Source organism: Pseudophryne corroboree (genome assembly GCF_028390025.1).
Source record: "Pseudophryne corroboree isolate aPseCor3 chromosome 3 unlocalized genomic scaffold, aPseCor3.hap2 SUPER_3_unloc_1, whole genome shotgun sequence".
Taxonomy (NCBI): Eukaryota; Metazoa; Chordata; class Amphibia; order Anura; family Myobatrachidae; genus Pseudophryne; species Pseudophryne corroboree.
The window spans coordinates 1,764,800-1,836,888 of NW_026967493.1; the positions used below are offsets into that span (position 1 = coordinate 1,764,800).

At 45.7% G+C, this 72,089-nt stretch overlaps 1 protein-coding gene, 1 long non-coding RNA gene and 1 pseudogene across 7 annotated transcripts in view; 2 read left to right on the forward strand and 1 right to left on the reverse strand.

The window, feature by feature from the left end:
• Window positions 1-3,083: 3,083 nt before the first annotated feature.
• Window positions 3,084-40,103, forward strand: LOC134983136 (uncharacterized). Its single transcript, XR_010191607.1, has 3 exons — window positions 3,084-3,300; window positions 36,865-37,052; window positions 39,914-40,103. It is a non-coding gene; the product is annotated as an uncharacterized LOC134983136 (long non-coding RNA).
• Window positions 40,104-56,972: 16,869 nt separating this feature from the next.
• On the forward strand, window positions 56,973-57,091 carry LOC134983187 (5S ribosomal RNA; annotated as a pseudogene).
• Window positions 57,092-71,103: 14,012 nt separating this feature from the next.
• LOC134983117 (zinc finger protein OZF-like) overlaps window positions 71,104-72,089 on the reverse strand; it is a 69,063-nt gene continuing 68,077 nt past the window's right edge. For all 6 annotated transcript variants that reach the window (XM_063948840.1, XM_063948839.1, XM_063948836.1 and 3 more), the window contains one exon: window positions 71,104-72,089. This exon is cut by the window's right edge and continues 347 nt beyond it. The gene's annotated coding sequence lies outside the window, so the exon portion shown is untranslated.

The following is a 72,089-nucleotide window of genomic DNA, read 5'->3' on the forward strand; positions in this document are numbered from 1 at the left end:
TGCCCGGCGACGATCGCAACGCCGCCAGCGAGAAAAGTGATCGCAGCGGTGATCGCAAGAAGATGGATAGGTGGGAGGCGTTCTGGGGCGGATACTCACCGTTTTCTGGGAGTGTTGAGTCCAACGCAGGCGTGTCCAGGTGTTTGCAGGGCGGGTGTCTGACGTCAACTCCGAGACCAGTCACGCTGAAGACATCGCCGCCGGTGAGTATGTCAGGACCTACTTAGAAACTGCAAAAAATCTTTTTGCATAGCAGGGATGCACAAGCGACCGCAGCCTTGCTATGCAAAAAATTCCTCCCCCGTAGGAGGCGACTAGTCGATCGCACGGACTGCAAAAAGCAGCTTTGTGCGATCAACTCAGTATGAGGGCCCATGTCATTTAGTGCCTGTCTCAGCATATTAAAGTTAGCTTTTCTAAAGTTTAATGTTTTGGTTGATCCCTTATAGCTATGTTCCTTGAAACTGATGTCGAATGTGATCATATAGTGATCCCTGTTTCCCAAGGTCTCCCCGACTGTAATGTTTGCTATAATGTCCATATTATTGGTAATAACTAGGTCCAGAATATTATTACCTAGTATTGATCCTTTAATGTGTTTAGGAACCTGCTGCTCCTAGCTTTTACACATGAATCGTTACTCCAATTTATATCGGGATAATTGAAATCCCCTATCACTAGGATGTCCCCCATTCCCGCAGCTTTTTCATTTTGCTGTAAGAGTTGTTCCTACTCTTGTATGCTAATATCCGGTTGTTTATAACACGTGCCAATTACTATTTTTTTTGCTTCAATTCCCCCACTTGTGATCTCAACCCATGGCGTTTCCACGTTATCTCCAGTCTATACATACTTGCCGACATTTTAATTCTCCTATCCGGGAGAAGCCCGGAGAGGAGACGCAGCTGGTGCCTTCGGGGGGCGGGGGCGGACGGTGACGTCACTAAGCCCCGCCCACGCATCGGGAAATGTCGCGATTTGCGGGTCTGCGGGAAGGGGGCGGGGCTAAAATGACGCGATTTGCGTCATTTTAACCCCTTCTCCACCCGCCGGACCCGCGAATGCGGTAGGTTAGCTTTCATCCTGCCCGCATCACTAGGGTGCGAGCAGGATGCGGGAGACCTGCCCACTCTTCCGGGGGTGCGGCGGGCTACCCCAAAAAACGGGAGCCTCCCGCAGCTTCCAGGAGAGCAGGTAAATATGAGTTTATAAAATCTAATAAGTTTGGTTTTAGAGATGGTTTTACATAGAGATATACCCCTCCCCTTTTGGTAACCCTATCCCAGGGGTTGGGTATCTGCACACTCAATATATACAATATTCTAATACTATGGGTGTAGGGGAATCATCACCCTACCACCCCATAAGTAGTCCCCTTTCTTATATCTCAGACAATGCTGATTATGTTTAGGGGTGCTGTCAATTACAGTATATGTATATCAAAATTGGGAGGAGAAGAGAGAAGGAAACTGTATGGTTGACGCACTAAAGAGAAATTGATTATTCATAAAATGTAACCTTTATTAAGTATACATTCAAATATATTACGTTTATTCGACCCAGGCTGCAGTGAAACATGTGAGTTAAAATCAAACAAACTAACATGTATGTGAATCCTAATAGGTTGAAAAAATGTGAATAAAGAGTTAAAAGGCATATCCGCGTGTGTTTCTTATATTTAGCACTTATAAGGTTACAATATTTATTCCAGTGCTATCAAAGATCGATCACTTCCAATAGTCACAGTCAGTTATATGTCAGCTATCACAATTGGTACTGGTAGTTCACTATTATCACTGTAATTCCCTAGAATGTGTAATCCTAAATAGGATCACCTCGGAGATGAACTTCTATGTAACACAAGTATCTTGCACCCGCTATCCACATTGGTGCACACTTCACAGTGGACAATTTAGTCATGCATGTGGGGAAAGATTATCCAGCGAGCATGTCCATTCCAGTACTAGTGTGGGACTTTAAGGGATATAGCAATCCCAATTTCATTATCTATCAGCCCACATATATCAGACCTTTCTTGGTCCTGTTTTAATAGACTGAAAATATAGAGAATGTAATTTCCCTTAGGGGTATAGCAACCCCACTTATAGTATAATGTTCGTCTGTGTAGATCGAAATCACATTCTCCTAGAATGTACACTTCACTATATCAAAACAGATTGGTCATACGGTCTGATGTTAAATTCATTAGAAAATATAAAGAATTTAGGTATATAGCAGTCCCAGTAAAGATATAGAACAACCCCCATGCATCTTAATCTTTAAGGATATGCAATTACCACTGTGTAGTTCAACAAATAATATAGGTTGGTGCTATGTATATTGTGTTAGAAGTATCTCAAAAATATCTTCTATAGTAATATATATATATATATATATATATATATATATATATATCTTCACAGTGATATGTCGAATCCAATGAGCTATAGTGTCTGTGTTTCCCACCTAATAATGTCTCTTCTTACACCATGGGAAAATTATATTTCTTCTATGCTACTTCATGGCAGCCATAACTACTGGGATTGTATCCCTATTCCTAACTTTAGACAGGGAGTTTTCCTAATCCACTAGGGCCCACCCACTATGGGTATATAATCGCACTCCACCCCTTCCTCCTTAGTCTTTTTCCTGTCTCCTAGCTTGGCAGTAGGAGTTCCTGTATTATTTTTTCTATTTAAATAATTTTTATTTTTTCAGGGCTTACCTCATGTTGTTCCTAGCTGATACGTCTCCTGGTAGCCGTGCTAGAAGAGGGTGGCTCCCTGGGTGTTTGGCTAGGTGTGCTAGGGGCGGTCAAGTAAGTCCCCATATGTCCAGCTTAAGGTGTCCTCCTGTCAGCTCTTTGCTGTGGGTCCCCCTCTTGCCGTTTTCCGCTGCTATGGCCGCTGCTCTGCTGTGTGTATGGGGCCTTTCAGTGAGGAGTACCTCTTCTGAAGGGCATCTGTGCAGTTTCCTGCCGGAGGTCCGTCTGCTGAAGGGGATGTACGCGACTTCCTCCGGAAGGTTCTGGCACTGAAGGGAAAGTGCGGCGGTGGGCGGAAGTGCTGGGGGGATGCAGTAAAGGCTGGCTGGCGGAAGTGCTGTTGGCACCCGTCCCAGCTGATTGTGGGGGGCGGGCTGCACGGACGCCATAGCCTTTTATAAGGCATAGAAATTTGAATTAATGGCGCTGCACACAGGAGTTAGGAAGCTCCTATAATTGCTGGGCTGGTTTTCTAAGCTTACCAGCAGAATGGAAAGAGAGCCTTCTCCCCAAAAGCCGGTCAGTGCCCTAAAGAGGTAAGTCCTCATAAAGGGCTGGTTGTTTTTTATTATTTATTATTTATTGTTTATTCTGTTACCATGTGGTAGTTTAGGATAGGTTGTAAGGTGTTTTATTTTGTTGTTTTAGTGTGTCTCCACCTAAGAAGAGGTTATGTAAGAAAAGGCATAAGGACATGCAGTGTGCAGCTTGTGACAAAATCTTTTCAGCTGATGAAAATGTTAAATTCTGTGAGGAGTGTATACAGAGTGAATCTCAGGAGACTGTGCAGTCCAAGCAAATAAGAGATTTAATGAGATGGATGAAGGAGTCTTTTGTTACCAAAGAGCAGCTCTCGGAATTCCAAGGGAATAAAAGGGCTAGGTCTCTGGATAGAATTGATTTAGTGGATGAGTCAGGTTCTCAGGATTTTGCTTATGATGATTATCAGGCTGCTTCTAGTGCTGAGTCGGTGGACGAGCAGGAAGAGGAGAGAAAGTTTAATTTGGAGCTGGTGGATAGTCTTCTGAAAGATATCTTTAAGACTATGAATTATAAGATGCCTGAAGAGGAATGTAATGATGAGGATATTCTGTTCTGTGATAAAACCAAAAAGAACAGGGTCTTTCCAGTCCATAAAGCATTAAAAGATGTTGTGAGTAAGGAGTGGAAAAGCATTGATAAAAAGCTGGGTAATACTAAAAGGCTTGATCGTATGTTCCCAGTGGAAGATGAGCAGTTTACTAATTGGTGTGCAATCCCTAAAATTGATGCTGCAGTCGCAGAGATGGTATCAAAAACCACCATTTTGTTAGAAGATGGCGCAGTCTTAAAAGATGGTATGGATAAACGCATGGAGAGTGCGTTAAAGAAATTGCATATGTCCTCAGCAATCTCACTAAAATCCGGTGTGGCAGTAGCATCTGTTGCTAGAGCGTTAAGAGTCTGGGGGTCAGTATTGGCGACTGATATAGAAGGAGGTGTTTCGAGGCAGTATCTGCAAAGAAGTCTGACCGTAATGTTCAAAGGGATCGAGTATCTCTGTGAGGCCTCGTTAGATGCTCTGGATTTTGCTGCAAAGTCTATGGCAGCAGGTGTGATGGCAAGAAGAGCTTTGTGGCTGCGTTCTTGGTCGGCAGATATGCACTCCAAGAATAGGTTGGTGTCCCTGCCATATGAAGGGTCTTTGTTGTTTGGAAATAAATTAGAAGCCATAATACAGAAAATGTCAGGAGGAAAATCTGCAAAACTTCCTCAGGACAGGAGGAATAGATTTCCAATACCGTCCGCTAAACAGCAGTTTAAGGAGGCAAGAGGATATCGACCAGGTTGTTTTTATTCAGGAAGATACTCCTCAGGTAACAATAGGCAGTCCTTTCGGCAGGCCTACAGGAGAGGTGGTCGAAGAGCATGACTGTCACAAGGTTCCGGTATCTTTTCCAGTGGGTGGCAGACTTCAGGAGTTTGCCGGCTGTTGGATAGAGTCTATTCAGGATACGTGGGTAATAGATGTCGTATCCCAGGGATACCGGATAGAATTCTCAAAAATTCCCGTGTTGGACAAATTTCTAGTTTCAGAGACACCAACTACAAATCTGGAGTTAAAAGCTATGAAAGACAGTTTAAGGAAACTGATCGAAGCAAAAGCTGTAGAGACTGTTCCGTTTTTGGAAAGAAACAGAGGTTTCTATTCGAGACTGTTTCTGGTGAGAAAACCTTCCGGCGAGTTCAGAACCATCTTAGATCTCAGACAGCTCAACGAGTATATAGAAACAATAAAGTTCCGTATGGAGACCCTAAAGTCTATCCTGTTAGGGGTGAGAGAGAGAGACTTTTTGGCTTCGGTAGACCTAAAGGACGCTTACTTCCACGTTCCAATTTGCAGGCAGCACAGGAAATATCTAAGGCTTTGTGTCCTCGGCAAACACTTTCAGTTCACTTGCCTTCCTTTCGACCTAAAATCATCTCCAAGGGTGTTCACCAAAGTTCTGATGTCGCTCATTGCTGTGATCAGAGGTCAAAAAGTAGCAATATGGTCATATCTGGACGACTTGCTGGTGGCCCTCATTCCGAGTTGATCGCTCGCAAGGCGATTTTAGCAGAGTTACACACGCTAAGCCGCCGCCTACTGGGAGTGAATCTAAACTTCTTAAATGTGCGACCGAAGTATGCGCATTATTGCGATCACAAACGAGTTAGCAGTTTCTGAGTAACTCCAGACTTACTCTGCCTGTGCGATCAGTTCAGTGCTTTTCGGTCCTGGTTGACGTCATAAACACACCCAGCGTTCGGCCAAGCACTCCCACCGTTTCTCCAGACACGCCTGCGTTTTTTCCGGAAACGGTAGCGTTTTGAGACACACGCCCTTAAAACGCCGTGTTTCCGCCCAGTAACACCCATTTCCTGTCAATCACAATGCGAACGTCGGAGCGATGAAAAAGCCGTGAGTAAACTTACTTTCTTCATAGTAAAATTACTTGGTGCAGTCGCAGTGCGAACATTGCGCATGCGCACTAAGAGAATTCTCACTGCGATGCGATGAAAAACTCCGAGCGAACAACTCGGAATGAGGGCCGGTGTGCGGAGAGTCGATAGAGAAAGTGGACAAAGCATTAAGTGTGGTGCTACAAATTCTACAAGAACATGGCTGGCTCATAAATTGGGAAAAAAGCAGACTAACGCCAAAGCAAAGAATACAGTTTCTGGGGGTACAGGTAGATACCCTCGATTATATGATAGGGCTTTCAGAGGAGAGTTGTCTAAAGCTTCAAGATCTGGCTACCCTCATAAAGGGATGCAACAGTGTGACGATTCGTCAGGGGATGCGTCTCTTGGGGATGATGGCGTCCTCCATAGATGTAGTCCCTTGGGCGAGGTGGAGGATGAGAAATCTTCAGTTGGACATCCTGAGTTATATTCGGAGGGGATATTCTCTGAATTACCGTATAAAACTAGGCCGGAAAGCGAAAGAATCTTTGACCTGGTGGACGGACGAACGGCTGGTCAGCAGAAGGACGTCTCTGTCGGACCATCATGCTCTGGTTCTGACAACGGATGCGAGTACAACAGGTTGGGGTGCTCATCTGTTGCACAGAAATTGTCAGGGCACATGGAGCGAAGAGGAAGCATGTTTGTCTTCGAATCACAGGGAGATGAGAGCAGCGTGGAATGCCATACAGCAGTTTCAAGAACAACTTCAAGGAAAGCATCTCAAGGTTTTTTCAGACAACGTTTCCGTAGTGGCGTATCTCAATAGCCAAGGAGGCACCAGGAGTCCAGTGTTGATGGAGGAAGTGTCAAAGATAATGAAATGGGCGGAATGCCATCTCAAAACTCTAGTAGCTCTACATGTTCCAGGGGTAAACAATGTGGTGGCAGACTTCCTCAGTCGACAGGAGGTATTACCAGGAGAGTGGGAGCTGGACGATGTAGTTTTTCAACAGATCGTACAACAGTTCGGAAGGCCTCAGGTAGATTTGATGGCCACACACGTCAATGCAAAAGTACCACTCTTTTTCTCCCGATATCATCTCCCAGGAACAGGGGGAGTGGATGCTTTCTCTCTTCCTTGGACGTTCAGACTGGCGTATGTGTTTCCCCCGTTTCCGATGATTCCAAGGACTCTCAGGAAGATCTGGGAGGACAAGGCACAAGTAATAATAATTCTTCCCTACTGGCCGAAGAGGGGTTGGTTTCCTTCAGTGCTCAGGATGGCAGTGCAGGGTCCTTTGAGGTTGCCGTTGAAGAAGGAGTTGCTGCATCAGGGGCCATTGTTGCATCCGAATCTGCAACGGCTTCATTTGACGGCGTGGAAATTGAGCGGCAGCTATTAAGAAATAGAGGTTTGTCCGGGCAGGTCCTCGATTTGCTTATCCAGGCAAGGAAGAAAGTATCCTCTAGTGTTTACTATAGGGTCTGGAAAAAATTCATCTCTTGGTCTGGATCAAGATTTAATCCATTAAAAGCAGAAACTTCTCAAGTTTTGCAATTCCTGTTTGAAGGTTTTGAGAAAGGATTGGCAGTGTCCACTATTAAGGTTCAGATATCGGCTCTGAGTATTCTGTTGGAACGGAGATTGTCTGAGGAAGACTTGGTCAAGAAGTTTTGTCAGGCAATTAAAAGAATAAGACCTCGAGTTAGGCCAACTCTTGCTCCTTGGGACTTAAATTTAGTTCTCAATTCTTTGATGCTGCCTCCGTTTGAGCCTCTGCAGGATATTTCACTGAAGTTCTTAACTTGGAAAGTTGTGTTTCTGGTAGCCATCACAACGGCCAGAAGAGTTAGCGAATTACAGGCTCTGTGGTCGGAAGAACCTTATCTTAATTTTTTCCCAGATAAAATTGTTCTGAGAACCAATCCAGATTTTTTGCCAAAAGTTGTGTCGGAGTTTCACCTCAGTCAGGACATCGTGTTGCCATCTTTCTATCCGGATCCGCAGAATGAGGAGGAAGAAGCAATGCATAATTTAGATCTGATAAGGGCAGTTTCAATCTATATGGAAAGAGTTAAACAGTTCCGTAACACAAAACATCTGTTTGTGCTACACTCTGGTGTGAAGAAAGGTGAAAGGCCTACAAAGCAGACCATTTCCAGATGGATTACAGAGCTTTTGACATTTGTATATGAAAGAAGTGGTCGCAGAGTTCCAGAAGGTTTAAAGGCACACTCTACTAGGGCCATGGCAACTTTGTGGGCTAAGAAGGGTCGCGTGTCGGCAAAAGACATTTGCGCGGCAGCCACGTGGTCTTCGATGCATACATTCTCTACTCATTATGCTTTAGATATTGTTGACACCCACTTTGGGGAGCAGGTCCTTCAGGGGGCTTTGCAATAAAAAACAATGGTTCCCTAATGCACACTGAGTGAATAATATTCCTACATAATAGTCAGATAATACGGAGATCTTGGTTGCGTATATCTGCAGATATAGGGTTAAGCCCCCAGGCCGATCGACAAGGCCTCTCCGTCACTGGGGGTCCCTAATATTAGGTATGGGTCCGGGGTGCAGGACCCCATAATGTCGGCACAGGTCGGCTACCCCAGGTCAGCACACAGGTGAGAGTTAATAGGGTTAATAAGAAGCACAGAAGTGCTATGTGAGTGGTGTGATTAAAATAATACAAAAATATATACAAAGTGATAGGGAAACTCATAAGTGTTAATAAAGTGTTAGGGTGTGCCGACCTGAAGCAGCCCAGCGATACCGACACAGGGGCCACCACACCCCACACCCACCCCACAAATAATTCCAAATATGTCTGGGTTGAATTCCCAGTGTAAGGCCACATGGTAATGGCTCCTACAGCATCTGAGAGCCAGCTTACCTGGGGATACCCCTGACTTCCCCCTATGGCAGTCTAGAGTCAGCAATCCCTCCTAATGCTGACCCGTTCATGCCTCTCAATACAATGCAAAAAAATGGTGAACTGCTCAATCAGATAGTGATGTCACTCAGGTGCTAAAAGGGAGGGGTAATTCTGTGATGGAAAAAACAATGGTTCCCTAATGCACACTGAGTGAATAATATTCCTACATAATAGTCAGATAATACGGAGATCTTGGTTGCGTATATCTGCAGATATAGGGTTAAGCCCCCAGGCCGATCGACAAGGCCTCTCCGTCACTGGGGGTCCCTAATATTAGGTATGGGTCCGGGGTGCAGGACCCCATAATGTCGGCACAGGTCGGCTACCCCAGGTCAGCACACAGGTGAGAGTTAATAGGGTTAATAAGAAGCACAGAAGTGCTATGTGAGTGGTGTGATTAAAATAATACAAAAATATATACAAAGTGATAGGGAAACTCATAAGTGTTAATAAAGTGTTAGGGTGTGCCGACCTGAAGCAGCCCAGCGATACCGACACAGGGGCCACCACACCCCACACCCACCCCACAAATAATTCCAAATATGTCTGGGTTGAATTCCCAGTGTAAGGCCACATGGTAATGGCTCCTACAGCATCTGAGAGCCAGCTTACCTGGGGATACCCCTGACTTCCCCCTATGGCAGTCTAGAGTCAGCAATCCCTCCTAATGCTGACCCGTTCATGCCTCTCAATACAATGCAAAAAAATGGTGAACTGCTCAATCAGATAGTGATGTCACTCAGGTGCTAAAAGGGAGGGGTAATTCTGTGATGGAAAAAACAATGGTTCCCTAATGCACACTGAGTGAATAATATTCCTACATAATAGTCAGATAATACGGAGATCTTGGTTGCGTATATCTGCAGATATAGGGTTAAGCCCCCAGGCCGATCGACAAGGCCTCTCCGTCACTGGGGGTCCCTAATATTAGGTATGGGTCCGGGGTGCAGGACCCCATAATGTCGGCACAGGTCGGCTACCCCAGGTCAGCACACAGGTGAGAGTTAATAGGGTTAATAAGAAGCACAGAAGTGCTATGTGAGTGGTGTGATTAAAATAATACAAAAATATATACAAAGTGATAGGGAAACTCATAAGTGTTAATAAAGTGTTAGGGTGTGCCGACCTTAAGCAGCCCAGCGATACCGACACAGGGGCCACCACACCCCACACCCACCCCACAAATAATTCCAAATATGTCTGGGTTGAATTCCCAGTGTAAGGCCACATGGTAATGGCTCCTACAGCATCTGAGAGCCAGCTTACCTGGGGATACCCCTGACTTCCCCCTATGGCAGTCTAGAGTCAGCAATCCCTCCTAATGCTGACCCGTTCATGCCTCTCAATACAATGCAAAAAAATGGTGAACTGCTCAATCAGATAGTGATGTCACTCAGGTGCTAAAAGGGAGGGGTAATTCTGTGATGGAAAAAACAATGGTTCCCTAATGCACACTGAGTGAATAATATTCCTACATAATAGTCAGATAATACGGAGATCTTGGTTGCGTATATCTGCAGATATAGGGTTAAGCCCCCAGGCCGATCGACAAGGCCTCTCCGTCACTGGGGGTCCCTAATATTAGGTATGGGTCCGGGGTGCAGGACCCCATAATGTCGGCACAGGTCGGCTACCCCAGGTCAGCACACAGGTGAGAGTTAATAGGGTTAATAAGAAGCACAGAAGTGCTATGTGAGTGGTGTGATTAAAATAATACAAAAATATATACAAAGTGATAGGGAAACTCATAAGTGTTAATAAAGTGTTAGGGTGTGCCGACCTGAAGCAGCCCAGCGATACCGACACAGGGGCCACCACACCCCACACCCACCCCACAAATAATTCCAAATATGTCTGGGTTGAATTCCCAGTGTAAGGCCACATGGTAATGGCTCCTACAGCATCTGAGAGCCAGCTTACCTGGGGATACCCCTGACTTCCCCCTATGGCAGTCTAGAGTCAGCAATCCCTCCTAATGCTGACCCGTTCATGCCTCTCAATACAATGCAAAAAAATGGTGAACTGCTCAATCAGATAGTGATGTCACTCAGGTGCTAAAAGGGAGGGGTAATTCTGTGATGGAAAAAACAATGGTTCCCTAATGCACACTGAGTGAATAATATTCCTACATAATAGTCAGATAATACGGAGATCTTGGTTGCGTATATCTGCAGATATAGGGTTAAGCCCCCAGGCCGATCGACAAGGCCTCTCCGTCACTGGGGGTCCCTAATATTAGGTATGGGTCCGGGGTGCAGGACCCCATAATGTCGGCACAGGTCGGCTACCCCAGGTCAGCACACAGGTGAGAGTTAATAGGGTTAATAAGAAGCACAGAAGTGCTATGTGAGTGGTGTGATTAAAATAATACAAAAATATATACAAAGTGATAGGGAAACTCATAAGTGTTAATAAAGTGTTAGGGTGTGCCGACCTGAAGCAGCCCAGCGATACCGACACAGGGGCCACCACACCCCACACCCACCCCACAAATAATTCCAAATATGTCTGGGTTGAATTCCCAGTGTAAGGCCACATGGTAATGGCTCCTACAGCATCTGAGAGCCAGCTTACCTGGGGATACCCCTGACTTCCCCCTATGGCAGTCTAGAGTCAGCAATCCCTCCTAATGCTGACCCGTTCATGCCTCTCAATACAATGCAAAAAAATGGTGAACTGCTCAATCAGATAGTGATGTCACTCAGGTGCTAAAAGGGAGGGGTAATTCTGTGATGGAAAAAACAATGGTTCCCTAATGCACACTGAGTGAATAATATTCCTACATAATAGTCAGATAATACGGAGATCTTGGTTGCGTATATCTGCAGATATAGGGTTAAGCCCCCAGGCCGATCGACAAGGCCTCTCCGTCACTGGGGGTCCCTAATATTAGGTATGGGTCCGGGGTGCAGGACCCCATAATGTCGGCACAGGTCGGCTACCCCAGGTCAGCACACAGGTGAGAGTTAATAGGGTTAATAAGAAGCACAGAAGTGCTATGTGAGTGGTGTGATTAAAATAATACAAAAATATATACAAAGTGATAGGGAAACTCATAAGTGTTAATAAAGTGTTAGGGTGTGCCGACCTGAAGCAGCCCAGCGATACCGACACAGGGGCCACCACACCCCACACCCACCCCACAAATAATTCCAAATATGTCTGGGTTGAATTCCCAGTGTAAGGCCACATGGTAATGGCTCCTACAGCATCTGAGAGCCAGCTTACCTGGGGATACCCCTGACTTCCCCCTATGGCAGTCTAGAGTCAGCAATCCCTCCTAATGCTGACCCGTTCATGCCTCTCAATACAATGCAAAAAAATGGTGAACTGCTCAATCAGATAGTGATGTCACTCAGGTGCTAAAAGGGAGGGGTAATTCTGTGATGGAAAAAACAATGGTTCCCTAATGCACACTGAGTGAATAATATTCCTACATAATAGTCAGATAATACGGAGATCTTGGTTGCGTATATCTGCAGATATAGGGTTAAGCCCCCAGGCCGATCGACAAGGCCTCTCCGTCACTGGGGGTCCCTAATATTAGGTATGGGTCCGGGGTGCAGGACCCCATAATGTCGGCACAGGTCGGCTACCCCAGGTCAGCACACAGGTGAGAGTTAATAGGGTTAATAAGAAGCACAGAAGTGCTATGTGAGTGGTGTGATTAAAATAATACAAAAATATATACAAAGTGATAGGGAAACTCATAAGTGTTAATAAAGTGTTAGGGTGTGCCGACCTGAAGCAGCCCAGCGATACCGACACAGGGGCCACCACACCCCACACCCACCCCACAAATAATTCCAAATATGTCTGGGTTGAATTCCCAGTGTAAGGCCACATGGTAATGGCTCCTACAGCATCTGAGAGCCAGCTTACCTGGGGATACCCCTGACTTCCCCCTATGGCAGTCTAGAGTCAGCAATCCCTCCTAATGCTGACCCGTTCATGCCTCTCAATACAATGCAAAAAAATGGTGAACTGCTCAATCAGATAGTGATGTCACTCAGGTGCTAAAAGGGAGGGGTAATTCTGTGATGGAAAAAACAATGGTTCCCTAATGCACACTGAGTGAATAATATTCCTACATAATAGTCAGATAATACGGAGATCTTGGTTGCGTATATCTGCAGATATAGGGTTAAGCCCCCAGGCCGATCGACAAGGCCTCTCCGTCACTGGGGGTCCCTAATATTAGGTATGGGTCCGGGGTGCAGGACCCCATAATGTCGGCACAGGTCGGCTACCCCAGGTCAGCACACAGGTGAGAGTTAATTATTTGTGGGGTGGGTGTGGGGTGTGGTGGCCCCTGTGTCGGTATCGCTGGGCTGCTTCAGGTCGGCACACCCTAACACTTTATTAACACTTATGAGTTTCCCTATCACTTTGTATATATTTTTGTATTATTTTAATCACACCACTCACATAGCACTTCTGTGCTTCTTATTAACCCTATTAACTCTCACCTGTGTGCTGACCTGGGGTAGCCGACCTGTGCCGACATTATGGGGTCCAGCACCCCGGACCCATACCTAATATTAGGGACCCCCAGTGACGGAGAGGCCTTGTCGATCGGCCTGGGGGCTTAACCCTATATCTGCAGATATACGCAACCAAGATCTCCGTATTATCTGACTATTATGTAGGAATATTATTCACTCAGTGTGCATTAGGGAACCATTGTTTTTTCCATCACAGAATTACCCCTCCCTTTTAGCACCTGAGTGACATCACTATCTGATTGAGCAGTTCACCATTTTTTTGCATTGTATTGAGAGGCATGAACGGGTCAGCATTAGGAGGGATTGCTGACTCTAGACTGCCATAGGGGGAAGTCAGGGGTATCCCCAGGTAAGCTGGCTCTCAGATGCTGTAGGAGCCATTACCATGTGGCCTTACACTGGGAATTCAACCCAGACATATTTGGAATTATTTGTGGGGTGGGTGTGGGGTGTGGTGGCCCCTGTGTCGGTATCGCTGGGCTGCTTCAGGTCGGCACACCCTAACACTTTATTAACATTTATGAGTTTCCCTATCACTTTGTATATATTTTTGTATTATTTTAATCACACCACTCACATAGCACTTCTGTGCTTCTTATTAACCCTATTAACTCTCACCTGTGTGCTGACCTGGGGTAGCCGACCTGTGCCGACATTATGGGGTCCTGCACCCCGGACCCATACCTAATATTAGGGACCCCCAGTGACGGAGAGGCCTTGTCGATCGGCCTGGGGGCTTAACCCTATATCTGCAGATATACGCAACCAAGATCTCCGTATTATCTGACTATTATGTAGGAATATTATTCACTCAGTGTGCATTAGGGAACCATTGTTTTTTCCATCACAGAATTACCCCTCCCTTTTAGCACCTGAGTGACATCACTATCTGATTGAGCAGTTCACCATTTTTTTGGCTTTGCAATAAATAAGTATTATTTTCAGCATCAAAACAAGGCTTCCTGTGTATTATATTGCCCTCCCTATACGAGCGTTGGTATATCCCAGTAGTTATGGCTGCCATGAAGTAGCATAGAAGAAAGAAGCAAATTATACTTACCGATAATTTCATTTCTTCGAGATACTTCATGGCAGCCTACAAAATCCCTCCCTTATTGGGTTTTTCAGAGAGGCTTGTCGTAGGAGACACTCAAAAGACTAAGGAGGAAGGGGTGGAGTGCGATTATATACCCATAGTGGGTGGGCCCTAGTGGATTAGGAAAACTCCCTGTCTAAAGTTAGGAATAGGGATACAATCCCAGTAGTTATGGCTGCCATGAAGTATCTCGAAGAAATGAAATTATCGGTAAGTATAATTTGCTTCTATAATTCCCACACTATAAATATTGCTGTGTGTCCTGATCCCCATAGATATTAACAATATTTGCAGTCTTTATGTCTGAGTATATTCTCTCAGACAAGGCAGTTTCTGCATCCAATTGAACCATGCAGCTGCTAATTGGCTCTTTACTATTGCCAGTGTCCGTGTGTGTCTAGTACAATAATGTTATGATACAAACGCATTTACAATGTTCAGTGTCAGCTGTTAGTTCCTTTTTGATAGAGAAAACATTAAGCTGCAGAATATCAGTCATACATACCTGATGGATTAATGTTTAATGCTTGAAAATATAAATGTTGGAACATTGTGTGACGATAGCTGTCAACTCCCATTGATAGAGAAATCACACTGAGCCTCAGTGAATCCAATATACATAACTAACAATGAGATATTCATATTAGTGTCTAGTAGTCACCCTTTATGATATAATTGAATTATATATATTCTCTGTTGTCTGGGCTTATATAAACAACAAATAGCCAGAGCTCAATTTGAAAATTAGATCCTGTGCTAATTATCATAGATATCAACAGCACTGTGTATGTGTTACTGTGCCCACACAACATTGATACATTCTATCAATTGGCACAGATACCAATAGCGCCGCGTAATGTACCTGTGTCCACATAAGATGATACATAGTATTAGCTGCCATAGCCACGAATAATACTGTATTTATTCCACCATGTCTATTGATAGACTGGGATCCTCATAGTAAAGTAATACCGTATTCAGACCGCAAATGCCGGATCCTACCCGGTAAGACAAACATGTATTTACCGGGTAGGATCCGGCATTTGCGCTCCGCTGCTGGCTTTCCGACCCGGCAATATACCGGTTCAGTTGCCATAGCAGCGGAGGGAACAGCAGCAGCAGGGGCGGGGGTGGAGGCGGCGCCGGGGGATGAGCTCATCTCCTGCGCCGCCTCTCCCTATGCTGTGAATGGGAACCGTGTCGCATCGACACTGCTCCCATTCACACCACACCTGACCCGGTAATCAACCCGGGTAAAACCCTTCTCTTTTACCGGGTTGATTTACCGGGTCAGGCGACCCACTAAATCGGCCAAGGACCTTTCACATCGCACACTGATACCGGGTTATTTGTGCGATGTGAAAGGGGTATCAGTGGCTCAGATAGGAACAGCGTAAGTCTGGTTACATTGTAACAGACAAAGTGTCAACATCAATGAGTCATAAGGCAACTGCAGGATCCAGCAGGTTTATTGAAGTAGCTACTTCTGTAAATTTCGACAAGGCTGTTTAGTTCAGTGTCCATATAATACTGACACAGTGTAATTTCCTTCATGGTCTAAATAGCCTTGATAATAATAATATTAAATCAAGCACACTATAGCATCAACTGGCAATAGTAAAGAGCCAATTAGCAGCTGCATGGTTCAATAGGATGCAGAAACTGCCTTGTCTGAGAGAATATACTCAGACATAAAGACTGCAAATATTGTTAATATCTATGGGGATCAGGACACACAGCAATATTTATAGTTTGGGAATTATATATAATTTTCCCATGGTGTAAGAAGAGACATTATTTGGTGGGAAACACAGACACAATAGCTCATTGGATTCAACATATCACTGTGAAGATATATATATATATATATATATATAGTTCCAAATATGGTCGCACTCTCACAAAGGAATATAACATCCACTGGGGTGACTCCCAAGAGGTCCAGAGTGTGAGTCCAGACGTCAATGTATAGAAAGGCAGCATAAAGGGGCACTCACCAGAATTTTGCACGTAAAAAGCATTGAGTATTTTATTTATACTTATCAAGGTGATTTCACAAAGAGAGTTCTTTCAACGTTTCGATCCATCAGGATCATCATCAGGAAAATACAGCATAAGCAGCATGTACAAAAAATTGCATCCGTTCACAGGGTGTACATGAACGGATGCAATTTTTTGTACATGCTGCTTATGCTGTATTTTCCTGATGATGATCCTGATGGATCGAAACGTTGAAAGAACTCTCTTTGTGAAATCACCTTGATAAGTATAAATAAAATACTCAATGCTTTTTACGTGCAAAATTCTGGTGAGTGCCCCTTTATGCTGCCTTTCTATATATATATATATATATATATATATTACTATAGAAGATATTTTTGAGATACTTCTCAGTGGCGCACCCAGGGGGGTTTCCGAGTACCCAGAAACCCCCCTCCACTAAAAAAAAAAAAAAAAAAAAAAGTTTTTTTTTTTTTTTTTTTTAGCTGCATGAGTATTATTAATGACTGTCTAGCATCCTCTGCAGCCTGCTGTCTTCCTGGTGGCACTTGCAAGTGCAATAAAAGTTTACTTTATTTTAATTATAGTACATATATATCCATGTGCCTACATATATACACATGTATATACATACATACATACATATAAACACACACACACATATGATATATATATATATATATATATATACATACATGTGTATATATATATATATATGTGTACTGTATGTGTGTGTGTGTATATATATATGTATGCATGTTTAATATGCTATGTATATGTGTATATGGGTTCACTACGATCTCCCGGCGACCAGCATACCGGCGCCGGGAGGCCGGCCGCCGGCTTACCAACAGTGTGGCGAGTGCAAATGAGCCCCTTGCGGGCTCGCTGCGCTCGCCACGCTACGCGCCACACTATTCTATTCTCCCTCCAGGGGGGTCGTGGACCCCCACGAGGGAGAATAAGTGTCGGGATGCCGGCGGTCAGGCTCCCCGCGCCGGTATGCTGGTCACCGGGAGCCCGACCGCCGGCATACTGAAGACCACCCGTGTATATGTATGTGTGTGTGTATGTATGTATGTATATATATATATATATATATATGTGTGTGTAGATATATGTATAATATATATATGTAGATATATATATATATATATATATATATATACATACACACACACACACACACACTAGTTTTACGGACCCAGCATATACTGGGTCACCTCAGTCCCCGCCCCCGTGATTGGCTCCGCCCAGTTCTGGAAACCCCCCCATGCAAATCCTGCGTTTGCCACTGCTTCTAACACAATATACATAGCACCAACTTATATTATTTGTTGAACTACACAGTGGTAATTGTATATCCTTAAAGATTAAGATGCATGGGGGTTGTTCTATATCTTTACTGGGACTGCTATATACCTAAATTCTTTATATTTTCTAATGAATTTAACATCAGACCGTATGACCAATCTGTTTTGATATAGTGAAGTGTACATTCTAGGAGAATGTGATTTCGATCTACACAGACGAACATTATACTATAAGTGGGGTTGCTATACCCCTAAGGGAAATTACATTCTCTATATTTTCAGTCTATTAAAACAGGGCCAAGAAAGGTCTGATATATGTGGGCTGATAGATAATGAAATTGGGATTGCTATATCCCTTAAAGTCCCACACTAGTACTGGAATGGACATGCTCGCTGGATAATCTTTCCCCACATGCATGACTAAATTGTCCACTGTGAAGTGTGCACCAATGTGGATAGCGGGTGCAAGATACTTGTGTTACATAGAAGTTCATCTCCGAGGTGATCATATTTAGGATTACACATTCTAGGGAATTACAGTGATAATAGGGAACTACCAGTACCAACTGTGATAGCTGACATATAACTGACTGTGACTATTGGAAGTGATCGATCTTTGATAGCACTGGAATAGAGATTGTAACCTTATAAGTGCTAAATATAAGAAACACACGCGGATACGCCTTTTAACTCTTTATTCACATTTTTTCAACCTATTAGGATTCACATACATGTTAGTTTGTTTGACTTTAACTCTTATGTTTCACTGCAGTCTGGGTCGAATAAACGTCATATATTTGAATGTATACTTAATAAAGGTTAAATTTTATGAATAATCAATTTCTCTTTAGTGCGTCAACCATACAGTTTCCTTCTCTCTTCCCCTCCCAATTTTGGTAACCCTATCCCTCCTGAAAAGTGAATACCCCTCCAAATTTGCAACCCAGTCGTGAGAGTCATCCCACCATGTTTCCGTAATACCTATAATATAACATAGTAACATAGTAACTAAGGTTGAAAAAAGACAATTGTCCATCGAGTTCAACCTATTACTATAATCATACTGATTTTTTTTATACAAGCCATTCCAATTCCCCCATTTTACATTGTTGCTTGTTGGCAAGCATACATTTTAGCTTAATATTTCCTTTGTCCGTTTGTTTTAGTGGACTCTTACCATTGATTACAAGCGCCTTTCTAGAATTACTCTTACTGACTGTTATTCTCTTACCTCCCTTACCACCACTATCATACTTAATACAGCCTTTCTTACTACTATCCCTATTTGACCTATTAGGTTCTTTTAACCCTCCCCCTGAAGTTGGTATTCTCCATTATGCTATGGACATCATTTTCTATATATCATACTGTTGAATCATAATCGTCATAAGTTAATACGTTTGGAATACCACGTGCAATACTTATGTCAGTAATTCTTGTGTCATTACCCCTGCAATTACCCTTGCCGGCTGAACTTTCCCTCCCCCCTTCACCCCCCCCATTTTGTTCACTACCCCCATCCTTACTGTTCTCACTGTTTGACCTGTAGTTTCTAGCTAAACCCTCCTGACAGCTTCCTTGTTTAAAAGCTCCTCCAACCTTCTAACCATCCTGCCCCCCAGCACCGCTGCCCCCTCCTCATTCAGGTACAATCCATCGCCAAAAAAAAATATGGCGCCTGACTGAGAAGTCCGCTCAGTGTTCCAAGAACACAAACCCTTCTTTCCTACACCAGTCTCTAAACCACACATTTACCTTCCTCATCTCCCTCTGTCTCCCTGGGCAAGCACGTGGCACTGGTAATATGTTGGAGAATATTACCCTAGATGTCCTTGCCTTAAGTTTCTTGCCTAATTCCTTATAATCTTTCTTAAGGACATCCCAACTACCATTTACTTTGTTGTTGGTGCCGACCTGCACCAAGACTGCCGGGACTTTACCGGCCCCTCCCAACAATCTATCTACCCAGTCCGCGATGTGCCGTACCAGAGCACTCTGGAGACAACAGACTGTATGGCGATCACAGTCCCGGTAGCAGATTGCCTTGTCTGTCTTCCTGATAATAGAATCCCTTACCATCACAATCTGACTAGGTACCTCACTATCTTTTTTCCCATCTGAGCCAGAGGGACCGCTCCTCTGGTTGCTAGAGGGAACAGTCTCCTCCGGCTCCGTCATTTCCTCACTGCCATCCCTAGAATCCTCATCCAGTCGGGCAAATTTATTGGGGTTTGGCAGATCGGAGATGTCCTGTCTCCCCCTCCCCCTTTTCTTCCTTCTAACCGTGACCCAGCTGTCCACCTGATCATCCTCGTCTACCAGTGTTCCCCCCTGCAACTCCTCCACTGTTCTATCTAAACTTTGCTCGAGATTGTTAATACTCCTCAGTCGCTTAGTTACAGAGGTAATGCAGTGATGGCCATCCCTAGTGGGCAGTGATGGGCATGTACCCAGGTGATGTGTCAGAGGGTCGAGACAGGGCGGGGGGCATTACAGAGGTAACGCAGCGATGGCCATCCTTAGCAGGCAGTGAGGAGCATGTAAACAAACAATGGTAGCTGCTCAATCATTACTGGATACAATTATATATCAGGTGCTAGAAAAGGGGAGGGGTCACGTACAAATAGCAGACAGAGGGGGGTGCTCTTTTCCCCCCTGGTATCCTCCCAGCACACTAAAAATTATCTGTAACCATACCTGAACCTATCTGGTAATAGAATTTCAGAGAAATATATATAATTATCTCCAGGAATGACTGACCAGCTACCATTGTTTGTTTGCATGCGTGAGAAGGCATTGAATTGGAGCAGCATTTGGAAGGCATGCTGTTCCTTGTAGTGCTAATGGGAGATCCTGGGGGTGGCTCCCAGGTAAGCTTGCCCTCTGTCTGGATGCGTTTTAGTATGAGCCTTTATAATGAGGCATTACTGTAGACAAATCACATGGTCCTATGTGGGCACTATTATGTAGTGTTAGGACTGCTGATATCGGAGAAGCCTTGACGCAGCGCAGCAGCTGAACATGTCTTTGCAAATGCATGCAACCAATTTCTCTGAAATTCTATTAAAAGATAGGTTCCGGTATGGTTACAGATAATTTTTAGGGTGCTGGGGGATACCAGGGGGGGAAGAGCACCACCCCTCTCTGTCTGTAGTGAGGGGCATGTACCCAGGTGAGGTGTGAGAGGGGGGAGACAGGGTGGGGGGCATTACACAGGTAACGCAGCGATGACCATCTCTAGCGGGCAGTGTGGGGTATGTACCCAGGTGAGGTGTGAATGGGGGGAGACAGGGTGGTGTGGCATTACACAGGTAATGCAGTGATGGCCATCCCTATCGGGCAGTGAGGGGCATGTACCCAGGTGAGGTGTGAGGGGGGGAGACAAGACAGGGGGCATTACACAGGTAACATAGCAATGGTCATCCGTAGTAGACAGTGAGGGGCATGTACCCAGGTGAGGTGTGAGAAGGGGAGACAGGGCAGGGGGCATTACACAGATAACTCAGTGATGGCCATCCCTAGCAGGCAGTGAGGGGCATGTACTCAGGTGAGGTGATCACTGTTATCCCCATCCTTCTCCCCTGTCACTGGGCATTAGCACCATCATAGTATCACTCCTCCTCTCCCCGCATCAGTGCCTCCTGCCCCTACAGGGGTATATGTACACACATCATACACACACAGGACAGCATTGGCGCCGCCATGTTGGCTTAGTCTGTGTGTGAGCAGCAGATAATGATGTATACAGTGACAGCGCCATCACTAGGGGAGGCAGTGATCGGAGGCGGGAGGCAGCTGAGGGCAGGGACTGTGCTGCAGCCTATGAGAGGGAAAGGGGGTGTCTGAGTAATGGGACCCTGAGACCAATAGCTGGAGACAGGGGCAGGGCTGGCTGAGTGACTGGTTGCTGCTGCCTATAGGCAGGGCTGGTGGCTGAGTTTGGCTGTTCCTACCCATAATCCCATGTGCTATGTTGCAATGATGACGCTGACCTGGAAATACTGTCCCTCCCACTTCCTGTACCCAGTCCTCCGTCCCCGATCTCATCTGCTGCCGCCTCCTCTGTCACCTTCCCTATCTCAAAAGAGTTAAACTCCCTTTCCAAAGAGGCGTGGGTGAATCCTGACAAGAAATGTATTACTCCCAAGCGGTTACTAAATTCCTTTTCCTTTCCCGCTGAGGATAGGAAAGTATGGGAAAAACCATCCTCTGTGGATACTTCAGTGTCCAGGCTGTCACATAAAATAGTACTGCATGTACCTTGTGCTATCTCCCTCAAAGACCCAGCTGACCGCAAAATTGATATATCAATAAATAAGCAAATCCCAGATGCGCTGTCACAGCTGCCAGTTGTCACGATCCGGGTATCTGGACGCCATTTCTTACCCATCAGATGCCTCCTAAGGCTGGCTCAGCGCTCCAGGACCGGATCCCATCTGTTATCCTGATGTTTTCATGCCTGTATCCTCTCCTGTCACTCTGAGACGCTGTCACAGTAAACGCCATATTACACCTGGCATGGCGTCTCCCGCGGCCTCTGACGCCGTCCCTGAGCTTCTGCATGCAGAGTGTCAGAGTGGCGATTACGTCAGCCGCGGCCTCCGCTGTGTCCGCGTGGTTGGATGTGCACCTGTCAGCCTGGAGCCTCCTGTCTCCGGTGGTCGGCGCCGCCATTACTGTTTTCATTACCACATGGATTACAAACCAAACTTCCCTCCAAGTGTCTGCATGGGCGCAGCCATCTTGGATTCTGTCAGCTGATTATTTCCACCAATCTATTCTCAGTATTGATAATCTGCATAATTGCCTAGCCAATCCCTTCCTTGCTGCGGGTATAAGTATGTTGTACCTGAGCAAGGAAGGCGTCAGTGCTTTGGTTGTCAAACCTAGTTCCTGTTTGTCTCTCTCCTGTGATTGTCTTCCAGGTTCCAGCTCCTGTCTCAAGACTTCCACCATAGAGACCCGCACCAGCATTCTACCTGCGGTGTAGCCTGACTCTCTGCTCCATTTTGGATTCATCTGTTTCCAGCTACAACATTACCTGCTTCCAGCCCAGCTTCCAGCAGAGTACAGCTTCTCTTAAAGGGCCGGTGTCCTTTCTACAGTTTACCACTCTCCACCGGTATTATTATTTCTTCGCTCTCAATCTCTACATTTCATTCATATTGCATCGCTCTCAAGCTTCATTTATTATTTTACTGGTTCCAGCCAGTATCCACTCCGTGCCAACATCTGTCTGGTTCCAACCAGAACTCACAGCAGCTATTTTATTTACAGCAGTCCAGCTTTCCCTGGAACACCAGCTGGTACGATCCTGGGCTTTCTTCATTGCTACAGTCGGGCCTGGTAAGGACTTTCCAACTCGCAGATAATAAGAACTGTCTCATATTACCAGAACTCTGTGGCCCCTGCCACCCTGTAGAAACCAGGAACTGTATTATTTCTCTGCTGATTTTATGTTTCTTTTACTGCTACTGTGATGCATGGAGTTTGTCATAAATAAACATCATTGACTTTTATTCAAGTTGTCGTGGTCACGCCTTCGGGCGGTTATTCCTCATGTTACTTACATGTCCAGGGGTCTGATACAACCTCCTAGGTTCCGGTACATCTCAGCCCCTACAACTGAGGCTGCCTCCCGTCAGCTCAGGCCCTCAGTTGTGACAGTAAGCACTGACCTAATGAATCCAGCCGGAGACCAGGATCAAGCGGCCAGGCCGATGCAAGAACTGGCAGCCAGACTAGAACATCAGGAGGCTGCACAGGGCCACATCATCCGCTGTCTCCAGGATCTCTCTACTCGGCTGGATGGGATTCAGACAACTCTCCGTGGATCAGGCGCGTCTGGTGCGTCAACCACAGTGACTCCAGCTATAACCCCACCCACCTTACCCATTTCTGCTCCACGTCTTCATCTTCCAACGCCAGCAAAATTTGACGGATCTCCAAGATTCTGCAGGGGATTTCTCAACCAGTGTGAGATTCAGTTTGAGCTGCAACCTGGCAATTTTCCCAGTGACCGTACAAAAATTGCCTACATTATTTCTCTTCTCAGTGGCTCAGCCCTTAATTGGGCATCACCGTTATGGGAGAGGTCTGACACCCTGCTATCTTCTTACACTGAATTCGTGTCAACATTCAGGCGCATCTTCGACGAGCCAGGCCGGGTAACCTCAGCTTCATCCGAGATTCTCCGTTTACGCCAGGGGTCACGTACTGTAGGACAATATCTGATACAGTTCCAGATCCTGGCATCCGAACTGGCATGGAACGACGAGGTCCTGTATGCTGCATTCTGGCATGGCTTATCTGAGCGTATTAAAGATGAGTTAGCTACCAGAGACTTACCCTCTAAGTTAGATGAGCTAATCTCACTCTGCACGAAAGTTGATTTACGTTTCAGAGAGAGAGCAACTGAGCGTGGAAGATCATCTGCTCCAAAATCTTCTGCTCCTCCTCCTCGCCAACTGTCACCAACTAAAGATGAGCCCATGCAAATTGGCCGTTCCCGTTTAACTCCTGCTGAGCGCCGAAGACGTCTCTCCGAGTCTCTCTGTCTTTATTGTGCAGCTCCGTCTCACACCATTAATGCCTGTCCCAAACGTCCGGGAAACTCCAAATCCTAGCTCGCCAAGGAGAGGGCCGGCTAGGAGTAATGATCTCCTCTCCATCTCCTCAAGATTGTAATCTCCCAGTCTCACTTCAAGTTGCTCAACGTTTTCGGAACGTCATTGCCCTCCTTGATTCCGGAGCAGCTGGGAACTTTATTACCGAAGCCTATGTTAAACGGTGGTCCCTACCCACCGAGAGACTTCCTTCGTCCATTTCTTTAACTGCCGTGGATGGCAGCAAAATTTTTGATGCAGTTATTTCTTTAAGGACTCTACCAGTTCGTCTGAGAGTGGGAGTTCTTCATTCCGAACTTATTTCTTTTTTAGTGATTCCAAGAGCCACGCATCCTGTGGTCCTAGGCCTTCCATGGCTCCGTCTTCACAATCCTACAATTGATTGGACGACTACGCAAATCCTGGCATGGGGTTCCTCCTGTGCTGAGACATGTTTGTTTAAAGTATTGCATGTCTGTTCTTTCTCCCCCAGGTCGTCTGATGTTCCACCTCCTCCATATCAAGATTTCACGGATGTGTTCAGTAAAGCTTCTGCCGATATCCTTCCTCCTCATAGAGAATGGGACTGCCCGATTGATCTCGTTCCAGGGAAGGTTCCACCTCGAGGCCGAACTTATCCGTTGTCTCTGCCTGAGACGCATTCTATGGAGGAATACATTAAAGAGAACCTAGCAAAGGGGTTCATTCGACCTTCTTCTTCTCCAGCCGGCGCAGGCTTCTTTTTTGTAAAGAAGAAAGATGGTGGTCTGCGGCCGTGCATCGACTACAGAGGTTTGAACGACATTACCATCAAGAACCGTTATCCTTTACCCCTGATTACTGAGCTCTTTGACAGAGTTAGCGGAGCTACCATCTTTACAAAGCTGGACTTGAGAGGTGCATACAATCTCATCCGGATCCGTGAGGGTGACGAGTGGAAGACCGCCTTTAACACCCGTGACGGACATTATGAGTACCTCGTCATGCCCTTCGGATTGAGCAATGCTCCAGCTGTCTTCCAGCATTTTGTCAATGAGATCTTCAGAGACATTCTATACCGTCATGTCGTGGTCTATCGTGACGATATCCTAATTTTTGCCAACGATTTAGAGGAACATCGTTTTTGGGTTAAAGAGGTTCTGTCCCGTCTCCGTGTCAATCATCTCTATTGCAAATTAGAGAAATGCGTCTTTGAAGTCAAGTCCATTCCGTTTCTAGTTTACATTGTGTCCGGTTCCGGACTAGAGATGGATCCTGAGAAACTACAAGCAATCCAAAATTGGCCGGTACCCTTAACCCTCAAAGGTTCTTAGGGTTCGCCAACTATTACCGAAAGTTTATACAAGACTTTTCCACCATTGTGGCGCCTATTACTGCTTTCACTAAGAAGGGTGCTAACCCGTCCAATTGGTCTGAAGAAGCCATGCAAGCATTTCATCTTTTAAAACAAAGGTTCATCTCTGCGCCTGTTCTGAAACAGCCTGACATCGACTCTCCTTTCATCTTAGAGGTGGATGCCTCCTCCGTTGGAGTAGGAGCGGTGTTATCTCAGAGGGCTAAAGATGGCCATTTACACCCTTGCAGTTTCTTCTCCCGAAAGTTCTCCCCAGCTGAGCGCAACTATGCCATTGGCGACCAGGAGTTGCTAGCCATCAAGCTCGCTCTAGAAGAGTGGAGATATCTGTTGGAGGGAGCTTCTCATTCTATCACCATACTTACAGACCACAAGAACCTTTTATATCTGAAAGGCGCACAATGTCTCAACCCTCGTCAGGCCAGATGGGCACTTTTCTTTTCCAGGTTCGATTTTAAACTCCAGTTCTGTCCGGGCTCTCAGAATCGCAAGGCCGATGCCCTTTCCCGCTCATGGGAGCAAGAAAATGAGTCAGAGTCTTCAGACAAGCATCCTATTAAAAATCCGTTGGCATTCTCCACGGTAGGGATGGACTCTACGCCCCCATCAGGGAAAAGTTTTGTGAAACCGATGCTAAGGAAGAAGCTCATGCATTGGGCCCATGCTTCCCGTTTTTGCCGGACATACAGGTATCCAAAAAACCCTGGAGTTTATCTCTAGGTCCTATTGGTGGCCAACATGAAAAAGGACGTCTTGGAGTTTATTGCATCTTGCCCAAAGTGTGCTCAACATAAGGTATCCCGCCAGTCGCCTGCGGGGCAACTGGTTCCACTATCTGTTCCCCGTCGACCTTGGACCCATTTGTCGATGGATTTTATTACAGATTTACCCATGTGCAACAAGTTCAATACCATCTGGGTGGTAGTTGACCGGTTCACCAAGATGGCACACTTCATTCCTCTCACCGGTCTTCCGTCAGCTTCCAAGTTGGCTCAAGTATTTATACAAGAGATCTTCCGACTCCACGGTCTTCCTGAAGAAATTATCTCAGATCGAGGAGTTCAATTCACAGCCAAATTCTGGCGAAGTTTATGTCAAGTCCTCCAAGTCAAGCTAAAGTTTTCCACGGCTTACCATCCTCAGACCAATGGTCAAACCGAAAGGGTGAATCAGGACTTGGAGGCCTTCCTCCGCATCTATGTGTCCTCCTCTCAAGATGACTGGGTTCAATTACTTCCCTGGGCCGAGTTCTGTCATAACAACCAGTATCATTCTTCATCTGCTTCAACACCATTCTTCACTAACTTTGGATTCCACCCTAAAGTCCCTGAGTTCCAACCGCTTCCAGCAACTTCTGTTCCCGCAGTGGATATCACCTTGCATCAGTTTGCCAATATCTGGAAGAGCGTACGATCAGCTCTGCTCAAGGCATCGTTCAGGTACAAGAAGTTTGCGGATAAGAAGAGTCGAGCAGTTCCTGCTCTCAAGGTGGGTGATCGGGTATGGTTATCCACGAAGAATTTGAGGTTAAGAGTTCCCAGTATGAAGTTTGCACCTCGCTATATCGGTCCTTTCAAGATTGAACAAGTCATCAATCCTGTTGCTTACAGACTCCAGTTGCCTCCCTTCTTAAAAATACCCAGGACATTCCATGTTTCCTTGTTGAAACCGCTGATCTTGAATCGGTTTCATTCCTCACTTCCTCCAACTCCGAAAGTCCAAACTCAACGAGGCGTTGAGTATGAAGTGGCCAAGATCCTGGACTCACGTCACCGTTATGGTCAACTACAATATCTTATTGACTGGAAGGGTTATGGCCCTGAGGAACGTTCATGGACCAATGCTTCTGATGTCCATGCTCCTGCCTTGGTCCGGAGATTCCATTCCAAGTTTCCTCAAAAGCCAAAGAAGTGTCCTGGGGCCACTCCTAAAGGGGGGGGTGCTGTCACGATCCGGGTATCTGGACGCCATTTCTTACCCATCAGATGCCTCCTAAGGCTGGCTCAGCGCTCCAGGACCGGATCCCATCTGTTATCCTGATGTTTTCATGCCTGTATCCTCTCCTGTCACTCTGAGACGCTGTCACAGTAAACGCCATATTACACCTGGCATGGCGTCTCCCGCGGCCTCCGACGCCGTCCCTGAGCTTCTGCATGCAGAGTGTCTGAGTGGCGATTACGTCAGCCGCGGCCTCCGCTGTGTCCGCGTGGTTGGATGTGCACCTGTCAGCCTGGCGCCTCCTGTCTCCGGTGGTCGGCGCCGCCATTACTGTTTTCATTACCACATGGATTACAAACCAAACTTCCCTCCAAGTGTCTGCATGGGCGCAGCCATCTTGGATTCTGTCAGCTGATTATTTCCACCAATCTGTTCTCAGTATTGATAATCTGCATAATTGCCTAGCCAATCCCTTCCTTGCTGCGGGTATAAGTATGTTGTACCTGAGCAAGGAAGGCGTCAGTGCTTTGGTTGTCAAACCTAGTTCCTGTTTGTCTCTCTCCTGTGATTGTCTTCCAGGTTCCAGCTCCTGTCTCAAGACTTCCACCATAGAGACCCGCACCAGCATTCCACCTGCGGTGTAGCCTGACTCTCTGCTCCATTTTGGATTCATCTGTTTCCAGCTACAACATTACCTGCTTCCAGCCCAGCTTCCAGCAGAGTACAGCTTCTCTTAAAGGGCCGGTGTCCTTTCTACAGTTTACCACTCTCCACCGGTATTATTATTTCTTCGCTCTCAATCTCTACATTTCATTCATATTGCATCGCTCTCAAGCTTCATTTATTATTTTACTGGTTCCAGCCAGTATCCACTCCGTGCCAACATCTGTCTGGTTCCAACCAGAACTCACAGCAGCTATTTTATTTACAGCAGTCCAGCTTTCCCTGGAACACCAGCTGGTACGATCCTGGGCTTTCTTCATTGCTACAGTCGGGCCTGGTAAGGACTTTCCAACTTGCAGATAATAAGAACTGTCTCATATTACCAGAGCTCTGTGGCCCCTGCCACCCTGTAGAAACCAGGAACTGTATTATTTCTCTGCTGATTTTATGTTTCTTTTACTGCTACTGTGATGCATGGAGTTTGTCATAAATAAACATCATTGACTTTTATTCAAGTTGTCGTGGTCACGCCTTCGGGCGGTTATTCCTCATGTTACTTACATGTCCAGGGGTCTGATACAACCTCCTAGGTTCCGGTACATCTCAGCCACTACAACTGAGGCTGCCTCCCGTCAGCTCAGGCCCTCAGTTGTGACACCAGTATTGAGATTGTCAGTCTCACTAAAGAAATTACACAGAAAAACAAAGGAACTGGTGCTATAATGTATCTCCCATAATAAAAAGTGGATGGATAAATAAAGGTATTTTATTAAACAATATAATTTAAAATGACACTTAATAGGTCACAATTTTAAAAGAAAGTAAAAATGTTATATAGTAATACTGAGAAGCATAAAAATTAGTATCAACTGTTCGAATATTATCCACATTTGTATCCCGGACTAGACGACAAATGTTCCCTGCGGGTTACTGAAAGAATACAGCTGGTTTTACCCGTAGTGATGGTTATGTCCAAGTACACTTTGTAACCTCAGCAGGCAAGCTGTCTGTGTGCAGTTCACTCGGTTTTTCCAATCGATGCTGTTATGCAGTATGGTCCCACAAAGGTATACTCCAATATCCAGGGAATCTTTTAATAGTCCATATCTGGATCCGTAATCAGACGGAATAGTGTAATGGCAGTTGTTGATCTTAACGCGTTTCCCTAGTCAACGGTCACCAAGCTTCATCAGAAGTAGTTCTCAGTCTGCATAGAAGGTCTATTTAAACCCCCTTAACGACCTGATGTTAGGTGCCGGGGTCCGCTCGGCCGTGCGGCCCGGCGCCTAGCAACCAGGGACGCCGTGCGCGTTCAGCCGCCGGCTCCCTGGCAACGCTAAGACGCCAGGCGCATGGAGCCGCTCTGACCTTAGCAACGGGGACGCCACGTTCAGCCGCGTTCCCCGTTGCTGGGTCTATTCTCATTACCCTGACTATGTGCTGGCCGTGCAGCATGCAAGCTGCACGGCATTTCTATTTGATTGTCCTGTCTGGATCTTGATTGGAGGGTTCCTGAATAAAGGCACCCTCAGGACTTCTTACAGACGCCGGTGATAGCTTCCTGTTTGCCTGTGTCTGCTGCAGAGAGTTCCCAGTCCCGGTCTATTCGGTTGTTCCTGTCCTCAGAGATCCTGTACTCGGAAGTTACCATCTGTTCCTGGAGTCAGACCGAGCACCTTTAACATCTGGTGGTGTTCGTGAGTCGCGGCGCAGCCGTGTGTTGCGGCTTGTCCGCTTCTGTTTATTATTTTGTTTAATTGTGTTCTGGAGCTTTGCGGAGGATTCCGCTTCCACAGATCCACTCTGGTGTCCAGCGGTGCCGGATAGGAGTGTCGGATCAGTGGATCTTTGGTTGTCCTTTTCCCTGGCGGCTAGTCCGCACATACCTTTTGATTTAGTTAGTTAGCTTGTAACCCCTGGCCTGGTTGCTTAGTCAGAGGGCCCCTTGTTATCACCCTGTCTCGGACTTCCCCTTGTCTCCCATTAAGACCTGCGGGGGCATCGGGGTTGGGCAGACATAATCCGCCCTTCGAACGCGGCTGCCATGGGCTCAAGCAACCATAGTCTCGCAGGGGATTTCTGATAACACGGGCGAGACAACGGAGTTAGGGCGCCAGGGGTTACTAGGCTCTCCAGCTCCCACAACCAGCTTATTTTCCTGTACTCAGATCCCTGCCATAAGATCGCCTCCGGTCTGGAGTACAGGAATCATAACATTATCACCGGCCACAAAAGAAAAGATTTAACTTACAGTAAAAATTTTTCACTTTTTAGTTGGGAGAATTTGTCGGCCTTATGAATCCCGCCGGTGTTGGGCCAAATCATGGCCAGCTTCTTGTTAGTCAGATTCAGGAACTTACTCAGATGGTTCAGGATCTGTCCCTCCGGGTGAGGTCACAGGAAGATCTGTTACGGACTTCCCCGAGGGTCATCCCTGAACCAAAAATGCATCTGCCTGACCGTTTTTCTGGGGATAGAAAACAGTTTTTTAATTTTAAAGAATCTTGCAAACTGTATTTTCGTTTAAGACCAGTTACCTCAGGTACAGAGGCTCAGCGAGTTGGGATTATTATTTCTCTGCTTCAGGGGGATCCTCAGACCTGGGCTTTTGGTTTAAAGACAGACGATCCGGCCTTATCGTCTGTAGACGCCTTTTTAAAATCTTTAGGGCTATTGTATGACGACCCTGATAGAGAGGCGTCCGCAGAAAGTCAGTTGCGTGCTCTTAGACAGGGCAGGAATCCCGCAGAGAATTATTGTACGGAGTTTCGCCGTTGGTCGAACGACTGTGGCTGAAATGACCCAGCCCTGCGCAGTCAGTTTCGCCTCGGCTTATCTGAATCTATAAAAGACAGTCTCCTCCAGTATCCCGCTCCTGAGACCCTCGATAACCTCATGGAGCTCTCTATTAAAATAGATCGTCGGCTCAGAGAGCGGAGGGCTGAAAAAGGGGCATCTGTCGGGTCCTCTCCCTGGGTTCCTTCCTTTCCTGTAGACATAGAGGAGCCTATGCAGATTGGTCTCTCCAAATTGTCTCCGGAAGAAAGAACCAGGAGGCAAAATTCTGATCTATGTTTATACTGCGGAGGTAAGGGACATTTTGCCCGTAGTTGTCCAAACAAGTCGGGAAACTTCCTGACCAAGTGAGTTGTGAGGGGGTTCACTTTGGTCTGCAGCTCATCTCCTCAAATAATTCACTGTTGGTTCCTGCTAAAGTTTCCTATGGCAGCCTCTGTTCCTCGGTCTCTGCTTTTGTGGACAGTGGAGCTGCAGGAAACTTTATGGATTTAACATGGGCCAAGGCCTTAGGTATTCCTCAGCTAACCTTGGGTAGGTGTATCACCATGCATGGTTTAGATGGGAGTCCTTTATCCAATGGGGTTATTTCTCTATGTACACCTCCTGTTTTGCTCTCGGTGGGAGCTCTGCATTCTGAAAAGATTGAGTTTTTCCTTACCCATTGTCCAGCAGTTCCTGTGGTTCTGGGTCACCCTTGGCTGGCCTTTCATAATCCCATCATTGATTGGCAGTCTGGGGAGATCCTACAATGGGGTACCATCTGTGATAAAGAATGTATTTCGCTTCCTATTCGAGTAGCTGCCGCCAGTTCCGCACATATTCCTGGGGAATACCAGGATTTTGTTGATGTGTTTTCCAAGGGCAATGCGGATATTTTGCCTCCCCATAGGCCTTATGATTGTGCCATTGAGTTAATTCCTGGTGCCACGTTGCCTAAAGGAAGGTTATATGCATTGTCTGGTCCTGAAACTGTGGCCATGAATGAGTATGTGAAAGAAAGCCTTGGAAAAGGGTTTATCAGGCCATCTAAATCCCCTTTAAGTGCAGGTTTCTTCTTCGTAGAGAAGAAGGATGGTTCACTCAGACCCTGCATTGACTTTAGAGCTTTGAATAAAATCTCAGTAAAGAATACTTACCCTCTGCCGCTGATCTCTGTCCTCTTTGATCAGCTACGTTCGGCTGTTATTTTTTCTAAGATTGATCTGAGAGGAGCATATAACCTCATCAGAATCAGGTCAGGGGATGAGTGGAAAACGGCATTTAGTACTCAGTCAGGCCACTATGAGTATCTGGTCATGCCATTCGGCCTATCTAACGCTCCGGCAGTTTTCCAGGATCTCATTAATGATGTGCTCCGTGAGTTTCTGGGAAGATTCGTCGTGGTCTATTTAGACGATATTTTGATATATTCTGACTCCGTAGAACAACATGTTACCCAGGTGCGTCAGGTGCTAAAGAAATTACGTGAAAATCACCTATATGCCAAGCTGGAGAAGTGTGAATTTCATGTCACGGAGGTATCCTTTTTAGGGTACATTATTTCCCCTCGGGGATTCCGAATGGAACCAAAAAAGCTCCAAGCCATCCTTAGTTGGGCGCAACCCACCAATTTAAAAGCAATTCAGCGCTTTTTAGGGTTTGCAAACTACTATAGAAGATTTATTAACTCTTTCTCTGACCTAGTTGCTCCCATTGTGGCACTTACTAAGAAGGGAGCAGATCCTACCAATTGGTCATGTGAAGCTGAGTTATCTTTTCAGGCCTTAAAACAAGCCTTTGTCTCAGCCCCTGTCCTTAGACATCCCAACCCAGAATTACCTTTCATTGTTGAGGTGGATGCCTCGGAGGTTGGAGTAGGGGCTATCCTTTCTCAGAAGGATCCAGATTCCCTTGAGTTACATCCTTGTGCCTTTATGTCCAGGAAATTCTCATCTGCAGAATCCAACTACGATGTTGGTAACCGGGAATTGCTGGCTATTAAATGGGCTTTCGAGGAGTGGAGACATTGGCTTGAAGGAGCGACCCATACCATTTCAGTTTTGACTGATCACAAAAATCTTCAATACATTGAATCGGCTAAACGGCTGAATGCCCGACAAGCTCGTTGGGCTTTATTTTTTACTCGTTTCAAATTCATTATCACCTTCAGACCAGGTTCCAAGAATACCAAGGCAGATGCCCTGTCACGCAGTTTCCTTCCGGTTCAAGACAACAGTCCTGTTACTCCCATACTTCCGCCTTCAGTCATTCAGGCAGGTCTCACACAGGATGTATTTTCCCAATTAAAGCTGCTTCAACATCAAGCTCCGGGAAATACTCCTGCTGGTCGTCTTTTTGTTCATGAGTTTTTGAGAGCAACTGTTTTGGCGGAATTTCATGATAGCAAAGTTGCAGGGCATCCGGGAATCGCTAAGACGTTGGAATTAGTATCCCGCTCAGTATGGTGGCCTGGTCTTTCCAAAGACATTAAAGAGTTTGTTTTTTCGTGTCAGGTCTGTGCACAGCATAAAGTTCCCCGTTCTTTGCCTATTGGTCAACTTATGCCCTTGAAGGTTCCTCTTAGGCCATGGTCGCATATCTCCATGGATTTTGTGGTGGATCTCCCTCTGTCAGCCGGATGCCGAGTCATATGGGTGGTAGTGGACCGTTTTAGCAAGATGGCCCATTTTATTGCTCTTCCCCGATTGCCATCTGCCCAGGGATTGGCAGTCTTGTTCCTCTGTCATGTTTTCAGACTCCATGGGTTACCCACTGATATTGTTTCTGACAGGGGTCCACAATTCATTGCACAATTTTGGAAGTCTTTTTGTGCTTCGTTAAAGATGAAATTATCATTAACCTCCGGCTATCATCCACAATCCAATGGACAGACTGAGCGAGTTAACCAATCTCTGAAACAATATTTGCGTTTGTACTCGGCCAAACTCCAAAATGACTGGTCTGAGTTTCTTCCATTGGCGGAGTTTGCTTATAATAATGCCTGTCATTCTTCCACCAATGTGTCTCCATTTTTTGCAGTTTTTGGTTTCCACCACAGAGCTAATTCATTTTTTCAACATTCCTCTGTCTCCTCTCTGGCCCTGACCTCTCATCTTAAACTTATTTGGAAAAAAGTACACCTGGCTCTCAGAAAAGCAGCTTTCCGGGAAAAAAAAATTTCTGACAGGCTCCGGCGGCCGTGCACTTTTAAAGTAGGAGACAGGGTGTGGTTGTCGACTCGCAACATCAAACTTCGACAAACCTCAGCCAGATTGGGTCCTAGATTTATTGGACCATTTCTCATTATCAAAAAAGTCAATCCAGTTGCTTTCCGGTTACGTTTACCAAAAACTTTACGGATCGGAAATACCTTCCATTGCTCATTGCTTAAACCATATGTTTCGTCCAGCAGATTTCCTCGTAAAAAATCTCAGGGGAGATCACCAGTTAATGTACAGGGTCAGCAGGAGTTCTTGGTTGAGAAGGTTCTCGATTCCAAGTTGTCCCGGGGTCGGCTTTATTTTTTGGTGCATTGGAGAGGTTATGGGCCAGAGGAAAGGTCGTGGGTCCTGGATGAGGACCTTCATGCCCCAAAGCTCAAAAGGGCATTTTTTCGTGAATTTCCTCGGAAACCTGGCTTTAGGGGTTCCTTGACCCCTCCTCAAGGGGGGGTACTGTTAGGCGCCGGGGTCCGCTCGGCCGTGCGGCCCGGCGCCTAGCAACCAGGGACGCCGTGCGCGTTCAGCCGCCGGCTCCCTGGCAACGCTAAGACGCCAGGCGCACGGAGCCGCTCTGACCTTAGCAACGGGGACGCCACGTTCAGCCGCGTTCCCCGTTGCTGGGTCTATTCTCATTACCCTGACTATGTGCTGGCCGTACAGCATGCAAGCTGCACGGCATTTCTATTTGATTGCCCTGTCTGGATCTTGATTGGAGGGTTCCTGAATAAAGGCACCCTCAGGACTTCTTACAGACGCCGGTGATAGCTTCCTGTTTGCCTGTGTCTGCTGCAGAGAGTTCCCAGTCCCGGTCTATTCGGTTGTTCCTGTCCTCAGAGATCCTGTACTCGGAAGTTACCATCTGTTCCTGGAGTCAGACCGAGCACCTTTAACATCTGGTGGTGTTCGTGAGTCGCGGCGCAGCCGTGTGTTGCGGCTTGTCCGCTTCTGTTTATTATTTTGTTTAATTGTGTTCTGGAGCTTTGCGGAGGATTCCGCTTCCACAGATCCACTCTGGTGTCCAGCGGTGCCGGATAGGAGTGTCGGATCAGTGGATCTTTGGTTGTCCTTTTCCCTGGCGGCTAGTCCGCACATACCTTTTGATTTAGTTAGTTAGCTTGTAACCCCTGGCCTGGTTGCTTAGTCAGAGGGCCCCTTGTTATCACCCTGTCTCGGACTTCCCCTTGTCTCCCATTAAGACCTGCGGGGGCATCGGGGTTGGGCAGACATAATCCGCCCTTCGAACGCGGCTGCCATGGGCTCAAGCAACCATAGTCTCGCAGGGGATTTCTGATAACACGGGCGAGACAACGGAGTTAGGGCGCCAGGGGTTACTAGGCTCTCCAGCTCCCACAACCAGCTTATTTTCCTGTACTCAGATCCCTGCCATAAGATCGCCTCCGGTCTGGAGTACAGGAATCATAACACCTGACACTAGTCAGGTGCACAGGAATTAATGATATTATCCATCCAGTAAACCAAGTTAAGAAGCAATCGTAGAGCATATATAGTATAAACAATTTGAATCAATATGGAGTCACACATGAATACTGATAAAGAAAGTAATGCTTTCATCTATATAAAATCAAATGTCTTTTAAGGTTATAGGTCATGTGAAGTCACGTGATCAAATCAATATTCACTCACCAGTAAGGAGTGATTGTGTCCCAGGTGTGTTGCCCGCACCCCACAGTGCCGCTGAGCGGACACCGGCTAAGCCGGAAGTCCGCGCTGTAGATGAGACCCATTAACCGTCCACCCGTATATGTGCTGACAGAGAAATCCCGTCAGTCCCGCATCGGGCAGCCATGAAATGCAACCAGAGCCCTGTGGAGCGCAATTACGTGACGCGGAGTTGTCACGTGAGCGGCGCACACGAGTCCCAACCAATAATAAATCAGCTTGTCACAGATACTATCTGGTTACAAAGCAACCATAAACAGACATTAATTGTGTTCAATATTACCACACCAATTGGGGATACTCCGATTAATATTATTAGGGACATTATACATAAGAATCATACAAACTGATTACTTATATATTCGATACAGATCGATACTAATATTCCAACAGATATATACTTATAGACACAGAGAGTGACTCAAGTTGATGACTTTTGCAGAGACAAATAACAGGATTCTTTGTCCAGATAACTAATATTCATAATACATTAACAACCATACTAATACATAACTATATAGTTTCATGGCTTAAACTAGCATAGTAACAAAAACAGTCTCATATAGATCTCAGCTAATCCCTAATAGAGTACAAGCCAAACAACTATATAGTTTCATCTAAAATGGGCTTATAGAGGACTATAGAGGGATATTTTCAATAGAGTCTGCGGGACTCAAGGCGTTTATTACCTTACATCAGCAGGTGGTAGCTGCAGAAACTTGTCGAAGCTGCAAGTGCAGTGAATAGAGTGGATTTTGAAACCAGGAACTGCTAGAACCAGTGGGACCACTCTAAAGATACCTTTACATACAAGTCCCTACATTATCTAGTGTGAGTTGGGTACTCCCACTATTCTTTTTTCCATCTGCTTAATCTGTGTGGGAGTGACCGTGTATGAAAGTATACTGATAGAAGAAAAGATACCTTTATGTGTTTCCACCTTCCTGTACGGATGTGAGTACGGTACGCACTCCCCCACTAGGAGGAATAAATTTAGAGGAGTCAATCTCTTCTCAACAGTCACCTCTTGTAACGCACTTACTACACTATCTATTGTTCTATCTCCTTGTCTCACTCCCTAGGTTAACAACCATTTAGGACCCTGTTTGGAGGAAGAGGAGAAAAAACACAGTGACTCTAAAGATTCCTTTATACAAGGGGATCATCACGTTTTCACGACCATCCTGGTATCCTGGTCGGATGCATAGGAGAAAATACGGGGAACAGATACCAAAGATACCCTTATAGGAGAGGCACATCACGTTTAAACGTGAGTACGGTATGCACAAAGTCATTTTCATCCTAATCTGTTTGGATTGGGACCACTCTAGAGGCACCGTTATACACAGGTCCATTCACTATCCCACCACGCACTCCCTCCATAAAAGAAAAAGGAAATAGACGTCCCTCTTTTACTACGAACTTACTACACTATTAGTTGTCTCTTTCCACTTTCCCCGAGGATACGAATCTACTGAAGACTTTACTCGGAGAAGTAGGAAGAAAGACAAGAATTAAATTCTAAAGACATTATCATAAGAGGGGTCTATCACGTATTAACGTGAGTACGGGACACATTAAGCCGACGTGCATATTTTTATGAAGAGGAACTGAGAAATACAACTCACTTTTCATCAAAGACTTGGCACCATAAACCCAACTTCTTGATAGGTATTATTTGATGAGCGCAGACGTGATTTCTCATTTGTTTTGTGTAACTATATAGTTGAGTAAATCCATTTAAAAATGGGCTTACACAATATTCCACTAAAGAATATACATAATATACTTTTATATATATATATATAGAGAGAGAGAGAGAGAGAGAGCGAGAGAGAGAGAGAGGAAGAAGAGAGGCCACCTAAAGTACCACATTAAGCTCCATTGTCTCATTCAGGCCAGTAGGGTGTAGGGAATTGAATTGTAGTAAATTTATTTTACAAAGAGGCGAAAACCTATCCCCACCTCTAATAGTAGGGGCAACATGTTCTAATGCTAAAATGGAGATGTTTTGGATCCCCTATGTGTATAAAGTAAAAATGGCATGAGACACTATGGGGTAAATTTACTAAGATGGGAGTTCTATTTAAGATGTGATGCTGCCCATAGCAACCAATCAGATTCCAGGTATTATGTTCTAGAACTAGAAGGTGCTAGATAAATGAGAACTAGATTCTGATTGGTTGCTATGGGCAACATCCCATCTTAAATAGAACTCCCATCTTAGTAAATTTACCCCTATGTTTTAAATATCCCCTAATGATATTCCATTTATGTTCCATAAATCTGGTCTGGAGTTTTCTAGTGTGTACGGCCAATATAGTGAAGATTACAACTGCATTTCAAAAGGTAGATAATATACAAGGAATCACAGTTAATAAAGGACATAGGGGACATTTACTAAGCAGTGATAAGAGCGGAGAAGTAAGCCAGTGGAGAAGTTGCCCCATCAACCAATCAGCAGAGCTGTATAATTTTATAGTATGCAAATTATAGATGTTACTTCAGTGCTGATTGGTTGCCATGGGCACTTCTCCACTCTTATCACTGCGTAGTAAATGTCCCCCTTAAATTTGATGAATGTCTTTTTTCATTGTTATTGGTCATTCAATTGAAACCATTTTTCTGGGCAGTGAAAGAAACCCATAGGTTTCTTTGTTAGCCATTCCAAGCGTTGACCTGTTTTTTTATTGTCATCAACCTGTTTCAATAAGCTCGGTGCTAGTATGGTTTTCAATGATTTATTTTTTCTATATAATATTTGTGGGACTGTAGGGAAAATATCTCCCAAGATTCGATCTTGCCTAAGTATCTTATCATTTCTAATTATTATATTTTGTATTTGCCAGGCACAGCTGTTATACTTACAAATACAAGAGGAACTTTTGTCCTCCTTGTTTTCAAATTTCTGTTTCTTTTGTTTCTATTGTAGAAGAGTACTTCTATCTATATCTGAAATGTCCATTAGTGCCTTTTGTAAGATATTTTCGGGATACCCACACTCTCTAAAAGATGTCAAAAATGTGTTTGCCTGTTCGAGAAAAGTATCAAAACTTGAACAATTTCGCCTCAGGCGTATAAGTTGGCCCTTTGGGATGTTTTGTTGCCAAGGTTTGAGAACTAGTGAAATGTAGATAGGAGTTCGTATATGTTTCCTTATTATATGTAGATGTAACTATAGTATTATTAATAATCTCAAGGGTCACATCCAGGAAGCGTAGCGTCTGGTTTCCTTCTCACAGCGGGAGGGAGGGGCACAGCAGGGGGACATTGCTGGGGCGCACACTGCACAGTGGCGGATCTTGCCATGGTGCGGCACCCTCCAGATGGCGCCGGCGCCCTTCCGGAAGGCGGCACCCCGGGCAAGATCCACCACTGCACAGGACCTGTGTATGGACAAATCCGGCAGTCGGATTTGGCTGCTCTTTGAATAGGGGTTGTCGGGTCCATTCCGACAACTGCATGTTGGAATGGACCCGACTCTTATTGAATATACCCCTATGTATGGTCCCCATTTTTTAAAGAATTTAACAACGCCTCGTTGATAATCAGGAAATTATCATATCTATCATAATATATGTAGTTCTTAAGTAGTATATCCAATTTTCGTAATGATGGAGAGTTCCTGGACAACCATAGGTTTAATATCACCTTGTTTACCGCCGTAACCAATACAGTAAGAAATGGGACAAGGTATCGCTTAGCAGCAATTATCTCCCAAGAATCAGAATTTGCAAACAATAAAAGGCCCTACACACTGGCCGATAAGCCTCAAAGATATGAACAATCTCGCTCATTATTGAACAAGATACCGTTCATATCTTTGAGTGTGAAGTCACCAGCGATGAACGATGCACGGCCCCGCGCTCTTTCATCGTTGGTGCCCCGTCGGCTGTGCATGCAGGCCGGTATGGACGATCTCGTCCATATTTGTCTGCACTCGTATGGAGCCGTGGGACGGGGGAGTAAAGAAACTTCACTCCTCCAGTCACTGTTCCCCCGTATCGGCGGTCGGGCAGCTCGGCGGCGTATCGCCGTGTCTGTAGGGCCCTTTAGGCTGTGGGATCTGATTATACATGTAAAAAAAAAGGAAGCATTAATATAAGTAATAATCTCTTAATGTATCCGCAGGTCCACAGATTGTGCATAAGAGTGGCTGCATAATGGCCACACTTTGGACAGCGTCCGGATTCTGCATCATCAAAGTGACTCCTCTGGGAAACGTAGGCTCTATACAGTATATTACTTTTACATGAACTTCCTGTAAAGTGGAGTAGTGGACTGTACGGAGAACTCTTTGGAAATATTTGAATAATGCAGAATTATGTGTCAATAAAGGAATGTCTTTCTTCCAAGCGTCTGTGGTTGATAACCATGCCGGAGCAAAAGTGAGTTTAAGTAATTCTGTATACACCATTCTAGCTTTATAGCGGTGGATTGAAATTTCGTGTAAATTGGTAACAAAGGATCTGGGCTAGGGCCAGGAGTTAAGCGTGGTGGTAAAGTAGAGATGTAATGCTGCAATTGGAAATACGCAAATGGCAATTATCAGAGAGGTTATAGGTTTGTTGGAGGAGAAAGGAATGATATTGCCGGCTGGGTCGAAAACCTGTGCAATGGCCCTAAGACCCTTATGTCAGAATTGTACAAAGACAGAACTGCCCATACCCTGTGTGAACATGGGATTACCCCAAATGGCGATCCAAAATGTTCTGCGGGAGTTATGACCCAACTTAGACGTAACTATCCACCAAGCATCATAAGTGTGTTTAAAAATTAAATTATTGAAAATTTCTTTTGGAATACGTGATTTTGGAGTATGGAGCAGAGCACATGGTGAAAACGGAGCAAGCGCAGTCAAGGTTATAATCTGTATAATTATTAGATTCTGACAGCAAGTCTAGTGCATAACGAAATAAATGTGCATGAGAGTAGTTAACCAGGTCTGGAAGACACAATCGATTATATGCATTAGGTAACCGCAATTTATGTTGAGCAATATGTGGCTTTTTTTCCCCTCCAAATAAATTGTGAATATATATGCGAAATACGTTTAAAATCAGCTTTAGTCAATGCTACCGGTAGCATCTGCATAACATAAGTCAATTTCGGAAAAAGAATTGACTTCACCACCTCCACCCTACCTAACATTGAGAGAGGCAGGTCATGCCAGTCATCCAGGCCTGGCGCTACCCGCTCAGCGAAGGGATGCAGTGCAGGGAGGCGCTGGGACGGAGAGGCGCCCCCCGTCTGCTCTGCATCCCCGCTGCGCCGTCCTGTTCCCCCTGCTGCCAGCTGCTGTGCCTGTCACTGCAGGACAGGCAGCGGCGCCGGCAGCATGAAAAGCCCACTCCCCCCCAACCAATCACCTGTGACAACAGGCTTGTGTGCAGTGTGGGTCCTGAAAAGGGGGTGGAGCTACGATGACACGAGGGGGCGGGGCTACACTAGATAGAGGGGTGGAGCTACATGAGACCAGGCAGCTGAACAGTGGGAGAGAAGTCACTGCAGTGACTGCCAGCCAGACTTGGTAATTGGAGGGTGAGACAGAAATGTGTGTGGTGGGTTCAGAGCCGGCCCTAACCAATATGATGCCCTAGGCAAGATTTTGGCTGGTGCCTCCTAGCACCACCGCTGGTTCTGCATCTGACCTTGCACCTCTTTCCCAGCACCACCACCTCTCATCCATAGCAATCCTTATTTTGGTGTTTGTACCCCCTATATTTTAAATAGGAACAGTTCGCACATTTGGCACACAGTCCAAAAAGGGGTGTGTTTTGGCTGGCAAGGGGCATGGCCACACAATAGTAACCCCAATTACGCCACACAGTACTGAAACTTTATTCACATTTGATCATGCGATAGTGTCCATAATTCATATTACATCCCATAGTAGTATCACGTTACTTATAAACGTTACTCCTCACAGTAGAGCCCCTTATTCACATTACATCACACTAAATTGCTCCTTATTCACATTACACCACACCCTATTGCTCTTTATTCACATTAGACGACACAGTAGTGCCCTTTCTATACGCAATGCCACATTGTAGAGCACCTTATACACATAATGCCACACAGTAATGCCCCTTACACATATGAGACACATTATTAATGTCCTTATAAACATAATGCGCCTTACAGATTATGACAACCTTTATTAATGCCCTTTTACACATAATGTACCTTACACATATGCTGCACATTATTATTGCCCTTATACACATAATGACACAGAGTGCCCCCTACACATTTGCTACACGTTATTAGTGCCCCTATACACATAATGACACACATACAGTAGTACCCTGTTACACATATGCCGCACATTATCAATGCGCTTATAAACATAATGACACACATAGTGCTCCTTACACATATGTTGCACATTATTAATGCATTTTTACATGACACACATAATGCTCCTTACACATATTCCGAACACTACTGCACAACCAACCCACTCACATGCACACAGCACTCACACTGCCACTAACACTGTGACCTCTGCCTCTGCTTGGATACGGATGTGTCCTCATAAATCTTGCCTCAATGCTAACGTCGGGCACATTTTGTTAATGAAAATGCATCTTATTTGCATTGCTATGTGGCTAGGATGCACAAGCAGTTTCTGCTGATTAAATGGATATGCAGCATGCCTATATACTGTGTGAGACTGTGGCTGTATCTGCATATGAAATGCTACACACAGAATATGGGTATGACGCATATCCTTTTAATCAGCAGAAGCTGCTGATGCCCCTAGGCATATCAAATGCCTTAGGCAATTGCCTTGTTTGCCTATGGCCGTGTGTGTGTGTGAAGCTACTACTACTGGGGGCATTATGTATAAGGAAGCTACTACTACTGGGGGCATTATGTATAAGGAAGCTACTACTACTGGGGGTGCATTGTGTATAAGGAAGCTACTACTACTGGGGGCATTATGTATAAGGAAGCTACTACTACTACTACTGGGGGCATTATGTATAAGGATGCTACTACTACTGGGGGTGCATTGTGTATAAGGAAGCTACTACTACTGGAGGTGCACTACGTATAAGGATGCTACTTCTACTGGGGGGCATTGTGTATAAGGACGCTACTACTACTGGGGGGGCATTGTGTATAAGGAAGCTACTACTACTGGGGGCATTATGTATAAGGACGCTACTACTACAGGGGCGGCATTACATATAATGATGTTACTACTACTGGGGGGGCATTACGTATGAGGACTCTACTACTACTGGGGGGGCATTACGTATAAGGACGCTACTACTACTGTGGGTGCATTATGTATAAGGACGCTACTACTACTGGGGGGCATTGTGTATAAGGAAGCTACTACTACTGGGGGCATTACGTATAAGGATGCTACTACTACTGGGGGTGCATTGTGTATAAGGATGCTACTACTACTGGGGGTGCACTACGTATGAGGATGCTACTACTACTGGGGGGCATTGTGTATAAGGAAGCTACTACTACTGGGGGGCATTGTGTATAAGGAAGCTACTACTACTGGGGGCATTATGTATAAGGACGCTACTACTACAGGGGCGGCATTACATATAATGATGTTACTACTACTGGGGGGGCATTACGTATGAGGACTCTACTACTACTGGGGGGGCATTACGTATAAGGACGCTACTACTACTGTGGGTGCATTATGTATAAGGACGCTACTACTACTGGGGGGCATTGTGTATAAGGAAGCTACTACTACTGGGGGCATTACGTATAAGGATGCTACTACTACTGGGGGTGCATTGTGTATAAAGATGCTACTACTACTGGGGGTGCACTACGTATGAGGATGCTACTACTACTGGGGGGCATTGTGTATAAGGAAGCTACTACTACTGGGGGGCATTGTGTATAAGGAAGCTACTACTACTGGGGGGGGCATTATGTATAAGGACGCTACTACTACTGGGGGGCATTGTCTATAAGGAAGCTACTACTACTGGGGGGGCATTATGTATAAGGATGCTACTACCACTGGGGGGGCATTGTGTATAAGGAAGCTACTACTACTGGGGGCATTATGTATAAGGAAGCTACTACTACTGGGGGCATTATGTATAAGGAAGCTACTACTACTGGGGGTACATTGTGTATAAGGAAGCTACTACTACTCGGGGCATTATGTATAAGGAAGCTACTACTACTGGGGGCATTATGTATAAGGATGCTACTACTACTGGGGGTGCATTGTGTATAAGGACGCTACTACTACTGGGGGTGCACTACGTATAAGGATGCTATTACTACTGGGGGTGCATTGTGTATAAGGAAGCTACTACTACTGGGGGGGCATTGTGTATAAGGAAGCTACTACTACGCGGGGGGGCATTATGTATAAGGAAGCTACTACTTCTGGGGGGCATTGTGTATAAGGAAGCTACTACTACTGGGGGGGCATTACGTATAAGGACGCTACTACTACTGGGGGTGCATTGTGTATAAGGAAGCTACTACTACTGGGGGCATTATGTATAAGGATGCTACTACTACTGGGGTTGCATTGTGTATAAGGACGCTACTACTACTGGGGGTGCACTACGTATAAGGATGCTATTACTACTGTGGGGCATTGTGTATAAGGAAGCTACTACTACTGTGGGGCATTGTGTATAAGGAAGCTACTACTACTGGGGGGGCATTATGTATAAGGATGCTACTACTACTGGGGGGGCATTGTGTATAAGGAAGCTACTACTACTGGGGGGGGCATTGTGTATAAGGAAGCTACTACTACGGGGGGGCATTATGTATAAGGAAGCTACTACTTCTGGGGGGCATTGTGTATAAGGAAGCTACTACTACTGGGGGGGCATTACGTATAAGGACGCTACTACTACTGGGGGTGCATTGTGTATAAGGAAGCTACTACTACTCGGGGCATTATGTATAAGGAAGCTACTACTACTGGGGGCATTATGTATAAGGATGCTACTACTACTGGGGGTGCATTGTGTATAAGGACGCTACTACTACTGGGGGTGCACTACGTATAAGGATGCTACTACTACTGGGGGGGCATTGTGTATAAGGAAGCTACTACTACTGGGGGGGCATTGTGTATAAGGAAGCTACTACTACTGGGGGGCATTATGTATAAGGACGCTACTACTACTGGGGGGCATTGTGTATAAGGAAGCTACTACTACTGGGGGGCATTGTGTATAAGGAAGCTACTACTACTGGGGGGGCATTATGTATAAGGATGCTAATACTACTGGGGGGTCATTGTGTACAAGGAAGCTACTACTACTGGGGGGCATTGTGTATAAGGATGCTACTACCACTCGGGGTGCATTGTATATAAGGACGCATCTACTACTGGGGGGTGCACTACGTATAAGGACGCTACTACTACTGGGGGTGCACTACGTATAAGGATGCTACTTCTACTGGGGGTGCATTGTGTATAAGGAAGCTACTACTACTACTGGGGGGGCATTGTGTATAAGGAAGCTACTACTACGCGGGGGGGGCATTATGTATAAGGAAGCTACTACTTCTGGGGGGCATTGTGTATAAGGAAGCTACTACTTCTGGGGGGGCATTACGTATAAGGACGCTACTACTACTGGGGGGGCATTGTGTATAAGGAAGCTACTACTACTGGGGGCATTATGTATAAGGATGCTACTACTACTGGGGGTGCATTGTGTATAAGGACGCTACTAGTACTGGGGGTGCACTACGTATAAGGATGCTATTACTACTGGGGGCATTGTGTATAAGGAAGCTACTACTACTACTGGGGGGGGCATTATGTATAAGGACGCTACTACTACTGGGGGGGCATTGTGTATAAGGAAGCTACTACTACTGGGGGGGCATTATGTATAAGGATGCTACTACTACTGGGGGGGCATTGTGTATAAGGAAGCTACTACTACTGGGGGGGCATTGTGTATAAGGAAGCTACTACTTCTGGGGGGCATTGTGTATAAGGAAGCTACTACTACTGGGGGGGCATTACGTATAAGGACGCTACTACTACTGGGGGTGCATTGTGTATAAGGAAGCTACTACTACTCGGGGCATTATGTATAAGGAAGCTACTACTACTGGGGGCATTATGTATAAGGATGCTACTACTACTGGGGGTGCATTGTGTATAAGGACGCTACTACTACTGGGGGGCATTATGTATAAGGAAGCTATTACTACTGGGGGGCATTGTGTATAAGGAAGCTACTACTACTGGGGGGCATTGTGTATAAGGATGCTACTACCACTGGGGGTGCATTGTATATAAGGACGCATCTACTACTGGGGGGTGCACTACGTATAAGGACGCTACTACTACTGGGGGGCATTGTGTATAAGGAAGCTACTACTACTGGGGGGCATTGTGTATAAGGATGCTACTACCACTGGGGGTGCATTGTATATAAGGACGCATCTACTACTGGGGGGTGCACTACGTATAAGGACGCTACTACTACTGGGGGGCATTGTGTATAAGGAAGCTACTACTACTGGGGGGGCATTGTGTATAAGGAAGCTACTACTACTGGGGGGCATTATGTATAAGGATGCTACTACTACTGGGGGTGCATTGTGTATAAGGACTCTACTACTACTGGGGGTGCACTACGTATAAGGATGCTACTACTACTGGGGGGGCATTATGTATAAGGACGCTACTACTACTGGGGGGCATTGTGTATAAGGAAGCTACTGCTACTGGGGGGCATTGTGTATAAGGAAGCTACTACTACTGGGGGGTCATTATGTATAAGGATGCTACTACTACTGGGGGGGCATTGTTTATAAGGAAGCTACTACTACTGGGGGGCATTGTGTATAAGGAAGCTACTACTACTGGGGGCATTATGTATAAGGAAGCTACTACTACTGGGGGCATTATGTATAAGGAAGCTATTACTACTGGGGGTGCATTGTGTATAAGGAAGCTACTACTACTCGGGGCATTATGTATAAGGAAGCTACTACTACTGGGGGCATTATGTATTAGGATGCTACTACTACTGGGGGGCATTGTGTATAAGGAAGATACTACTACTGGGGGGCATTGTGTATAAGGAAGCTACTACTACTGGGGGGGTATTATGTATAAGGATGCTACTACTACTGGGGGGCATTGTGTATAAGGAAGCTACTACAACTGGGGGGCATTGTGTATAAGGAAGCTACTACTACTGGGGGGGCATTACATATAAAGATGCTACTACTACTGGGGGGTGCACTACGTATAAGGACGTTACTACTACTGGGGGGTGCACTACGTATAAGGACGCTACTACTACTGGGGGCATTACATACAAGGACACTACTACTACTGGGGGGCATTACATATAAAGATGCTACTACTACTGGGGGGTGCACTACGTATAAGGACGCTACTACTACTGGGGTGCATTACATATAAGGATGCTACTACTACGGGTGAAGCATTACATATAAGATGAATAAGATTGTGCTACATTGTGGAGTAATTTTAAATGAGGGTACTATTGTGTGGTCATGCCCCTTACTTGTGAGACCACACCCCTTTTCCAGGCGCACACCAAAGGAATATGGGATGGCATTTATAGTTTGCAGGCGGGCTCCGAACACCCTAGCACCGGCCCTGCAGTCATCCAATGTTTTCTCCATATGTGTGATTGCAGGTGTAAAATTGGTATGGTAAAGTTTATTCAGATCATTAGAGATGTGAATGCCTAAGTATTTTAATGGGGAGTTATTAATTATAACCGACGGGGAACCGTATTATCCAAGATCGGGGGGGGGGGAAATCCCCGTAACATCAATAATTCCGATTTAGTAATACTAATCTTTTAGCCAGAAAAGGCACTAAATTGCGATATAACTTCCAAAGCTATAGGGACAGAGTGTGCTGGATTTGATAATAATAGTAACATATCGTCCGCGAACAATGATACACGGAGCTCTATATCACGTATAACAATGCCCTGGAATAGGGGTGAGTTGCGTAGGGAGGTGGCTAGGGGTTCAAGGGCTGTGGCAAATAAGAGTTGGGATAATGGGCAACCCTGTCTTGTCCCCTTCTGAATGGAAAATGGTGACGACACAAGGACATAGTATGTGAGAGAAAGGGTTTCTGTACAAAGTCCTAATATAAGAAATACATTTATCTGGAAAAGCAAATCTTCCTAATGTATAGAAAAGATGGTCCCAGAGCCTCCATGTCAAAAGCTTTTTCAGCATCTAGTGAAAGTATTGCCCTTGGGGGGTTCGACACGGTGTCCTGGGAATCACTTACTGTAGACAATACTCCTCTGATATTAGTTACAGGGTTTCTACCTGTAATGAACCCTGTCTGATCCCGGTGAATCACAGAAGGAAGAACTGATTTCAGTCTCTCTGCTAGGATCTTTGTCAAAATTTTGTAATCCAAATTCAATTAAAGAAATTGGTCTGTAGGATCTGGGATCAGACAGGTCCCGGCCCGGGACCTGTCTGATCCCAATGTGAAGGCATTTTGCCCGAGGACAGTATTAGGTTATAAACCGAGGTAAGGATCGGTACAATTTTTGGGGCTAGGAGTCTATAATATTCGGAAGAAAATCAGTCTGGGCCCAGGGTTTTGCCCTGTTTAAGGGAAGAAATAACGGAGGACACCTCCTGAGAGGAGAAATCAGACGTCAGTGTGACACCAGCAGCATCTGACAACTGTGGAAGCTGTAAATCATTCCAAAAAACACTGCACCTCTGGGATTCAGGAGACGAAGAGGGTACAGAGTACAAGGTCTCGTAGAAATGTCTCAAAGTGTCCACTATAGAAGCATTAGAGGTCAAAAGTGAGCCATCTCATTGTTTGAGAGGGTGCACAGTAGCGGGGGACCGTTGGCCTCTAAGCAAGTTAGAAAGGAGCTTATTGGATTTATTACCATACTTATTAAAAGTAGATTTTTTGTGAAAAGTGTGTGAAGCTTCCAGTTTTGCAAGAAACCCTTCAAAATTAGTCCGCTGTTCAGTGATTTTAATCTATGAGAAGGTGTAGAGTTAGTCTTATAAACTTGAAAAGCTTGTGTGAGTAGGGCCTGTGCAGAAATAAATGTATCTGACAATTCCCTTTTATAGGTGGACGATAAGGAAATAATCACCCCCTAATTGTAGCCTTGGAGGCTTGCCAGAACAATATCGGGTCAGAAGTAGCCGCATGGCCGTAACTAGGGGGGGCTAGGGGGGCATGTGACCCAGGCACGAGATTGGATAGGGTGCTGGGATCAGCTGTGTCTGAACACCAGAGAAGGTAGTGGAGATAAATGGTATTTGTAGTCATGTGTGCTACTGTTTAGACTTTATGCAGTAACATAGAGACTACAAATCCCATGAGGCATTGCACCCTGCAGAAAGATGGCCGCTGCTGTAGCTGCAGTAGTCAGGGTAGAGTCTAGTTTCCCTTCCTCAGCGGCAAGCCGAAAAAGTATACCAGCCGCCTGCCCTAGCTTTGAATGCAGTCCTGCTGCTGACCTTTCTTTGGCCGCACACAGCATTGCATGCATTCAGCGCTGATTCGCTGACAGCACAGTGATGGATGGAATCAGGACGGCAGCCTACACCTCCACCTAAGTAAAGAGCAAGAGGACTGGGGGTAAAACACACACACACACACACACACACACACACACACACACACACACACACACACACACACACACACACACACACTTACTGTGACTGGTGTTAACCCCTGCTGCTCATTTCTTAAACTTATATACAGTATATTGCCCTAATCTATATTGTGTATGTGGGTGTGTACTTATATACATACGTGTGTATATATATATATATATATATATACATATACCAATATGTAATGTCCGCACTCACAGCAATCAAGGTCACCAGGGGGGTGCTCCTCAGGGAGGCCCAAATCAGGACATCCACATATATCAGGTGTTTTTCCAGACAACAAATCCAGAATAGAGGGCACTCACCAGTTCAATTTCAATATAAAGGATTTAATGGTACATCAGAGCCAATTCATACTGTCGACGTTTCGGCTTAAGCAAGCCTTTCTCAGGACAACCAAAGAGACATCTGCTCAGCACACCAAGTGTGCTGAGCAGATGTCTCTTTGGTTGTCCTGAGAAAGGCTTGCTTAAGCCGAAACGTCGACAGTATGAATTGGCTCTGATGTACCATTAAATCCTTTATATTGAAATTGAACTGGTGAGTGCCCTCTATTCTGGATTTGTTGTCTGGAAAAACACCTGATATATATATATATATATATATATATATATATATATATATATGCTGGTCTGACGGATATCTGTTTTGAACTTTGTTGTTCGTTTCTTATTTTATTTATTTATTTTTCTGTTTTAATCTTATTTATTTATTTTATTTATATATTTTGGTGGGGAGATGCGCTAAATTACTGTCTTGCCTCGGGTGCTGTTAGTCCTCATTTTGGCCCTGGTAGCCGCATCAGCATTAAATATTGCAAAATCATCCCATGCTGCTTGTACAGCTGTACTTAGGGGGTCATTCCGAGTTGTTCGCTCGCTAGCTGCTTTTAGCAGCCGTGCAAATGCTTTGCCGCCTCCCATTGGGAGTGTATTTTAGCTTAGCAGAAGTGCGAACGAAAGGATCATAGAGCGGCTACAAAATAATTTTGTGCAGTTTCAGAGTAGCTCAATACCTACTCAGCGCTTGCGATCACTTCAGACTATTCAGTACCTGTTTTGACGTCAAAAACACGCCCTGCCCAGCCATGCCTGCGTTTTTATCTGGCACGCCTGCGTTTTTCCGTTCACTCCCTGAAAACGGTCAGTTGCCACCCAGAAACGCCCACTTCCTGTCAATCACTCTGTGGCCAACAGTGCAACTGAAAAGCTTCGCTAGACCTTGTGTGAAACTACATCCTATGTTGTAATAGTACGACGTGCGTGCACATTGCGCCGCATGCGCAGAAGTGCTGGGTTTTTTTGCCTGATCGCTGCGCTGTGACTGAAATCGGCTAGCGAACAACTAGGAATGACCCACCTAGTGTTATGGAAATAGCCAATGAGGAGGGATACCGCAACTAATATAATCCCTCTTGTCTAGAGTTGTCTTGAGTTAAATGCAGAGAGACCCAGGTGACCGCGTGGTCCGATAATACAATAGGACCAATGGCTGAACAGGAAGCTTTAGGTAGAAAAAAGGAAGAAAGTGACTTAGTCAATGCATGACATCCAGTAGCTGCTGACAAACATGTCTAATTCAGATCCATCGGGTGCATAATGCACCATATATCTAGCAATTGCAATTGTTTGGCCAAGGCCGACACCCTGACTTTAGGTAGTCTTACATTAGCAGGCTTAAGTGACTGCCTATCTAATTTCGGTAGACTAAGTTTAAATCTCCACAAAGAATTGTGGAGGCATGAATGAAAGGCATAAGTAATGTCAGTATTTCAGTATAAAAGAGTTTAGAATGTACATTCGGTGCATATACATTCAAGCATTGAAATTGAGTACAAAAGACATAGCGACTTTGCGGATCAGCAACATCAGAGGCCAAATGGGTAGAGAGGCTCTAGCTAAAATAGCAACCCCTCTCTTTTTTGAGTTGTAAGAGGCCGAAGCCAAAACTTTCTATTTCAACTGATTAAGTTTTAAAACTTCGGAGGGCACCAAGTGCGTCTCTTGTATACAGATAATATCTAATTTGAGTTTACATAAATAAAGTAGGATTTTTTTACTTCTTTTGGGGCGAGTTAATGCCACCTATGTTCCCAACTACCGATTTTCAGGGACATAACCATCTATATTGGAGCTATCATAGAAGATGTCATCCGTCTATGATGGTGCTGTGATTAAACCATGTAAGCAATCGAAATGGAAAGGAGTCAGAGCAATGTTATCCACTAATAAGGGAGGTGTATCAGGATGGGGGGGGGGGGGGGGTGGAGGACACAGAAGGGAGGAAAGAGAAGTATAGAACAACAATGAATAATTAGAAACTTCCAGACAAACATAGGAACTGTAGGTAAAGAAGCCCAATACAAGTGACAAGCCCCTAGCCCCACAGTGCCCAGCGTAACAATACGGAGCATAACTCAGGGCATCAGTATATGAAGAACAACTATTTAACTGGCAATCCCAGTAAGAACGTACTGCGGCTTTTCCATTTCAGGAGAATATCGTTATACAATATACCCTTAATGTGGATGCGTAGTAAAAGGAATCAGGAGTATTCCACCCACAAAGGGTAAAACCCAAAAGAAATAGTAATCAATCACAATCGGACATCCCGCGGGCGTGACTATCATCACCCTCGCATTTCCGTATGTATGCCTCCGCTTCGTTAACAGAAAATCTTTATATGACGTGCCATCATATAGGCGCAGTCTGGCAGGATATAACAAGGAGAACTTCTGTTCGTCATGGAACAGCTTAGAACATAAGGGTGCAAAATCTTTTCTCGCCTTCGTGAGTTCTGCGGAATAGTTCTGAAATAGTAGTAATTTAGAGCCATTCCACACAATATTTCTATTCCTGTGTGAGGCTGTCCAAAAAAGCTCCTTATGTAAGTAATTTAGGGATTTGAAAACCACTGCACTGGGTCTAGCTCCCTTCTGTGCTCGCTGTGGGCCCTTTCTATAATCAAATCAGAGCACCTATCTCGGATATTGAGTAGCTGAGGTAAAGTGATACGAATAAAAACAAATAGCTCCTTCCCCATAAACTGACTCCGGGAGCCCAATGATCTGGAGATTGCATCTGTGGGAACGATTTTCTAAGTCCTGGACTTTGCTTTGAAATAGAAGGACTTCTTTCTCAGTCTTGGAGGTGGAGGATTTTAAGGCGGCCACATCTGAAAAAGTGTCCCCCTATTTGTGTTCAATGTCATGCATCCATTTAGACAGGTGAGAGATTTACTTATTAATATCTGCAGTCTGAGTTTTCAGCAGGGGACCAATGGCCGCTCTAACCGCGCTGACCATATCCCTGTATGTGACTGGAGAATCCAAATGGTGTTTGTGAGTGTCAGGCAGGCTGGGGTAATCAGACAAAGACTCACCCTCAGAAAGGTCCGCTGTAGCTGGGTTCAAAGCAGTCTCGTCGCTGGGAATGACGGCAGGGTCAGTCAGGATGGCGCCGAAGCCGCCGTCACGCGCCATCTTTAATTCTGTGTGGCGCAGTTCTTTCTCCTTTTTGGCGCGGCTCTTAGTGCCCGGCATGAGAGAGAGGTATTTTTCCATACAGGGGAGCGTTCTTCGAGCAGTGAGTGTGCTGGAGGCTCCAAGAGCCGAGAAATAGCCGTGCTGGGTGGTAGGTCAGCAGAGCTGCACAGATCAGCTACCTCTCATCAAGCAGCCGGAACCGGAAGTCCGAGACAGCACACTTATTCCAGACAACCCTGAATGGAGTGACACAGAGAGGATTGGGACCAGCAAACAAACCTCAGATCAGAGTAGTGCTCCGCTGGGTATATAAATGTGTAATTTACCTCACAGCGGTATAACTGCTGACTATATGCTCCCCCCTTCTCTATAACCCCCTGGTACCAGTACAATTGGTGATTCAGTGGGTCCTGTGGAAGAGCAGTCTTCGCATGCAGCCTGTACTCAGCAGCAGCAGGAAATGGCGTCTTTTAACTTCTGGTCCCGCTCTTCGGGAAGAATCACCCCCTCAATGGCATGCAGTCCCTCTATGTTATTTATACTGGCTTCACTTCATAAATGTGTAAAAAAAATAGTTTGCAGTTTGGGTACGCAGCCTGTAGCTGGGTGACCGCTGCGTACCCAAACTGCAAACTATTTTTTTTTACACAAAAACCCCGGTGTCTGTATTCACCGCACTGTGTCTTTGGCATCTGTTAGGGGTGGCGGCATGCTGCCGGCGTGGGCTCACGCCCTGGGGCATGAGAAACGTCACCTCAAGAGCTCAGTGTCCTGTTAGTGGGGATACGAACCATTAACTCTAAGGAAATTGGTTCCCTCCCCCCCTAAGTCCCACGACGCAGGCAGACTGGCTGCCAACCAGTGTGCCTGAAAACAACAAAATAAAATATATTTCTGAAGAAAACTGTCTGGAGAGCAACAGAATGCACCCGGCTCCTTGGGCACATTTTTGTAAACTGAGTTTACAGGAGGGGCATAGAGGGGAGGAGCCAGCACACACTAATGCTTTATTAAAGTGCCAGGCTCCAGTGGACCCAATCTATACCCCATGGTAACTACATTTCCCAGTATCCACTAGGACGTTAGAGAAAGGAGGACTCCACTCACTCGGCCAAAAATCCCACCATGGTTAGGTCTACCGTGCCCATTATCCAGCTAGATAAATTAACCAAATGAGCAGCAAGATAACAGAATTTAAGATTGGGAAGGCCCAATCTCCGTGAAAGTTTAGACTTATATAATGCTTTAATAGACACCCTAGCTGACTTATTGCCCCAAATAAAGGACAATAAGATACCCTCAATTCCACTAAACACTTTCTTTGGAATATATACAGGGGAATGTTGTAAAACATTAAAATTTAGGTTGAGTAGACATTTTAAATAAATGAATACGTCCCAAAACAGATGAGGGTAGCTTTTTCCAGGCATAAACTTTTATCTTAATATTTGCCAAAATAGGGTCAACATTTTGGGCCATAAAATCTGGAGCTCGTGGCGTAATCCAAATACCTAGGAATTTAAACTGGTGTCCATTGTAAAGGATATGATGCATGCACATCATAGAAAGATGGCTCGAGATGGGAAAAATACTCGATTTATCCCAATTGATTAACAAACTTGAATAAACACCAAAAGCATTACCTAATTGTAACAAAGCCTGTAATGACCCATCCGAATCCTGCAAATATAAGAGCATGTCGTCCACATATAAAGCAACCACGTCCACCACTTCCCCAACCTTAATTGCACATATATCTGCAGATGAGCACAATAGGCAATCCAATGGTTCTATAGCTATCGCAAACAGCCGGGTTCCCCTAGCAAGTGGGAATGTAGCAGATGTACATATGAGCTAATGGTGAGGAGTACAACAATTGAATTAAGTTAATAAGCCGCAGCCCAAAAGCAAATTTCCTAAGCATGCCCCAAAGATATACCCACTCGATGGGGTCGAAAGCCTTGTCAGCATCCAGAGACACCACCACAGCCCCCGACTCCACCAACTCATGCCTGTCACAATCCGGGTACTGAGACACCATTCTCCCTTCTGGATGTACGTTCTCCATGGGCCTCTGCTGCCGCTCCTGTCTCGCTGACCGCCGCACGCTGCTGTGCGCATGTTATTCTGCTACTGCGGCCTACATCGCCAGTGTTACACCTTTCCTATAGTACTTAATTCCCCTTCTTTGTTTGTTCATGGGCGCAGCCATGTTAGACTCCAGTCACATGACATTATTCCTCCTATCCACGGTGCTGGAGCCTTGTCATAATTTAAGTTACTGCTTTTTCCTACTGATCAGTTACGGCCCAATCAGAATAAATACCTCGAGGCAGGACCTCTGAAGTACCTGACGTGATATGTAAAACTACTAGCCCCGACTTTATAAACCTGGTTTCACCTCGATTATTATATTTCAATAGTCAGCGTAACGGACCGATCCCTATTAGTCACATTCCGGCTGGGGCACGCTGGGTTGCCGGGCGACGGGACGCTCTAATCCCGACGTCCATTTTCGATGACTTCACCAATGGCAGCTGAGAGCGGCCCGTATCCTGGCAACATGACGCAGGAGCTGATCACAGGATGTGAGGTATCGCATCGGGGCTCCGATCACAGAGCGTCCCAATTGGTCAAGCGGTGTCCCTGCTATCTTGATATATCTACTTGCAGTACCCACGAGGTCTCTACTCTATAGTCTATCTCACATTCCCTCCCCCTCCCTATGTCTTTTGTGTCGTCCTCATGCTAAGGCATACACCATAGGTTGCCTAGCAACCTGCTTAAACACATCACTTCCGCTGAGCAGAGCGGAGGTCTGATGTGCATTACATGCTAATCAAACACAATGCAGCCATTGGCTAATAACCTCATACACAGGTATTTTAACCTCAGCTTATACACCTCACCAGCAACATTGGAAGTGAACAAGCCCGCAGGACGGGTGAAACGCGCTTTCCAGCTCCAGCAGGACCTGTTTCAGCACTCAAGCATAAAACACCTCAACATGTATTAAGGACCTGAGGATTACATCTTGCATCCTGTCTTTCATTTACTGACCCAGGGACCGGTACACTGTTCTGTCTACCTCCAAGAGATTCTCTATATCAAACACAGCCAATAAGTATATACTTATACATTTCCCTTTGGCAATCCAGGGCTCTGGATCATGACTGTGACACTCTAATTAATATTTGGAAGAGATTCTCAATATCCTCCCCCCCTCTCTTTAACAGACATCCCCCACCCCCTTCTTTTCTTTCTAAACAGCCTATCTTTTCCCAGCACTAAAAATGTTATATTACAATTGTTATCTGCATGCTGGTTTTTGAATTTCGAATTGGCAATTATACCTAATTAAGCGGTATCTGCAAGGGTCTGTCTACCCACTTACTCCTTATATTTCCAACAGGATTATTCTTTAAAAATACCATGTTTTTGCTTACCAGTATATATCTGTGGCTTTGCACAAGTACTCAGACATAATCAGGTCGATCTAGGGACATAGACAGAATACCACAGTTATCCGTCTTTAATTCAATTCCCAGTTGTGCTACGAGTTACAAGCAGCAAATCTTCGGTCTTTTTCCTATTAACATATCTGCTCCCTTAATGTGACCACACACATATATTTTTCTAAAATGAGTAATCACGGAATATATCCATCAGCTATATTTGATTTGGCCTAGGCCTAATTACTCATCACTCTGGCTGTGATACCTATATACTCATTCTAGATCTGGTGACCAGGAACCATATCCAACATTGTCAGTCAATTTGGCCATTATCTAGTTGCATACTCCTTCGATAGCATCCTGTAGTGTATAAACAAGTTAATATATGTCACTATCCCCTCACAGCTCCCCTCTCTTTTTCTTCTTCCCCCCATTCTTCCTTCTTTTTTCTGCGAACTCTCATCCATGATCCACAGGTCATCCTGTGCCTAACATAGACAGCAGATCCGCCTCGTTTTCTATCTCCCCCCCATACATGTCTTTCTTTCCCCACCCTATATAGGTGCACTCTCATTGGTGAGTCGGCTATAGCAGACACAGGAATTACTACCATACCCCACCGACTGAGCCCGATCTCGTCCGATCTTGGAAGCAAAACGGTGGTGGGCTGGGTCAGTATCTGGGAGTGTGACCCCCAGAGAATACCTGGTGTTGTAATTCATGACCTGCTCGACTCCAAGCCAACAGCAGGATCACCACTTTCTCTCCAATCATTTCTTTTTCTGCACTATATACTTTTTCTAAGTACCGTCTGTCCTGATATGTCATAGATCGGAATTGGTCCAATACTAATCAGGATCTATACTCCTCTTATCAATTGGGTTTCAATGACCCCCAGAGGTTCCATTAATACAAGCAGAGCTTGTACTGGTTGGATAGGAACAGGGTGTAGAGCAAAAGTGTCTACATCCCTCCTGTAGTCTACCTATTTAGACTAACCAGAACATTTCCAATTTTTTACAAACTTCAACCTTGGTGCAGTATACATATACCCCACCAGGTAGGTCAAACCAGCTACGTTAACAAATATAGCATCCATTAGAGATGCAGATGAGCTGAACTATACTCATAATTAGCAAAATATATATATATATTATTATTTTTTTCAGAACTTAATTTGGTGGATTTTTTCTTAGAGTAATTAACGAATAAAAGTTATGTTTTAATATCATCATATTAACTAATTTCTAAAACAAGAGTGCACCCACACAAGAGTCTTCTGTACTTTTCTTTTTCCTTAGTTTTTTCCTGACTCTGGGTGCACCACCAGACTCTTTAATTATAATACGAATTACACGTGTATAATCATACTTCTTTCTGGTACTATATTATCTTTGAACATTATCGTTGGTACTTATCTTGTAGAACCTTTAGAATACTGGTGCGGAATCACATCTACTTTGTATGATAGCCTTGTCATAATTGCCAGACCAATCCCTGCTATGCAGCAGGTATAAATATCCTGTCCCAGCTCCCAAAAGATTGTCAGTGCTTTCATTGTCAACAGTGTTTCCAGCCTACAAGCTTTACTACAGACTTTCTCCTGCAATTCCATTCTGCAGATCAGCCTGACTTCCCTGGTGATTACACTCTGCAGTGTAACCCGACTCTCCAGTGTTAACCCCGTACAGCCTACTTTGGATTCCTGTGTTTGAACGTTTGCTTTGCAGTAATCATCCTTCATTCTTCAGTTCCTGCGCACTCCAGCTTCATTCCTCACCTTCCAGCGAACCCCAGCTTCATTCCTCATCTTCCAGCGAACCCCAGCTTCATTCCTCATCTTCCAGCGAACCCCAGCCTCATTTATTGTTTACAGGACTTTCTTCCATATTCCAGGTTACTGGCCTTTACCGATTGTGAACCTAATTATCACTTGTGACTTTCTATTATTCTTTTGCACGTTATTTGACTTTTTATTTAATAAAAGCATTTAAGGAATTCCCAGTTGTCGTGGTCACGCCCTCGGGCATTCTTTGCTGCTGTCAATACGTATGTCCAGGAGTCACATAGCTCCTCCTAAATTTAAGTACTCGTCAGCCCCCACAACTGAGGCTCCCAGTCATGGTCTCCAGCTCTCAGTTGTGACAGTAAGCACTGACCAAATGGATCCAGCCGGAGATCAGGCCCAAGCGAATGGGCTGATACAAAAACTGGCAATCCGCCTTGAACGTCAGGAGGCTGCTGTAAGCCATGTTGTTCGCTGTCTCCAGGGCCTCTCCTCCCGGCTGGATGAAATTCAAGCGGCCCTCCGTGGATTAGGGGTGTCCAGTGTGTCGACTCCAGCGCTGCCGGTGGTGTCCCCACCCACCATACCTGTTCCTGCTCCCTATCTTCACTTGCCGACTCCTGATAAATATGATGGATCCCCTAAAGCCTGCAGGGGTTTCCTAAACCAGTGCAAGATCCAATTTGAATTGCAACCCAGCAGTTTCCCTACTGACCGCATTAAGGTGGCGTACCTTATTTCTCTACTCACTGGTGCCGCTATAGACTGGGCCTCACCTATATGGGAAAGGTCTGATACCCTGTTGTCATCCTATGCAAACTTCGTGGCAACGTTCAGACGAATTTTCGATGAGCCAGGTCGAGTGACATCAGCTTCTTCAGAGATCCTTCGGCTGCGTCAGGGGACGCGAACTGTTGGTCAGTATTTGGTGCAATTCCAGACCTTGGCATCTGAAGTCTCCTGGAATGATGACGCTCTTTATGCAGCCTTCTGGGGAGGGCTATCCGAGCGTATCAAAGATGAGCTCGCTGCTAGAGACTTGCCTTTAACTTTAAACAAGCTCATTTCCCTCTGCACTAAGGTCGATTTACGGTTCCGTGAAAGGGCTGTTGAACGAGGAAGATCCACATTTCCCAGGATTCCTACTGTTTCCATTCCTCGTCAGCCATCTCCGTCTAGGGAGGAACCTATGCAGATAGGTCGCTCTCGTTTATCTCAGGCAGAGCGTAGTAGACGTCTTGCTGAGCGTCTCTGTTTGTATTGTGCCGAATCTTCTCATGTTATCAAGTCCTGTCCCAAGCGTCCGGGACAACCTCAAGTCCTAGCCCACCAAGGAGAAGACCAGCTAGGAGTGACGAATTTCTCTCCATTTCCAAGTAACTGCAATCTCTCCGTTTCTCTGCAGGTGGCTCTGTGTACTAAGAATCTCACTGCCTTATTGGATTCTGGAGCAGCTGGAAACTTTATTACAGAGAGGTTCGTTAAGCAGTGGTCTCTACCCACTGAGAGACTGTCATCACCGATATCTCTAACTGCCGTGGACGGCAGTAGGATTCCTGATGCGGTGATTACCTCCAAGACCTTACCTATCCGTCTGAAGGTAGGGGATCAGCATACAGAGTTGATTTCTTTCCAGGTTATCCCCAGGGCCACCCATCCTGTGGTCCTAGGCCTCCCATGGCTACGTCTGCATAATCCTCAAGTTGATTGGAAGTCGACCCGTATCCTGGCATGGGGTCCTTCCTGCTCAGAGATTTGTCTCCAAAAAGAGATTCCAGTTTGCATATCCTCCTACAAGTCTTCTGATGTCTCGTCTCCTCCGTGCCAAGACTACAAACTACAGTTTTGTCCAGGGTTACCGAATCACAAGGCTGATGCCCTTTCCCACTCCCGGGAGCAAGAAAATGAGTCTGAGTCTACTGTCAAGCATTGTATTGTTGATCCAGTGGCGTTCTCTGCAGTGAGGATGGACTCTATGCCCCCGCCAGGGAAAAATTTTGTGAAGCCGGCTTTCAGGAGGAAGCTCTTGCATCGGGCACATTCCTCTCGCTTTGCCGGACACGCGGGCATACGCAAGACCTTAAAATTCGTCTCCAGGTCAAATTGGTGGCCGATCCTAAAGAAGGACATTACTGAATTTGTGGCCTCCTGCCCAAAATGTGCCCAGCACAAAGTATCCCGCCAGTCACACACTAGGCAACTGGTTTCCTTGTCTGTTCCTCATCATCCGTGGGCTCCTCCCTCGATGGATTCTGTGATGGATTCCCCACTTCCAAGTTGGCACAAGTCTTCATCTAGAAGTTCCATTCCAGATGGCCAGGTAAACTTAAGAAGTGTCCTGGGGCCACTCCTAAAAGTGGGGGTACTGTCACGATCCGGGTACTGAGACACCATTCTCCCTTCTGGATGTATGTTCTCCATGGGCCTCTGCTGCTGCTCCTGTCTCGCTGACCGCCGCGCGCTGCTGTGCGCATGTTATTCTGCTACTGCGGCTTACATCGCCAGTGTTACACCTTTCCTATAGTACTTAATTCCCCTTCTTTGTTTGTTCATGGGCGCAGCCATGTTAGACTCCAGTCACATGACATTATTCCTCCTATCCACGGTGCTGGATCATTGTCATAATTGCCAGACCAATCCCTGCTATGCAGCAGGTATAAATATCCTGTCCCAGCTCCCAAAAGATTGTCAGTGCTTTCATAGTCAACAGTGTTTCCAGCCTACAAGCTTTACTACAGACTTTCTCCTGCAATTCCATTCTGCAGATCAGCCTGACTTCCCTGGTGATTACACTCTGCTGTGTAACCTGACTCTCCAGTGTTAACCCCCTACAGCCTCCTTTGGATTCCTGTGTTTGAACTTTTGCTTTGCAGTAATCATCCTTCATTCTTCAGTTCCTGCGCACTCCAGCTTCATTCCTCATCTTCCAGCGAACCCCAGCTTCATTCCTCATCTTCCAGCGAACCCCAGCTTCATTCCTCATCTTCCAGCGAACCCCAGCCTCATTTATTTGTTTCCCCCAGCACCCTGAATCATAACCGTAACTAGATATAAATTCCACATGATAACAGAATTCAGAGATCTTCGTTACACATATTTGCGCACCTGAATGACATCACTAAGCTAATTGAGCATCTACCAATATATGTGTTTGTTGTGAGAGGCAGAGAGGTTTCTGCATTAGGAGGAGGTGCAGGCCCTGACATGCCACAGGGAGCATTATGGGGTTGCTCCAAGGTAGGTAGCTCTTAGCTTAGACATATTGTAGTAAGGAGCCATTATCATGTGGCTCCTTGCTGGTTAATCCTAGACCCAGATTGGGGTAATGGAGGTGTGAGGTGTGGTGCCTCTGGACTGGCTGAGCTGGATGGCCTTAGTGTGGCATACCTTTACATTCTATTAACACTTTTCACTTATTAATTTCTTAACACTATTTCTCTATTTTAATTGCATTTCATTTTGTATCACTTTCTCTATAGCTTCGGCTTCCTAAATACTAATTTATTAACACTATAGTTTTTTCACTGGTATGCTACGCTGTGCTTTCTGGCTTATGCTGGTGTTTTGGGGTGCCACACCATGCACCTAGATATAGCGCTAGGGACCCCAAATATACAGAGATGCCTTGATGTGGCTTTGGGGCTTATTCACACATTTGCGCAAATATGTGTAACGAAGATCTCTGAATTCTGTTATCATGTGGAATTTATATCTAGTTACGGTTATGATTCAGGGTGCTGGGGGAAACAAATGGCTTTTTTTCTTGCTTAGAAATACCCCTCCCTTTCGAGCACCTGAATGATATCACTAAGCTAATTGAGCATCTACCAATATATGTGTTTGTTGTGAGAGGCAGAGAGGTTTCTGCATTAGGAGGAGGTGCAGGCCCTGACATGCCACAGGGAGCATTATGGGGTTGCTCCAAGGTAGGTAGCTCTTAGCTTAGACATATTGTAGTAAGGAGCCATTATCATGTGGCTCCTTGCTGGTTAATCCTAGACCCAGATTGGGGTAATGGAGGTGTGAGGTGTGGTGCCTCTGGACTGGCTGAGCTGGATGGCCTTAGTGTGGCATACCTTTACATTCTATTAACACTTTTCACTTATTAATTTCTTAACACTATTTCTCTATTTTAATTGCATTTCATTTTGTATCACTTTCTCTATAGCTTCGGCTTCCTAAATACTAATTTATTAACACTATAGTTTTTTCACTGGTATGCTACGCTGTGCTTTCTGGCTTATGATGGTGTTTTGGGGTGCCACACCATGCACCTAGATATAGCGCTAGGGACCCCAAATATACAGAGACGCCTTGATGCGGCTTTGGGGCTTATTCACACATTTGCGCAAATATGTGTAACGAAGATCTCTGAATTCTGTTATCATGTGGAATTTATATCTAGTTACGGTTATGATTCAGGGTGCTGGGGGAAACAAATGGCTTTTTTTCTTGCTTAGAAATACCCCTCCCTTTCGAGCACCTGAATGATATCACTAAGCTAATTGAGCATCTACCAATATATGTCCCAGCCTCATTTATTGTTTACAGGACTTTCTTCCATATTCCAGGTTACTGGCCTTTATCGATTGTGAACCTAATTATCACGTGTGACTTTCTGTTATTCTTTTGCACGTTATTTGACTTTTTATTTAATTAAAGCACTTAAGGAATTCCCAGTTGTCGTGGTCATGCCCTCGGGCATTCTTTGCTGCTGTCAATACGTATATGTCCAGGAGTCACATAGCTCCTCCTAAATTTAAGTACCCATCAGCCCCTACCACTGAGGCTCTCAGTCACGGTCTCCAGCCCTCAGTTGTGACAGTGCCTTTATAAATGACAAAACAGTCTGCGCAAATTTTGGGTGGTGGTCATCATTTCCACCAGCGCAGCCCAGCCCAGGGGAAAAGACCACAGCAGCCAGATCAGCACATCTGCCCAACCTGCCCTTTGCCTCTGATGGGCCTACGTCCTCAGCAATGCAGAGGATGTCGGATCCAGTTTGTTGAATCCTGTGGGTGTGCCCAGAGATGCTCCTGTCCCTAGTAGTTTGCCAACTCCAGCGGTGAGTGAGTGACCACACTGACCTTACCATGACTGACCCCAACTTGGCTGACCCCAGCATTCCCTCTGTAGAGTGTCCAGACTTAGGAGACGAAGGCAGGATTTTAGGGAAGCTCAACTCTCTGACCCATCCCTGGAAAGTATGAGGTGTCAAGCTGGCAGCAGCCTTGCTGGGATTGGGGCAGGGAGTGTTACCTGGTAGAAAGGGTTACTGTACCGGGTAGCCAAGGTAGAAGGGAATAGGCCAGTGCAGGGAGCAAGTTCAACTGGCAGTTCCCAGGAGCTTTCGGGAGCATCTGATGTCAGTTGTGCATGAAATCCCTTTGGCGGGACACCAGGGGAGGGACCAAACACTGAGGCGCTTGACACAGATCTTTTTCTTGCCTGGAGTGTCGGATGACGTCCGGACCTACTGTAAGTCTTGTGATGTGTGCCAATGGCTTGGACGCCCCAGTGCTCGGGATCCCCTGAGGTCCTTACCAATAGTCAGGCAACCTTTCTAACGGGTGGCCATGGACATAGTAGGTCCCCTACCTGTGCCTGAGATACATCCTCACCATTGTGGATTATGCCACCCGGTATCCAGAGGCTGTGGCTCTGTCCGCCATCACTGCAGAAAAGGTAGTGGATGCACTGCTAGGCCTATTTAGTAGAGCAAGGTTCCCCAGTGAAATCCTAACCGATCAAGGGACGCAGTTCCTGAGTCTCTGGGTGAGGTGTGGAGTGAGGCAACTCCGCACTGCCCCCTAGGTGTGGAGTGAGGCAACTCCGCACTGCCCCCTATCACCCCAAGTCAAATGGACTTTACGAGAGATTTAATGGCACTCTGAAGCAGATGCTATGAGCATTTGTGACTTCAGAGGGAGGAGACTGGAAGCGATACCTGCCACACCTCCTGTTTGCATATCGGGAGGTGCCACAGGAGTCAACTGGATTCTCGCCATTCGAGTTACTATATGGCCGCAGAGTCTGTGGACCTCTTGACCTGTTCCGAGAATATTCGGAAGGGAGATGACCCACCAGGATGAGCCCGTGGTGGAGTATGTGTTGAAGCTAAGAGATCGGTTAGAGAATCTCATGGGGCTTGCACAAGCAAATCTTGTGGCAGCACAGACCAAGCAAAAGACTTGGTATGACCGGGGCGCATAGAGTAGGACAGGTGCTGGTTCTGGTGCCCACACATCAGAACAAGCTCCAAACTGCCTGGGTGGGACTGTACACGGTTGCAAAATGCCTAAATGACATCACCTAAGTGGTCTCATTTGACAGCGATGGTAGGAGGCAGCATACCTACCATGTAAATATGTTAAACGAGCGATACCACGAGCGCGTGGAATCGGTAGCCACTGTGTGCTGCCTACTGATGGAGGAACCAGGAAATGATCCCCTTCCTGACCTCCTCGCGGATGCCAAGGGTGAGGGTGGTGTAGAGGAAGTAAGCTGGAGCAGGGAGCTTTGTAACCTCAAGAGGGAGAAGCTTGAGTCAGTGATGCAGTCCTTTGATACCCAGTTAAGCAGAAAGCCCAGCCTGACTTCTATACGTGCCCATCACGTAGTCACTGGTGAGCATAGACCAATTCGGCAACCCGCGTATCGGGTCTCATCAGAGGCGCAGGCGAGTATTTACCAAGAGGTACAGGAGATGTTAGCGCTAGGCGTAATCACGTGCTCCAAAAGTCCCTGGGCCGCCTCAGTCTTACTGGCTCCCAAGAAAGACCGGACAACAATTTTTTTTTGTGTAGACTACCGCAGGTTGAACAAAGTGACCAAATCGGACACCTATCCCCTTCCCAGCATTGACGCGCTGTTAGATGAGTTGGCTGGAGCAAAATACATCTCTATGTTTGACCTGAGTAAGGGGTATTAGCAGATACCAATGACTCCCGAGGCTCAGGAACGGTCCACCTTCATCACCTCCTTTGGCTTGGTTGAGTTTAAAACCATGCCATTTGGGATGAAGAATGCACCAGACACCTTCCAGAGCATGGTTGATGACCTGCTGAAGGGGTTCAGAGATTTCACCCAGGCCTTCTTGGATGACATCGCTGGCTTCAGCTGAACATGGGAAGATCACCTGAGGCACGTGGGCAGGTCTAATTATCTGGGCAGATAAGTGTCAAATGGGGATATCAGAGGTACAGTAGCTGGGGCACAGTGTGGGGGGAGGTAAGGTGAAGCCTGAACCAGCAAAGGTGGAGACTGCCCCCAGCCCACAACCCAGAGACAGGTCCTGGATTTCTTAGGGTTTGCAGGGTACTACAGACATTTTGTCCCTAACTTTAGTTCCGTGGCCAAACCGCTGACTGATATAAGAAGGAACTCCCTAAGATAGTTGACTGAATGACCGCATGTGAGTTGGCATTCCAGTCGTTGAAAATAGCTCTAGTACAAGCTCCAGTACTGATGGCGCCAGACTATAGTAAAAACTTTGTTGTACAGACTGGTGCATCCCAGTATGGACTTGGAGAAGTACTGAGCCAGGAGGGGCCGGGTGGACAAGAGCACCCTGTGGCCTATCTGAGCAGAAACCTGCTATAGCGGGAGGTGGGGTATGCCACAATTGAAAAGGAGTGCTTGGTTATTGTTTGAGCTGTGAAGAAGCTCCAGCCCTATTTGTATGGCCACCATTTTACAGTGGTAACGGACCCCAATCCATTACGGTGGATTCAGTACACCACGGGGGAAAATGGCAGACTGTTGCCGTGGAGCCTTGCTCTTCAGGTTTATGACTTTCATATTATCCACAAACAAGGCAAGGCTCAAAGCAATGCAGATGGACTGTCATGTCAGGAGGAGCCTGAACCCACAGGGAGCTCCTAGTAACCCCAATAAGAACTGCGGGACCAAATCGTTGGGACATGGGTCCCTGGTTGACACGCTTAAACAATGGCGGCCACGGCACTCAAGGGGTTAACCCCTTATGTGCCCGGCACCATTTTATGGGCAAACGGTGCTTGGCACCACTTTTTAAATGTACACTGGCGCTAGGCACCATCTTTAAACTGTATAAGTGCTAGGCACCCAGTGTTTGAAAAATTTTCTAAAATGGAATTCTGTGTGCTGCAGTCCCAGACCTCCCCGGTGACCTCAGCCGTGAGAGTGACCCCCGGCACACTGGCGTGTGTGCGCAGAGGAAGAGGGGAGCCGCTCCAGCCGACAGATCAGTTCCCGCTCCAGTGCTCTGTGTACCACTGCTGGGGGACGGAAGCTCTGCTCCTGGTGCCTCAGCACTATGGAGGTGGCAAGACACGGCAGCCATGACGAGCGTCCCGGGCTGCTGGTCTGCAGGGGGGTGCGCCATTCACTGGGACCGGGCTAGCCGGCGCGTTATATGGCGAGGGTTAGTAGGATGCTGAGCACGGGTCTGGGAGCTACAGAGGCATGGAGCGACGGCAGCCGGGACAAGCATCTTGGGCTGCCAGGCTACAGAAGGGAGTGCACCGCACGCTGTGGCAAGGCCAATAAGTGCGTGCTGCACTGGGGGGACAGGGAGAGCCAGCTCCCTGGACCCCAGTAACAGGTAGTGTCCAGGCAGGCTGTAGGATGGGGGAAGCCAGCCCCATACCTCCAGCACTGGCAGAGTCCTTGCAGCCAGGCTGCAGGGCTAAGGGAGCCCAGAGCTGAGCTCTGTGCAGTCTGTAAAAAAAAAGATGTATAGAAATGAAATAATATATGTTGTGCTGTGAGGCAATGCAGTGTCTGGGTATGTGGAGCCTGTGCAGTGCACAGGCTCAGTGTATATGTAAGCAACAATGTACAAAGTGAATTTAAATGTGTTTAAAGTGAAATGCACTTACTTGGTTGTGTCCCAAGAGGGGGGAATCCATTACTGTGCAGGCTGTTGGATTCCTTCAATCGTTTTCTCCAAATACAGAATGCCTTCCCCTCTAGCCTCCCACATGAAAATACCATGGGGAGATAGAGGGTCAGCTCAGCTTTAAAACAAGCTGAGTACGTTTCTGGAGCTCCATAGGGTTCACCCTCAGTGGGCAGGAGACCATGACCTGGGATCAAGGCTGCCCATCTCTGGAGACCAATTTCAGACTGCAGATAGTGAGCTAGGTCCCAGGCAGATTTCTGGAAGTAAATTTAGGTGTGAAAACTTGCCCCAGCCCAGACTGAACGTCACCTGGGCGGATACCAATCTTCCAGGATGGGACAGTCAAAGGTGAGTGACCATTCCCCACTGTCCATAGAGGACAATGGTAGCTGTGCATGTGGCCAAGGCATGCACAGCACATTGGTAAACAATGATTGGTTGAGAATAGGGTGGGTTTACCCCCTGTGGTACTGTGGGGGTAATTCCGACCTGATTGTAGCAGCAATTTTGTTAGCAGATATGCAACACCATGTGCAGTGCTGGGGGAGGGGGCAGATATAACATGTGCAGAGAGAGTTAGATTTGGGTGGGGTGTGTTCAAACTGAAATCTAAATTGCAGTGTAAAAATTAAGCAGCCAGTATTTACCCTGCACTGAAACAAAATAACCCAACCCAAATCTCGCTCTCTCTGCACATGTTATATCTACGTCCCCTGCACTGCACATGGTTTTGCCCATCTAACAAATTTGCAGCAGCAATCAGGTCTGAATTAGGCCCAGTGTGTAGAATTGAGATAAAAAGAGGAGGCCTGAGAGTCTCCAGGTGTATTATACCATTTGCACTCTGCTGTAATCACCTTGCTGTATTGCTGTTGCCCCTAGCAATAGGGAAGTCTTTTTTTAAACCATTTGGCCAAATAAACATCTTCTACCTCAAGATGACCACTTCATCTTGTGACCTGCAGGGCTAGGTGAAAACTAGCTCTGTTCTTTGGCTGTCCAAGGTGCACCCAGAGTCTCCAAGCTCCGCCTTCCGCCTGCTACCATGCTGTGCTTAGGCGACAATTGGGGATTCATCAACACCACACAGATGTGGTAAGACTGCGTGTCAATGTATAGTGCAGAACCGTGGTCGCCATGGCAGGGGGGAGGGTCTGGTGGTGGCAGCATAGTACCTGCCCACTATGCAGTGGGTGGAGTCAGTAACAGGGGCTTACTAACGGTAAGCGGGAATCCCATATTTGGCCAGGTCCAGTGTGACCTAAATCATCACTCAAGGCGGTGAGGGCTTTCATACATAACCGTCCGGTCACAAATAGTAAGACTATAAAAATAAAATAAAACAGCTTATGGCTGCTAAAAACCAGCAGCCCTTAGACCATGGTCCGGCTCCTGCTGCACCAAACAAAACTGATTTGCCTGAGACAGGAAACGTGCCCGTTGCATGCTGAGAAGCCGATAGCTTTGATCATTTGGTGCCAATCCGCTGTTGCTACGTCATATCCCAATGGTATCCTGTGGACCCTGCCGGAGAAATAAATATATATATCTATATCTATATCTATATATATATATATATATATATATATATATATATATATATATATATATATATTGGGTAGTGAAGAATACAAGCGCTAATGAGTGTGGTGACGATTATACTGGAAATAATTAGGTGGATTAAAAGATTAATAAAATGGCCTTAGGCACTTATCTGATAAGAACAAAACTTCAATCCGGTATTCATCAATTTAGGAATCATGTAAAAGAAGAAACAGCAAACATAGTGTGTATCGTTCACAGGTAAAAATAGAGCAAGTTTGCTATATAAGGTGCAAATTTTTAGGGAATTTTGGCTATTCCCAATAAAATTATAATCTGTTGCTTCACAACATAAAATACAGATTTTAATGAACAATACAAAACACGGCTAGACAACACACGTACAAGATTTTAAAATCCCCTTGAAGAAGTCCACACCTTGAAGGACGAAACGCTTTGAGACCGTTTGCTGCTGAAACTCCTATTGATGGACAGATAAGCATTTGAACTACTTTTATCCTGTACGCATAAACTTTGGCTATCCTGTGTCCATGGAACAATTGGTTACTGATTCCTTTGTGCATAGAACGGACAGATAAGCTTTTAAGATTTTAAAATCTTGTACGTGTGTTGTCTAGCCGTGTTTTGTATTGTTCATTAAAATCTGTATTTTATGTTGTGAAGCAACAGATTATAATTTTATTGGGAATAGCCAAAATTCCCTAAAAATTTGCACCTTATATAGCAAACTTGCTCTATTTTTACCTGTGAACGATACACACTATGTTTGCTGTTTCTTCTTTTACAGGATTCCTAAATTGATGAATACCGGATTGAAGTTTTGTTCTTATCAGATAAGTGCCTAAGGCCATTTTATTAATCTTTTAATCCACCTAATTATTTCCAGTATAATCGTCACCACACTCATTAGCGCTTGTATTCTTCACTACCCAATTTTACTATATGTGTATACCATGCACTAATCTTGTTTTACTAGCTGCTACTCCTAAAAGAGCTAAACGAGTGTTTTCCTTCTTACATCTTATACCGCACGTTTGTACTATAGCGCCTAGGTCTCTATTTCTCTCTCTCTATATATATATATATATATACAAACATACACATATATATATATATATATATATACACACACACACGGGAATCAGAGAAACTCACATTATTTAATTGCAGCTTCCTGCCAGGCCACTAACCCCTCCTAATAAATGCACGGATTTAAAATGTCTGCCTCTATTAATTGAACAAAAGAAGAGACCCCCCTCTCACCCTCTGTAATGTCATCCCACTATTCAAATGAGCTGTCAAAATCGGACATAGCCAAAATTGCAAGTACATATAGTCAATATTGGTGGTTCTGGGCTGCGGCCAGTTCAAGGGAAATCGCATAGTCAAAATCACACTGTGTGTACCCACCTTTACACACCAGACGAGATATTTATAAACAGCAACATTGACATTATATGGACACAAAAGTAACAAAACAAGTGACACATTAACAGGAAACTGTCAACATAGCGACAATTATCTGAAAATAAGATAATAAAAACTCAAAGGAAATCTTTTGTTTTTAAACAACTTTATCTCATATCTTTAATACGCATATTTTTGTCTATATAGCGCTCTTTCTCCAACAGGACTCAAGGCGCTTTACAGATATCAAAAACAATGCACATAATACAGATGATTTGAGTAATACAGGAAAAATATCCTTTAAAGCAGAAACAATCAGGTTACATGTTATTATAGCAGGTAACTAAAACAGATACATATCAGGAGACTCAAAAGCCTATAGGGGTCATTCACGCCCAGACACAATAGCGGCCCGCAGCAGTTTCCTGGTGGTGGCAAAATGCACATGCGCAGCGGGCGCGCAGACACACACACATCGGTCACATCCCTGAGGGGTGAACGCGAGCGGGCCGGGACCATTTTCAAGGGGGCTGCGTGATGTCACATCTGCATTCATTTTTTATTAACCCCCTATAAGCTTTCAGAGTGCACCTCATATCATCTTTTCCAAGTGAATTCAAATGATTTGAGGTCGGTAGCACCACTACTTTCAGGATTATTACAAAGAACACACATAATGGCTGACACAGCAAATAATAAATTAAGACATACTAGGGATTAATTAGAAATAAGGAAGCATAATCATCATTAAGCCTAATTATCAACTGGTTCTGTGCGGGACCCATACACCTCTTTACTGCCTCCAGCAGTACCTGGTACTACACTGCGGCCACTTGCCCCATCTTCCCCCACTACTGCCGCCCACCCCGTCTCCTGCCTCTGCCCTGTTAACCCCACTACTGCCACCCACCCTACCTCCTTCCACTACTGCCACCCACTCTGTCTCCCCCCCAATACTGTCACCTGCCCTGTCTCCCCCACTGCTGCCATGCAACCTGTCTACCACCACTACTGTCCCATGCCATCTCCCCCCACTACTGCCACCTTCCCTGTCTCCTCCCCATTACTCCCACCCGCCCTTTGTCCCTAACACCTTAGCGCTGCTTGAGGACAAAATTCTCAGACACTGCCTCCTGCAGTCCCCACTATTGCCAGCGATCCTGTGTCGTCGTACCCCCCCCCCCTCTGCCACCTCAGTGCACCTTGGGGACAATATTACCCACAGTGCCTCCAGCAGCCCCTGCTACAGCAATAATGCCACCCACCCTGTCTCCCCCGACATCTTGGGGATTCTTGGTACTGCTGGTAACAATCCTTCATCTGCAGGTGGAAGTAACCAGGGCAGTAAGGAGGCAGAAGCTGATTCTGGTACCATGGAGCCTGGTCATGTAGGGCTGAGAGTCAGTAAGATTATGTATTAGAGTCACCATCTTACAGGCAGCTGGTGGAGGGAGCAGAGAATGGGTGTTATGTGGCAGGAATGGGCTGGTTAGGTAACAGCTTGGCTGCTGCATTCTGTACCATCTGCAAATGGTTCAAGTAATTTGCTGGGAGGCCCACGTAGAGGACATTGCAGTAGTCTATGCGTGATGATACAAGTGCATGTATGACTTCATGTAGATCTTCTGAGGGAAATAAGTGCTGGAGTCTGGCTATGTGCCGCAGATGAGGATCTGATTGTGGCTGATACCTGATGTCTAAGTGTCACTCCACCATCCAGGACACCAAGATTCCTCACAGGATCAGCATTTTGTAACTCTTAACCTCCAACCGTAAGTCTGGTTGGTTTGCAAAGCTGAGCTGTAGCCCTGACCTTTGTTGGTGAGCTTCTATCATAAAGACCTGTTTCACCAGGATTGAGTACCAGCCAACTGGCAACACCCACACCTAGAGCTCAGCTAGACAACCATTTAGAAATGGTATTAGGTTCTGAGTACATGGAGTAAAAGACCGGTCATCTGCATAGCAGTGGTAGATGAGGGCATGACATCTGATTATTTCACCAAGCTGTAGCATGTATGTTGCAAAAAAGCATAGGAGATAGGATAAGAACATTGAAGAACAAAGCATGGCAATGA